At 35.9% G+C, this 72,089-nt stretch overlaps 3 pseudogenes; all 3 read left to right on the forward strand.

Moving 5' to 3' along the window:
* The first annotated feature begins 4,235 nt into the window (after window positions 1-4,235).
* Window positions 4,236-6,379, forward strand: LOC114084497 (tripartite motif-containing protein 64-like; annotated as a pseudogene).
* A 31,912-nt stretch (window positions 6,380-38,291) lies between these two features.
* Window positions 38,292-38,774, forward strand: LOC114084503 (large ribosomal subunit protein eL21-like; annotated as a pseudogene).
* A 30,447-nt stretch (window positions 38,775-69,221) lies between these two features.
* The window catches only part of LOC114084499 (tripartite motif-containing protein 43B-like), a 6,483-nt pseudogene continuing 3,615 nt past the window's right edge, over window positions 69,222-72,089 (forward strand).

Here is a 72,089-nt window from a genome sequence, read left to right on the forward strand (position 1 = left end):
GGTTATTTGATTCTCATTTTCCCCTCTGGAGAGTGTGTGAGTGAGCAGCCCATCCGCACTGACAACAGAGGCTTACTGCTCCACAGGTGCTCAGTATGGGGAGATTCAGATTCATAATCATAAAAGAATGATTCCATTTCATAAATACCACACAGGACCATCTCCAGGAGTCTTTGTTGCCATAATAAAATGAGAAATGCTGCTCTAGTTCTTTGTTATAAACTGACTATACATTTTATAACAAATTTTGTATTTGTAAATAAATGATTTTAAAGTCTTTTAGGATTTTTTGCTGTCTTAATGACAGCTAAAACTTTATAGGGTGCTTACTGTGCCCCAGGTAATGCATTAATCCTGGCTCTTTTAATATTCATAACAACTTTCTGAAGTGCTAAAATTATGGAGAAATTAATTTTTCAAAAAAGAAATTAAGCTTGAAAAAAAGCAAAAGAAAATCTAGACAATTAATCTTGGAGAGAATAAAGAGCTCAAGTCTACCTAGTAACATAACTATGTCTTGGGATTATCTTAGAAAATCAAGTATAGAAGAACTTAATTAAGCTTCTCATTAATATTTTCCATCTCTAAGAACTTGAAACCAGGGTTTTACTTAAGACTGAGGACTAGAGATTGGCTTGGTGCTACACACCTTTAATTCCATCAACTCAATAGGCTGACACAGAGATTGCAAGTTTGAAGCCAGACTCAGCAATTTTGTGATATTGTAAGCAACCGATTAAGACCTGGTCTCAAAATAAGTAACTTTAACAGGCTGGAGATATATCCCAGTGGCAAAGCACCACTGGGACCAGTTTCCAATACCCTAAACAAACAAAAAATAATCAAACAATTGAGAACAGGAAAAATACTTGAGAACAAGAAAAACACTGAAGAATAATTCTGAAGCTTTATTGGAAGTAGAATCATTCATTATTCTTCTAACATGCTGATTTCTATTATTTCATCATTCTTAGTACAATATGGCTGTGTTTATGTGTGTGTTTGTGTGTGTGTGTGAGTGTGTGTGTGTGTGTGTGTGTTTGTGTGTGTGTCCTATCATTTTTCTTATCTGAAATTTTAAAAAATTCAATCCATCAGATTTAGGGCAGATCTTTTTCTTTATGCAATTACCTATGACACTTGGGTTTTATAAAAAACAGATTTTTGGTAGATGCCAAAGAAACACAAAGTGGATGAGCTTGAAAGTTTACATCTATCAAACTGCCAAGCTCCATCTCAGTTTATAACAAAAGAAAGTCCTAAACTTAACTCTGCCACAGGTCTGCTTTTGGTTAACTAAACATTTCTTTAATTGAGTAGAAAAAATTTACCCCAAATTTAGTGTAGGTTTGAGAAGGCTTATTTCCTTAATACTTTTGATGATACTCTACCACTTAACTACATTTCCATAGCTGAGGACAAATGTGTGTACCACCATGCCATATAATGGTTTTCACTGTCGGTTCAGTGGTAAGAAGTACCAAAAAAATAAAAAATAAATAAAAAATAAAAAATAAATAAAAATAAGAGAGAGAGAGAGAGAGAGAGAGAGAGAGAGACAGAGAGAGACAGAGAGAGACAGAGAGAGAGAGAGAAACAAAAGAAAGAAGTAACATAAAAGCAAGAAATCAAAATTAATCACATATTTCAAACTTTAAACACCAGTAGAAAAATAAATCAATGTTTTTTTAATTGAGATGTTATATTTGTAAAACAAAGTATTATTTAATAAAATAATTGTTTCAGTTAAAATGTCTCTTTGCAAGACCTAAGTCATGTGAATTTTCTTGTGTCTGGCCCTAAATCTCATCAAAGTTGTTTATTATATAAAGCCAATCACTGTGATCTCATAGTGTGATCCATCACTTTAGAAGAGATAACCTATAGTGGGTGTGGTCTTAGGTGAGTCTCAGGTATTTAAGTAGGGCAGTTCTCTGGAGAATGGTTTTTCCTCTAAGGTTCCTCTAAGGAGCAGCCCAAATTTTCAGCTGCTGAGCTTTGGAGACCTGAGTGTTACTGACAAATTTTCCTCACTTCCAGATGTGCATTTTCTTAGAGTGGACTCTGGTGAGTTGGATATTTAGAAGAAAGCCTTTTCAGTTTACTTTCTTTCCTAAAAATTGTTTGAATTTACTTTTCAACTTAATTGGGTTTGTCCAAGTTGAAAAAAAAAAAAAAAAAACAAACAAAAAAAAAAAAACCTACTTTGTTTTCCCTGATATATATACCTTTTTTAAAATATTTGTTTCTGTAAAGTGATCTGAATAATTTTTATTCTATTACCTTGTGTTTTATTAGATTTTCCAGATCTGAAATGAAATATTTTTGCAGTTTTATCAATTTAGAACCCATAAAATGCTTAATGTTCAACATATTTTATTCATGTAATAGTATTATGCACATCTATTTAGATTTATTTTAGTGAGTACCAAGTATTGCATTCAGAGGCACTCATCCATTGTGCCATGCCACCAGACATATTTTGTATTATTTTTTAGAGACAGGGTCCTATTGAGTTGCTTTGTGCCTCGATTTTGCTGAGTCAGGCTTTGAACACTCCATCCTCTGGCCTCAGGCTCCAGAGCCACTGGGATCAAAGATGTGTGCCACCATGGTTGGCTTAGAATTTTAAGGTATAGATTTGATTGTAAAACCCTTGATGTGAAAGTTCTATTTGCTGTCCCTTTAAAACCTTGAGTTTGCAAACTAGATTTGAAAAGTATCCCAGTAGATGCAACAAACTTGTAGAGGTTTTCAAGTGGGAAGTTTGATCACTAGATAAAAAACTAGAAATTAAGATGAATTGTTTATGCTTCATCAAGGCATTTCTAAACTGAAGGGTAGTCTCTGGAGAGGAAAGCACCATGGTTACCATTGTTAATTAATGCTCTCTCTCTCTCTCTCTCACTGTCACCAATTTTTTTTTTTTTTTTTTTTTTTGGTATTGGGGATTGAACTCAGGGCTAATCTACCACTGTGTTACAACTCATTTTGAAATGGCCTCACCAAGGTGCCCAGGCTGGACTTGGACTAAGTGTCCCTTTGCCTCAGTCTCCCCAATAGCTGGAATAGTTGGCATGTGCCACTGCACAGGGGTTTCCTGTTAATTTTATTTTAAATAACAATGAATGAATTATTGCTGATTATTACTGTAGAATGTGCATCAATCTTCTGAAAATATGAAGGCACTCTGATGTTCAGAACTGATTCTGAGAAATATTATTTTCTTTAATGAGAAGTAATAGAAATTTTCTTTTTAATTTCCTATTCAGTCCTTGGGCTAAAACTCAGGACATTACAAATGCTGGGCAAGTGCTCTCCCACTGATTACATCCCCAGAATTTATATTCTAATTTTCAATTTAAAACTTAATTTATTTCTTATTGATAATAAGGATTGAAAACAGGGTTGCTCTACAACTGACTTACATTTGCAACCCTTTATTTTTTATTCTGAGACAGTATGTCAATAAATTGCTGAAGTTGGCCTCACACTTTTAATCCTCCTGCCTCAGCCTCCAAAATAGCTGGATAAGAGGTGCATTGATACATCCCACTTTCATTTTCTTTTTTGAAATATATTGTTTAATTATGGTTAGAAGCATAAATTCACCTGATTGTAGTTTCAGGAGTTGTAAGTTGAAGCCAACAGTGATTAAGTCAAGGAATCCTCAAATGAATTAAACTTAATTTTAATTGTCTTTAGAAAAGTACATCTATGGGTTGAGAGGTGGAAAGCATAGACATATGTCATAAAGACTGTCTTTACATTTACTATAGTCATTGAATCAGAGAGAGAGCGAGAGCAAGAGCCAGAGCAAGAGAGAGAAAGAGAGAGAGAGAGAGAGAGAGAGAGAGAGAGAGAGAGAGAATTTTACATGGGTATCCAGAGCAAACACCTAATGTAAGTAAGTTTGAAATCATCCTAAACTTTCTTTGTGCCAGTATTAAACTTGCCCAAATTAATGAGAAAGTTGTTTTTTTTTTTTTTTTAAATCTAGATCAAGCTCATTTCATTTTGTCATTTGTGTTATAGAAGAAACTCAAACTGTGGATATTTTTTTATATCTAGATTTGTATTGCAGGAGGTTAATAGAAAGATTATGCATGACAACTGAAAAAGCAGTGACCAAAGCCCTTTTATAATTGTAATTTTCTCATCAAGACAGAAGGATAACACTCTCTTCTCTCCCTCTTTCCTCTCACTCCATCCTCTATATTTTTGGTTTCAGAAACATGGATTCTCATGCCTTGCAAGACTTCCAGAGTGCACTCACATGCTCCATTTGCATGAATTACTTCTTAGAACCTGTCACCATTGACTGTGGACACACCTTATGCCAACCCTGCCTCTACTTCTGCTGGGATGAAGCCCAAACACCCAGGTGCTGCCCTCAGTGTAGAGAAGTAGCTGAGAAGACAGACTACAGGACCAACACTGTCGTCAAAAAGCTGTTCTCTCTTGCCAGACAGGCCAGACCTCACTCAGACAGCAACTCTGGGGAGCAGCTCTGCAGGAGAAATGGGGAAACAAAGGGGCTCTTCTGTGAGGTGGACAAGAGCCTGCTCTCTGCACCCTGCTCTGAATCACCTGAACATGCGGTTCATAGCTATAGCCCAGAGGTTTGCATGGCAGAGGAGAACAGGGTGAGTGATGTAACCTAGAACCTGTAAGGTCCAGATCAAAGAGAAGGATGAAGACTCCTGATAATGAGGCAGATAAGCATGCAGATGGTAGAGGTGGTGATGTTTCTGTGAAAATGTGCTGTATAAATGCTGATCAATTTGACACTAAAAGCATAAATAAGTTGAATGTTCATGAAGGGAATTTCCTCTAGAAATATTGTCCAAAAAACAGGGCATGGTGGCTATGCCAATACTTCTAGCTCTTCAGCAAAGGGAGGCAGGAGGATGCTAAGTTTGCAGCTGACTTGGGCAGCTTAGCAAGACACTCTCCTTCTTTTCTTTTTTTAAAGGGCTGGGATATAGTGCAGAGGTAAATTATTGCCTACTATATGTGAAATTTTTTTTCAGTATCCAGTACTGAAAAACAAATTAAAAAGTAAATATATTGTCCAAATGTGTGAAATTGGGCAGCAGTACAGCAGATGGCTAGCACTAGGAACATGAACTTCTGTTACTGAAGCCTAAACCCTTTTGTAGTGAGACTATATAAAAACTGCTTTCTCAGAAAATGGACTGTATCATTTATGGACTCCTTTAAAAATCTTATTTTTTCTTCTACTTTACCCAATAGTAAAATTAATTTGGAATATTTTGTAAAAATTGACTCTTTAAAACTCAAGATTACTCTTCTCCCAAACACTGCTTTATTCTAGCACACAAAAGATGAAACCTACAAGACTGTCTTCCCAATAACTAAAGCCTGTGGTAATTTTGCAGGAGAAAATTGTAAAGAAAATGGATCCTTTATGGCAAAAGACTCAGGAGATGCAATATAATCTAAATAAAGAAATTAGAAAGTCTGAGTTCTTTGTGGTAAGTTTGAAAATGTTTTATTTTTGTGCAGATTAAAATGATGCTATCAGCTGAATTGGAGCTAACATTGAAGGATAGTGTTTTCCTCTCAGACAAGGCAGTGACATCTAGTAATATTAAAAGTGTGGTGGCCAACACAAACTAGTGTGAAGAATACTAGTATAAAGGGTGAATGAGGCATGACTGTTATTTCTTGTACAACTTTGGAGATTTGGATAAATCTTCCCAGACACTGAGAATAAGACAGTCTTAGTTCTAGAGTCAGAAGAGAAAGAGATTTTCAGCTATGGGCAAAGTGGAGTAGTTTTTAAATTAACAAAACAGTGTGTATAAAAATATTTTAAAATATGTAGAAGAATCAGACAAAGGAACAAAAATAAAAGAGAAGATTGAGGTAAAGAAGAAATAATTCATTAAGAACACTAAAGTGGCATCCTAGGGAGATAGGCTGGGATACTGCAGAGGTCTTGATTTAATCAGGAGAGAGACAAGAAGCAGAAAGTCCAGTATACAGTATTAGTAAATATTTAAGACAACTTGCAGGCATCAGGTGGAAAGTATATGAAGTACTTGCTTGATGCTAAGACAATAATATTTGAAGTTTTACATTTTCTTTTGAATGTAATCTTTTTTAATGAATATATCTGCAGGACTATGTAGTTTTAAGGAGGAATATGATCAAGGTTCAATATCAAATGATGCATCGGTTTCTCCTTGAAGAGGAGAGATTTCAACTGAAGACACGAGAAAGAGAAGCATAGGAAATTTTACAGCAACTCAGAGACAGTGGAATCAGAATGGCCCAACAGAGAGAAAAGCTGAAGGAAATGTACAGAGAGCTCACTGAGTTATGCCACAAATCTGACATGGAGTTGCTCTAGGTATCCAAGGTGGGTACTTCCTGAGAGAGAGGAATTCTTGTGTGGGCAATGTTGTCTGCAGACCCCACTGTGCTGAGCTGAGTGACAGGAACTCCTTTACACCCATCATTGTCCAATCACTTGTCTCTGTATATTCTGTTAATCTTGAGAGACTGTAAGTCATTTAGAAGGTAAACCAGATAAAATTCTTGTATCATTAAGACTATGATACCCACAGCGAATTATTCAAAACTCAGTGATCATAGGAAAGTTAATTTTGTTGAGGAAATATTCAGTTTATGTTTCCCAACTCCATGATCACACTCTGTTCTCCTGCCAAAAAGCAGCTGATGCTTTGCCCCTCTCTTAGACAAGATGTACAGAGTTTGTTAATCAATTACAATGCATTATTTTTCAAATAGGTCACTGTGTAGTTTTAATTTTCAGAGATGGTCAAATCTGTTTTGGGAACTAAGACAGGAGTCCAGTGACACTGAAACTATGTCCTGTTGCATCAGTGCACAGATCCTTTATAAGCTCCATCCTTCTCAGTGCACACCAAGGCTGTCTTTCACATTTAGTTTTGGCTTTGGTATTAACATAGTCTAACGTGATTTCTCAGAGAAAAAAAAAAAAAACAAAATGTTACACATACACACAAACACTAATATATACACATACACACACACAGGCAACAAAGTACCAGAGAGAATGCAGAAGAACAGTGTTTACTTTATTAATATTATATCTTTCTTTTTTTTCCTTTTAGGACTTATGGGACATATTTGAAAGGTGAGTTTTATGTATTAATCTCTGGTTTATGAGAAACTTGTTTTTATCTTGAAGAAGATAAATTTTTGTTTTCAGTTATTAACATCTTTGTCCATAGATATTTAATATTTTGTTTGAAAAGAAGCTCTGAGGTAATATGTTCCTTGGTCTCAAAAATGTCCTTTTTTGGCTGAATTCAACTATACCTAAGAATGATTTGGTGTTCTGGGCTTTGTTGCACCCATTCCTTCTATCCTCTCCAGCCCAGTCCCAATAAACATGACTAAGGAGATTTTCATAAGGTATCACACAAAAGAATCTAATTCTAGTGAGGTAGAATATAAACAAGATAGGAAAGAATAATACTCCCTAGGATGGGAAAAAGAGGGGGCTTCATTACCATAAGTAACAATGATCAGATCCTGTTTCATCATGGCAAAGCCCTTTTTCAGAGGGGAAGGGCTGCCCGAGAACCCTGAGGATCAGTGCTACCAGACTGTACTAGATTCCCTCCATGGGCAGAGATGATCAAAGTTGCTGGCTCAAGGAACTTTCCCATTTATAAACCAATGACTGTATCATTGGTGACCTCTGTGGACCAAAGTCCCAAAGGTTGAACAATCTGCTTTCTGTAAGTTATCCAGGATCTTTGGATTTCCCAAGGTTGATTCAGGAATACAGGGAGGGGATGAAAATCCATTTTTTTAAGTTTGATAATGTTTGAGAAAAATAAAGACTGGATATTAGTACGTCTAATTTAGAAAAAAAAAGTATTATACAATCCCAAATGTGTTGAATAAAATGTATACATAATTCACCAACATGGGCAATTTCTACAATATCATGGATTAAAAGTTTTAATTTTGTAATGATTTTGTGTTTGATCTTTGGTTTGAAAGTGTAACTGATGTCATTCTTTATAGAATCAAGTTGCTGGAGATGAAGAAGCTCCAGCCAGTGATCCCAGAGCTCTCTTCATTACACATCACTGGAATTTTGGATATGCTGAACAAGTTCCAAGGTAGGAGTGGGCCCGCTGGCATTCAGGTTCAATTATTTTAGTAGGTTGCTCATAAAAGATGCTTTCCATTTTTAATTTTTTGAAATGAAAGCATTTATATCTTCTTTCCCTGTCTAGTCATAATACAATGATCAAGACCACATTGGTTAACTTGTAGTTCAGATACATATGTTATTTTTGATACAGACAGTACAAGAGAAAGAATATTATTGGTGTTTTGTGGCTATTAAGCAATGCAATGCTGTCTTCTCAGAGCAGCCATCAATATTTTGTGTTTTTCAGTTTATTCTAATTTTGAAGGTTTAAATACGATTTTGGTGGTTTTCAATCTATTATATATTCCAAGTGCATTTATGATGTGCAATGAGCAAATAATAATTACTATTTATAAAATATAAGTTTTTAATGAACCAAAAAATGACTAAACTTGTTATAAATAGAACAATTTTAATATCATCAGATGGATTTCAAAACAACTGAAAGGTAAGTGATCTTTGAACATGACCCAGACATGTTTGTGCCCCACTAGAGAAGAGGTCTAGATATCAGAAGGCTGAAATCCAACTTTAATTGAATGTATGGTCTCAGTAGATAATGTAAGTCAGAGATTCTTTTCAGTAAAGGGTACAGATGTTGCTTTCTCTCAAATTATTTGATGTGTGATAATGAAGCGGGCACAATCATTGCAAAGTGATATCTATTTATTAATAATATTAAAAACAACTCAAGAAGAGATTTCTGCTACAGAAAAAAGGACTTTTGGTTTTTTTTCTGAAACAAACCATACAAAAGTAAATATTAAGTCACCCTTCATACAGCACAGAATACTTTCAGTTTTCTTTTGATTGCCAAGATAATTTAAAGATTTCTGGGTGCTAATGAGGGCATAGGAACCATTCTTCATACATGATTGAGTTTGAATTCTCTCTACTCTCTACAGTTTCTTTTAGGAGGAGTCAATAAAGAGATTGATTAGGGAGATAATCTTTGCCCAAGGCAAATGAAGATACCATTTACTGATCTGATTTTTTTATTTTATTTTTGCAGTACACAATGGCCTTATTCAAGGATGGGCCAATTGCTATATGAGTCTTCCTGATGAAGTTAGAAATAGGATATTTGTAGGTGATGGTGCAACTGAAAATCCCCAGACACTGGAGAGTTATGTTATATGGGTGTTGAGGCCTTTAAATCTGGTAAACACTATTGGGAGGTGGATGTGGGGAACACCTCCAACTGGATTATAGGTGTATGTAAAGAATATACAAGTGACAGTTTTGAAGGTAAGAAAGGTTTTGTCTTATTTTCCTTGAAGAAGAACAATCACTGTATTCTCTCCACCAACTCCCCATCCTTAATTCATTATTTGCAAAAGCCTACAGGTCGAGTTGGAGTATTTCTTGATTATGAAAATGAAACTATGAGCTTTTATGATGTTTGCCGAGGTTCCCTCATTTACAGTTTCTTTTCTTCCTCCATCACATCCCCTCTAACTCCTTTTGTTGTCTTTGGTTCTTCATAAAATTGAGGTTTTCCTAGGCATGGTTTCACATGCCCTTAATCCTTGCTACACAGGAAGCTGTGACAGGAGGACCACAAGTTTTGAGGACAGAATGGACATTTAAAAGAGAGATAAAAATGGGGGTCAAAGGACAGTTGAATTAGTAGAGCACTTTCCTAACTTGTGTGAGTCTCTGTGTTCATCCACAGTAATGAGAAAAGAAAAAAAATAAAAATGAAAGAAAAAAACTGAGAAAATTCAAAAAACTATGATAATTCATTGGTGAATGCCCAAGTCTGAAGATATAGTGTTCTTGGGAGTTTCCCATGTTATGTTACATGCCTACACATGATGTCTGGAGGTCTGTTTTAACTTAAGGAACTGTAATCATTTTATGGCCATAAATTGTGATAACCACATTGAATTTATAAATTTGTTCATTAAATTTTATTTTAATAAAGTGTTGTGAAACCACCATGATATGATTTGAGGTTATATTTCAGTCCCTTCAAAAAAATTCAATACCTATTAACATTAACTTTCCATTCATTCCCACTTCACACTACCTGGAATTCTCTTAACTCTTTAGGTTTTTATGGATTTGTGTATTACAGAGAGTTCATGAAAATGGATATGTGTTGTTTTTGTATCTTCTCTCATTTAGTATAAAACTTTCAAGGCTCATCAACAATGCAAACTATGTGTTTAATGTACATTTTTTATCAAACCTGTGCAAATGCTCATCAAATTCATATTTACTTATTGCCCTTAGACTCTAAATTCCAAGATCAGAAGGGTAGTACTACCATATTCTTATTATCCCAAATGCAATTCTTAGAAGGTAATACATGATACAATGGAGTGAAAGAGTGGATTAATTAACCAATAAAAGTTATATCAAGAAATACCAGTATAGCATTAAGAATACTTCCCAAAATGCAGTTAACAAGGGAAGAAAATACTAATAAATAATTTTAATAAAAATCAAGTAATAGGTGATTTCCAGATTCATAATCTTCTATGGGCTGGATCTGAAAGTCCCTGAAAGGACTATGGGTTTAAAGGCTCCTTCCTGAGATGGGCTGTTGGTTCAACAGTTATACAATCTTGGTGGTATGCAAGATGAAAAAGGGTTTCCCAGGTGGGTGGCCCAGGACCATGAGTAGACCTATTGAGACAGAATTGCAGACAACTGAGAAGTATTGAAGATGGGAATGCAGATTTTTGTCTTGGCAGTCAGTCAGATCCCTGAGCTCTCCTCAACTAAGCAAGTCTGTTCACTTTCTTACAAATCCACATCCAATGAAGAAAAGCGTGCCAGTTCAAAGTGGTTGTGTTTTGTTCAAAAGGAGAAGGCAACCACACCTCACCTTTGGTTTCTCCTGTTCCCTGTGGCACCCCCCACCGCTCCGCCAGGTGACTGTTATGCCTCATACTGGAGAATAGAGGTAAAAAATAGAAGCACGGGTAAGACTGAGGTGCAATCTGAGCTGCTGTTCCAAGAGGACCACCTAGAGGAAGGAGGCTCAGGTTATTCAAATGTGGAGCAAGAGGGTGATGACCAGAAACGTGTTTGGAGGGTTAAACTGAAAACACTATGTGTTGTGCTAAGGAAGAAATGGATTTTCTTGCACACCTCACAGTGGATGGTATCTGGCACTACTGGGATAACAAAGCCATTCCACATACAGAAGATTTCTCAGAAGAAGCTGAAGTCTTATGTCATACATAGGGCCAGCCTTCAGAGTGTCCTCAAATTGGCCACCTTATAAGTCTTTCTTGAATGTAGAGATTTTTATGCAAACTTGTAGACCATGGGCATCCGTTTCGCGATCACATTTGATCAATAGAAACATAAGGATAAGACTACGGATGTGAATGTAGCCATATGCCCAAGCGCCACTGATTTTGGAACCCAGGATGGAAGAGCGATTTTGAAAGAGTAGCCTTGGCAGTTGTGGAAACTGAACGCTAGGTGGCACACAGTTACCTTGACTTGGAAAAACAGATCTCATTTTTAGCCTTTTTGTATCACATGTGTTCAGCATTCTCTTTTTTAACAGACCAGAAAGGATATGTGAACTGCATGATTTTTAGAAGCGCACACAGAAACTATATTTTGAGTGATTTATAACTGCATTTAAAAAAAAGTGTCAACAATGTAATTTTGTAATGACTTAGAAAACGGTGAGGGATGGCAATGAAAACATAATCTCCAATATATGATTGGAAGAGCTGCAGATGAGAAATACGATTTAAAAAAGTTATGATTCCAAATACATTAAACTGTTACTTTTTGTTGAGGATGCACTCTATTATATGGAAAAATTACTATATATATGGAATATAGGCTTACCGTTTTTTACTTAAATTTTGTCATCAACTCTTCCACTAAAATAAGCCTTAGGTGAGATAATTAGGTCTCATCACCATGTTAAAACTTATGAGACCTTTTTTTTTTTTTATATCATTCTTATAGTGGTGGTGGGAATGAATTATACTCAGTTCCACCAGAACCCACTGCTCCCTAGATTTAGTACTCCACTAATGAGCTCAGCCTGAGTCTTTTCTGTCATGCCTGGTGAGTGGCACACCCCTGTAATCCCTAGAAGCTTTGAGATAGAAGTAGGAGGATTGCAATTTCAAAACTATCCTCCACAAATTAGCAAGGCTCTGAGCACATCCCATTCACAAATGTGACTCAGTAGTGAAGTACCCCTGGGTTCAATCATGCTATAAAAAAAATCATTTATCCAACATTCACCTTATGAAACTTATATATTCTGTTGTTATCTCAAGAACTGTTCAGAGAGGAATACTATATGAAAAAATAAACCTTCATATAATTAAAAACACACAATATTTGATTTTGCTACTTTTACCAACAATCAGTTGATTTTAGATGTCTGTGCTTATGTCTGGGTCTTCTCTTTTAATCGATAAATTATTTTCCTGATGATTCTAAGGAAAAAAAATGAACTCATCATTTCTTTGGGAATAAGGACATGTAATCCTTTTGTAAGGGTCCCGTGAAACGTCGGAGAAAGAGACCACCAAGTGACCACTCATGCAATTGGCAGAAGGGGGATTTATTGAACGAGCATGCTGAGGCTCCGTGCCCACTCAAGAAGGGAAAGCAGCCCAGAGCCCTGAGCAGGGGCTGAGCACTGCTTAAGTACACTTTTTGGGGAGGGCGGAGGGCTTTGTATACATCAGAACAAATCATCATGAGGCACGGGAAAATTGAACAACAACTCCTAAACATGATTAGTTCATTCATTGGTGGGAACATGTCAGGCTGGAGTGATAGGTCATTTCTAAACGGGGTACACATTCAAACTGATTGGTTCAGGCCCTACAAGGCCTACGTGCAACCACACAGACCCCTTCAGTTATTAAACAACCAGACAATCAGGGGAAATGTTTACTGGGCGGTACTAAGCATTGTCTTAACAGCTACAATAATTTCAGGTTTTGCAGGTAGCATAGAAACCTAACAATACCTCCTTTACATTTTAACTCAGACCTTGCAGCTTAGAAACTTTTACAACACCCGGTCTTTTACCCTTTAACTTTTATGCTTTAACTTCAATTTCTTTTACCCTTACACTTTTAAATGAATATCTCTGCAGGACTATGTGTCTTTAAGGAAGAACATGATCCAAGTTCAATATCAGATGATGCACCATTTTCTTCTTGAGGAAGAGCAATTTTAACTGGTGACACTAGACTGAGAAGCAAAGGAAATTTTTTAACAACTCAGGGACAGTGAAATCAGAATAGCCCCAAAGAGGGAAAGGCTGAAGGAAATGTAGAGAGAGTTGAATGAGATGTTACACAAACCCTAAATGGCATTGTTCCAGGTGAGGAGAGAGGATCCATTCTCAGAAATAGGAATCCTTGTTTGGGTAATGTTACTTGCAGAGACCACTATGCTTAGTGGAGGGACATGTGCTCCTTCATACCCAACCCTACATTAGGTCAATCACTTGTTTCTGTGCCTTCTGGTATTCTTGGGGAATATTTTAGTAGCTAATAGAGTATAAAATATTTTTCTCTGTGTCCAGGAGACTATTCATACAGAAAACTCTGGCTAAGGGAATATTAAAAAATATACAGAAAAATTTACAAATGTACAAACTTTAAGTTTAAAGTAATCATATATGCAGCAGTCTGGCTGGGCACAAAGTCACGAGCCACTCAAGCAGGAACAAACTTTATTTCCAAAAGTCCCGTGAATGCCAAACACGTGGCCTTCTCCTGGGACACACTACTCCAACCAGAAATCCCTCCTCCTGCACTTCCCCAACCAATGGGAACTCTCTGGGGAGTCCCTTGAGAGCTCCAAAGTAGCAGGCCAATGCAGATAGCAGGGGTCTAATCTCCAATTGAATGCCCATCTTAATATAATCATTATCATCTCAATGGCTTGCTGGTGTCACCTTTCAACCAAAAATACCATGTTATTCCTACTTGGCTATGGCTCTCAGCATCTCCTCCTTCTGTTTAATTAAACAACAAGCAAGGTGGCTTAGGGACCATGCCTATTAGGTTGTCCAATACAACATATGGTCCTTACTCATCATCGGATCAGCTGACCTCTAGGTGTCAGCCTCCTGTCTTAGGTTGATACCACTGCAACTGGATCATACCCATTGCTGACTACCGGTCCAGCATACAGCCATACCTGTGGATAGGCTTTTGCACAAGTGTGTGTGGGGGGGTGAGGTTCTTTGCCTCACCTCTGTTGGCCCCAAAATTTGGCCTTGGTGCCAGTGGGGGGGTGAGGTTCTTTGCCTCACCTCTGTTGGCCCCCAAATTTTAGACCATCACTAGTAGAAGGGAGGAGGATACAGAAATGCCACAACACCAAGCTAATTGGCGGCTCCTTTGGAAAAACTGTATCACCCGTGTCACCACCAGCAAAGATAAGCCAGCACTACCACAATTCGCTGTACCAACAGATAGTTCACAATGTATACAAATGATACATAGTCCAGGCAATTTCTGCGGTATTCTCCAGGGACACACTACTCCAACTGGAAATCCCTCCTCCCTCCCGCACTTCCCCAACCAATGGGAACTCTCTGCTGAGTCCTGTGACAGCTCCAAAGTAGCAGACCAAGGCAGACAGCAGGGGTCTAATTTCCAATTGAATGCCCATCTTAACATAATCATTATCATCTCAATGGCTTGCTGGCATCAACTTTCAACCAAAAATGCTATGTCATTCCTACTTGGCTATGGCTCTCAGCACATAGAATTTATAAGCACTAAATTTTTAATTTGAAAACAACCCATCCTCATGTGGTGACACATGTGTGTGATCCCAGCAATTCTGGAGGCTGAGGATGAATGATTCCAAGTTTGAAGCCAGCCTCAACAACTTAGTGAGACCGTAAGCAACTTAGCAAAATCAAAAAAAGAAATTAAAAATGGGCTGGTTATGTAGTTCAGTGTTATAATACCTCTAGGTTCAATTATTTGTACAAAAAAAAAAAAAAAAAAAAAAAAAACGTATCCAGAAAAATCATTTTGTGCAAATTATGCATTTACCTGTGGGTATTGGTAATGGGTTTTTCCACTGTCATTCAATAAGAAATCTGTTAAAATCTACTTAGTTGTTCGACTAATGGTTGCACTAAACTTCAGAGGTATCCACAGTCCAGCCAAATCCAAACCCAGTAGCTCTAGAAAAGAACAAAGTTGGTCATTTATAAAAGGTTTTATAGTTTCTAATGACCACACACATTTCATCAAAGTATAGATGTATGGAATTAGATTTTCCAATGGCAGACACACCCTGATGTCAATGATTGTATTAAAAAAAAACCTTTTACATATTTAATCAAGTTACCAAATCCAATCTCAAGCAGGAAGCCATCCCTTAAATTAATCTACGTAAACCACAATTTGTTATATGTAACAATAAATGAGTACCTAGGGAGGCTGAGGCAGGGGGATCATGAGTTCAAATCAGCCTCAGAACCAGTGAGGCAGTAAGCAACTCTGTGAGACCCTGACTTTAAATAAATACAAAATATAGCTGGGGATGTTTTTCAATGACCAAGTGCCCCTAAGTTCAATAAGTGGTATCCCCAAAAATAAATTAAAAAATAAATACCCCAAACAAAAATGTTATATCTTTTTTTAGGAAATTCTATTCCAATCTCTTGTTTTATCCTATTATTATTCATAAACCTTTGTTTTCTGTCTGTTTCTTCCCTTTATTTCTTTTTAAAACACTTAGGCAGTTTGCAACCAAATGCTTGTAAAAGGGTGACTTGATCATCTCATTCCAGGTATCAGTGACAATATTTCTTAACAATTGCAATCCCATTGTTTACAAATTATATACAATTGCTTAGATATGTCATGTTTTGTCTTGTTTTATTTGTTTGTATAATTTTGTTTTGTTTTTGTATTTTGGTACTGGATATTGAACCCAGAGGCACTCTACAACTGAGCTACATGACCAGCCATTTTTATATTTCATTTTGAGACTGAATCTCCCTAAATTGACCAGGTTTGCCTAGAATTTGAGATCCTTCTGCCTCAGCCTTCAAACCGAGATTAGAGGCATGTGCCACTGAACCTACTTATGTTTGCTCTTTTATATTTGTAATAAAGCTGAACATATTTTCTTAAGTTCAATGGAAGGTGTTCATCTTAGTTTTTTGGGGGTGTGTTTTATTTTGGGGGGCATTTGTTTTAATATATTTATACATGTACACAATAAAACAGAATAATTTGATCAATTTCATTCCCCAGTATCTTCTTTTTATCTCTCCTACTTCCCCTCTTTCCCTTCTTCTATGCCACTTGAGATATATATATTTGTTCTATTTGGTTACACATGGCAGTAGAATGCATTTTGATATATTGTACACAAATGGAGCTTCTCATTCTCTGGTTGTACAGATGCAGAGTAACACAAGTAGTATTATCATACATGTATATAAGGTAATAATATTAGTCTGTCTCATTCTACCATCTATCCCCTCCCCCCACATCTCCCCTCATTCTCCTTTACATAATCCAAAGTTCCTTCATTCTTCCCTGCCTCCACTAGTCCACTATGGATCTGTGTCTGCTTATCAGAGAAAATATTTGGCCTCTGGATTTTGGGGATTGGCTTATTTTACTTAGCATAATATTCCCCAGCTCCATCCACTTACCTGCAAAAAACACAATTTCATTCTTCTTTAAGGCTAAGTAATATTCCATTGTGCATCCACATTTTCTTTATCCATTCATCTGTTGAAGGGCATCTAGGTTGGTTCCACACTTTAGCTATTGTGAATTGAGATGTTATAAACATTGATGTGGCTGCATCACAGTAGTATGCTGATTTTAACTCCTTTCCGTATAAACTGAGGAGTGGGATAGCTGGGTGAAATGTTGGTTTCATTCCAAGTTTTCTGAGGTATATTCATACTGCTTTCCAGATTGGTTGCACCAGTTTTCAGTCCCACTATCAATGTATGAATGTACCTTTTTCCCCACATCCTTGCCAAAAATATCATACTGCTCATATCATTTTCAATTGTATGGATTTTGGTGAAGCTCCTCTTTAGAATCAGCCACATAGGAAGGACCATTAACCCTGTTTCCTTGGCCTACTCCACAGATTTCAACCATCTCAGCTGCATGTCAATTATTTCTTCCCTTTCCATTCTCTTCTCTCATTTTAAGGCAAAAATGAAAACCACCAATAATTTGGATTAGAAATTTGAAAATAGTAACCATATGTACCGTTGGAGAGCATTTGTGCTTTTCACCAACAGAAATCATACTATTTATGAGAGCCCAAAAAACTACAAGGGTAAAGTATAATGAATGAAGGAAGTGAGGAAATTCTCTTCTATGGCATGGTATGAATAAACTATTTATATTGACTTTTTATTGCCAGGTATGGGACGGTGCCCATGTGTAATACCAGCTTCTGCAGACACTGAGGCAGCAGAAGCCCAACAATGAGGCAAACCTTAGCAACTAAGTGAGGCCTTATGTCAAAGCAAACAAACAAACAAACAAAAAACCCTGGGTATGTAGCTCAGTGGTAGAGTGCTTTCCTAGTATATGCGAGGCTCTGGGATCAATCTCCAGTACTGCATGAAAAATAATAATACCACAAAATACATTTTATTGGCTTTTATTTTTGAATCCTCTAGTTGGCTAGAGTTTAAAATCTAATATTATATTGTATATAATGATATAAAGGCCTGGGAATGATTTGTAATCAAATTGATTAAAAGAGGAAGAAGAGAATGGAAAGTAGATTTTCATTTCATTCCCTAATATTCTGATTCTTTTAATATCTTCATGTACTACTAACATTAGATTTATATACTATCATTGATTTGTTTTGATAGCATATTACTTAAAGTCAGGATTACCAAAGTTTTAACTTTCTTGATTATCTGTTAACATGTGTATGTATGTCATTTCTGCTTGCTCTCCATTTGTCCCTTAACAACTCAATATCAGGCAATGGATCAATGTTCACAGAAAGAGGAAATCCTTTTGATGTGGATGCACTTTTTTTTGTAAAATTTGTGGAGTTATCATTACAAACAGAAATATATTATTTGGAGTGGGATGGCGATGGCAAGGTAGTTCACCACCTCCTGTATAAATATTTCAGAAATTTTGAATCAGTAACCACAGTGTAGCAAGCCTAATCCAGGTTTGAATGGGTTTGGGTTTTCTTTTGCATTATTCCCAGTCCAGCTTTCTCTTGTGATCCCATTCATCTGATTCCCTACTTGGCTGACATCTTTAGATGCATCCTGAGTACATTTTCAGATTTCAAGGCAATCTTTTCCTTCTCTTCATCATCATCACTAACTTCATCATCCAAGAAATGTTCTGTCCTCTACCCAGATAGGCTGCAGGGAACCCATCTCAGTTTAAGGAAGATGCAGAGAGCCAGATTGGATCACCTGGAATGGGGAAGTGCTGAGGACCCTAAATCATCATACTAATGTGCTGAACACAGTGGTCAATTTTCAGTAATCCCTGCTAGCCCCTTTGTGCCCATGAGCCTGGAGAAATTGGCTGTGTACTCTCCTTCCTGGTTTGAGTCCATGGACAACACTGAATCTCCAGTGTCAGGGAGGATAAGCACTGATTTTGGTATCATGGCCCTCCAGTGTGTTCTCTAGCCCTGGCAAGCTGCAGGGCTCAAGCATTTTGCTGTTGTTTTCATTCTCAATTCTCTGGTTAAATCCAAAGCACAGTAATGGGACAACAGAACACCCAAGGACAAGGCAGAAGTCCTGTGGCCTTGCAGAAAACCAGCTTCCTCTGTAAGTCTCAGTGGTGGTTCATCTTTTTGAATATTTCAATGGTTTAAGATCACAAATTCTTAACCCAATCCCCTCTTCAATGGCAGAAAGTGCACAGAGAGAATGGAGGATTCAATTTAATCCTAAAGCTGTGGATAAACTTGAGCCAGTGCAAATCACCAGTGGCTCCCTGTAGCCCCCTTATCCCCCACCCTAAGACATTTAGCATTCATGACTTCCCAGTTCACATAATTAATGTTCCCAGTAAGCAAAATTTCTCACAATTATTAACAGGAAAACTTCAATTCATGTCTTCCCCTCAGAGTAAGACAGCTACCTCAAACATTTTCTCATCTCCAGCATTCCCTTACTAGTTAAGTTGAATAGTTAAAATCAACCCTTTGGGGCTTATACTGTCAAATTCCATCCCCAAAGGATAGCTGATTTACTTGAATCATTTCCTAAATCCAAAAACTTGTGATAGAATTACAGGTTAGATGCTGGAGCTGATTTCTGATCACCAGTTACACATACCAGATTTCCTTGTATGAAGTAGAAAAGTAATGATCTGGGGGTGACAGCATCATATAATTTAGGATCCTGTGCACTCTACATGTGAATCTAGATGGATAGAATGATGGACGGATAGATGGAGATAGTAGATAGATAGAGATCTATATCAGGGATTCTTGAATGAAGTATTTTTTGAGTAAGGACAGGTAGAAAGAGTGTGGGTGGGGTGTGTTGCAGTAAGAACTGAAAGAGGAAGTTTGAGGAGGAGAAGATCAGGAAAGAGTACAGGAATTAACTGTCAGGAGCTGCTTGAGGTGAATAATCACAGTTGACCTAGTGAAGTGGGGTCAGAGTTTCCAAGAAGAGGACTGACAGGATGGCTCAAATGTAATTCTTCTAGGATTGGGACTGCAGTCAACAACCTCATTATAATCGTATGAACAAGGTTCTTTCTGGAATTTTAGAGGCCACTACTAAAAATAAGGTCTATTATTTTTTGAAAGGTCCTTTCTTTAGAATCTTTGTAAGTATGAATGAAAAGATTCTCTATTCTAATTATCTTTATGAAATTAGTCTTTTTAACTTTTATGAGACAAGGATTGTCAAGGTAGCTTTTCTAGGATCCTCAAACTAAAGCTAACCTGTTGTGAAGATGCCAATATTTGACATCTTACTTTTTACACTCTCTTTATTCTGTTTCTTTCTCCCACTTATTTTGTCAGATTATCTTCTACCTCTGATTATTTTATACCACCTCCATTAAATATGCATTTTACTCTTAGTACCTTTTTTTTTGCATAGAGAGATTTGTTGTGGAAGGTTTTTAGGGCTAGTTATGTATGAGAATTATACTAACCACATTGTCCCAATCCTTTCACGTGTTATCCTGGACTTCTTGCACATTGGAATGAACCCTGACCCTACTAAGCTGTTGTTAAATTTTCCCTCCACACTTTTTGATGAATCCTTGTTGCTGAATTTGACATTCTCAAATCTGCCAGATGTTCTGTTATGTTCTTGTGCTTCATCCTGAAAAGATTCTGGCACCCCATGGATCTTGTAGATATCTTTGGTTTGCCTGTACCTGCACCCATTTTGGCATTTTGGAGAGCATGCTGTACTCCAGTTTTGTTATAGACATGGTTCATAGGCTTTGATTTTGTTAACTTGGTTTTTCTTTTTATGTCTATTTACCTATTTGGAAATATTTTAAAAGTACTCTACATCTCTTTTTTTCCAGAACTCCCACATACAACTACTATAAACATATGAATTAATAATTCTTACAACTTGGATCTTAATGTTTTTAGCACATTAAGTACCTACAAATTGTGCACAAGAGATAACTAGGATAAATAAATTGTAGAAATTGTTATGCAAGTTTGGAGAATTTAGTTGCCACTGTCTTCATATCACTTTCAATACTTCTCTCCTAATTAACATTTATTTGATTAAGAAAAAACTGTGTTAATTGCCTTTTTGAAAAAAATTTGTACATTTTTAAAAATACAGGGCACATTCTACCAAGTGCTATTGCTATTGTGGATAAGGCTCTCTTTTTATTGTCTGTGTGTTTATGTATGCTTCAATAGTACATTTTTAAAAAGTTTTTGAGTACTACTTTAGGTCAAAGTTGAGTGAAGTAGCAGGGATATAGTTCTTTATGACATATCCATTAAAGAGATAAAATTGTTCACTTTAATGTAATTTATTTTTTATTTACTATGTGTTACTTTAAGATTTTTTGTTGGAATTAAAAAGAAATGTATGTGATGGGTAGAATAAAGGAAGAAGTTGTGGTAGGAATCAACCTAATGTTTTCTGGGAGATAAGCACTTTATAAACATAAAGTATAATCTTATATCAAATGTAATTGTAATTTTATGTCTAATTCATGAATGTATGAGTTAAGAAACAGATAAGCAAAGAGCTGATTCTTGTAAGCAATGCCATCTTTTTATAACAGCAAATTTAGAAGTTTAGAGTTTTTGGATTACCAGTTTTGTACTTAATTGAATGAATAAAGCTGCCTCTTAGTGTGTGGTAATGTCAGCAATGTTATTTTTATCTTTGCATCCCATATAGTGAGGTCAAGGTTTAAAAATCAATAGACGCTAAATGAATTCTAAAATGCATTATTTAAAAATGCATGCAGAGCTCCATTTGAAGTCATATATCTCACTTTTTTATTTTTTTTTATTTGTTTTAATTAGTTACACATGAAAGTACAATGACCTCGACATATCATACATTTGAATCAGATGGGACATAATTTGTCATTTTTCTGAGAGTAGAGGTTACAGAATCACATTGGTCATGCAGTCATGTATATACACACAACAACAATAATGTCTATTTCATTCTACTATCCTTCCAGAAACACATCACTTTCTAACCTCTGCTATCAGCCTTACTGCCACCTTGTGCCTTGCAGTTTAAAGTGCTTGACTTGCATGCATAATACTGGTTTCAATCCCTAGTATCACACACACACACACACACATACACACACACAAAAAAGTTCGTGTAATGTATGTTCACAACCATGGTAAAATTCTATATTAAATGAAAATACAAACAGCACATCCCCCATCCCCCACTTTACAACACAAGAATATCAAAATTTTCACTTATTGCATATAATTTCACTTTTTTAAAGAAAGGCTGGTTAACATGGAGAAGACTCTAGTCTCATTGTATTTATTTGGCATATATGTAACAAAACCATCAAAGATCTCCTAAATACTCAAAAAAAAAAAAAAAAAAAAGTAAAAAGATTCAGGTATTTCTCTGATGGTGCAGATCAGCGATAGAGTTCCTGCCTACAAAGTATGAGGCCCTGAGGTAAATCTTCAGCAAAGAGTAAGCTGAGAGGGCAGAGAAGAAATGAATATACATGAGAAACATATCTTTGATTATTGATTGATTGATTGATTGATTGCAGTGCATGGAACAAATCCAAAATCTCACATATGCTAAGCAGGTGCTATACCACTGAGCTCTATCCCCAACTACGGTCTTTTAAAGCCTCATTACCCTGCTGAGTGTGGCCTCAAATTTGTGCTTCTTCTGCCTAAGTCTCCCAAATTACTGGGATTACAGATGTGAACATGTGGCCTCATGGTGTGTTTCTCACAGACACTCATAAGTTGAAGCCTCTTATGGGTTCTGTTAGGGCACAAGCCAATTTGCCTTAACATAGAGGGCAATTTTAAAGAATTGGAAAGTGTGTTGTTCTCACTTTTTTTCTCCAAATATAGGAGATAGTCAAAAGAAAGATTTTCAACAACTGGATTTTTTATCTGTGGATGCAAAAATGGGCAAATTGTTGCCATGTGCCATCCAGTAGGAAAGCTGAAAAATATTGTGATGAAGGGGGCCTGATTTGGGAAAAGGCTTGGTGTTTTCCACAGCATATGTGTTTTCATCCTATAAGTTCAAGTTCATCCTTATGACACACCAACCTGCAAGATATTTCCGAATATGCTGCATTCACAATAACAGGGATTTTATTTATATAGAAGGAAAAAATGATAATTACAATAGAATAAACACTCAAAAGAGTTCATGTTTAGTTCAATAAGGTATTTTTTTTTAATTCTAGGGATTGAACCCAAGAGCATTTAACCACTAGACCACAGCCTCTGTCCTTTTGATTTTTTTTTTTTTTTGGGGGGGGGGAAGGGATAGGGTATCACTAAACTGTTGAGGGAATCAGTAGTTTGCTGAGGCTGGCTTTGAACTATGATCCTCTTGACTTGCCCTACTACTGAGCTATAGTCTTAGCTCCTTAAGTTAACATAAAAAGATTATGTGTACCCACCATGATTGTAACACACACACACACACACACATATGCACACACACACACACACACACCTATACTACCTTTTCTCCACTTTGGGTGAATTGATTACTAGGATTTATTAGATCTAGAGGGGCATTTCACACTGACAGGTGCATTGTGAATAGCCAGATCTGGGTAGATATGCAAACTCTTGTGTTCGTGTATTAGAATTTGATTTGGAATCAAAAATCCATGTTTTTGTAATCATACAAAGGTAACAAAACATTGAGTCAACCACAACCTATATTATGGATAATGGGCAACTAAAGATGAATTTATTAAAGGGAAATTGAGCCAACAAAATTCTACATTGTATCCTATCTTCATATTTAATAAAATAAGATTAGATAAAGATAAGGAAAAGATAGAAGTATAATATTATTGCTTTGCTTCAACTGAGAAGGGATACCTCAAATATGGAGTTACGAGGCAAAGAAGTCAGGTTCATGAATTATTCCTAATTATATGTCAAGTGCAAAACAAAACAAAAAACAGAAAGCAAAAATAAAACAAGCAAACAACAACAACAACAACAAAACCCAGCCTAACAGGGAAATTCAGGAACCTTGTAGGATATTTCTAAATAAAGGAAATTTTGACACTATTAAAAAAAAATTCATGCTTTCATTATGCAAATGAAGGAACACACCAACATGATCCAGAGTCTCTCTGTATTAGAGAGAAAATATTTGTTTTCATATCTTTATATTATTCACAAATAATTCATAAATAATTGTATGCAACAATTTGATTTCTGATAGTAAATATGTCATTAATATCAAGATTTCCTGATCCATTACCCAACCATTCTCCCTGAACAACAGTGTTGCTTTGTACGCCCACAAGTAGAAGCCATCAAGAAAGATCTTCCTAAAATCCTGTGATGATTCCAATCATGAGATGAATTAGTAAATGTCTACCTTTCCTGTCTTAAGTTGTTTCTGAAGGAAGTAGACTCTCACACTTACACACCATTGATTGACTTTTGTGCTCTTCTCTTTTAGATTTCTCTGGTTTCCTTGGATCATTTCCCAAAAAGATCTCATTTGTTTTAGAAAATTCTCTTGAAAGACAAAAAAGTTTGAGACTAGACAAGCACACAGATATTTATTTGAGAGCCACAATGATAGATTTTTAAAAAAGTTTTAAGGGGAACAGAAGAATGGTGTTTCCAGGATTGATATGGGTAATTATCAATTTTAGGAGATTCAGACTACGGAATCGCAGAACTTAATAAATCATTTTCCTAGAGGAACAGGCACATCCAAAAGTTTAGTAAATTCTTAGGTAGTTTGGAATTTGCTTCAGAATTTGGATCTAATGACACTAATGTTCTATGAGTTTCAATGTACTATATCCTCTTTAGAAGGCTTTTGATTCTGTCCCCAGCCCATGGTGCTACCAATTGAACCCAGGGGCTCCTGCATGCTAAGAAGGTGCTTTACAGCTGAGCTACATCACCAGTAATTTTTTAAAGTTATTACTATTTTGTTTAGAGTTAAGGTCTAAGCTCCCTAAGGTATCCTCAAACTGAGTAACCTCTTGCCTCAGTCTCATGAGTAGCTGGGATTGCAGGAGTGCACTACCACCTCTAGCTGTACTAAATAGTTTTGTTAGTTTAGAAACTCTTTAATACTCATGATAGCTTTAAAGTTTCTGAAGTAGTATGCCATATAATCAATTTATTATAATAAAGAATAATAATTTAGGTTCATCATTCTCCCAATCTCCATAAAGGCAGATACAAACATATATATTATTCAGAATTTTATCACTGGTATTTACAGTTCTATGGGACACTAAGTTAAGCTGTTGATTCTTTGCTTTATATTCTTAGTTATCCTGCACTCCAACTTTCTCAGTGACTTCAAAGCATCACTTACCAGGTACTACTCAGTAGCCTCCTCAATGGGACAGTGTCTGTGAGCCCTGTGCTCCTGAGACTTGGAGCAGAGTGAAGAGAGCAGGTTTTTGTTCTCCTCTCAGAAGATCTTTTTGTCTCATGGGTCACACACATGTGATCCTCAGAGCTCAGGAAATGCTTGACACTGGCTTGTCTGGCAGTGGATACAATATTTTTCAAAGGAATATTGCTCTTGAAGTGTCTCTGCTGTGATGGCTCCCTGACATAGGACAATGGTCAGGAGTTTAGGCTTCTTTTCAGTAAAGGCAGAGACATGCACTAAAGAAGCTATGCCCACATCCTATGGTGACTGGGTCTATAAGGTAATTTATGCAGATGGAGCAGATGAGTTCTTTCTGAAAGACTTGCAGGACGTCTGAGTCCATTTATTTCTTTTGCCTTTTTTCTTTTTATTTCCAAGGGATAAAATTCTGAACAATTTTAATTTTCTACCTAGAAAAAACAAAGAATTAAGAAAAGTTTTACTCAAGTTATGATGTAATAATAATCTTATGTCTAAAGAATAGAATTTACTTTTTATATGACACTAACAGAAAACTGAGGCATAAAAAGATCTCTCAAAATTTGTAGAAACCACTATGACTTCCCTAGTCATCAACATTCTCATTCTATATTTTTCTCATGCATAAACCAGTTTCATATAATCCCTAGTGCTCTTCCTTTCCAAATTGAGATGAGACAGAATGGCTCCCACAGGGAAGAATGGTGAGCAGAATGGCTGTTTTTCCATTAAGGAAGTGGTGACCAAAGAATGCCCTGTCAACAATCACAATCCCATCCAGGGAGTGGGCTTCAAGACATGTACCTCAGTCACTCAAGATCCAGAAATTTGCTGTGAAGGAGATGGTGACTCTAGATATGTACATGGATTCCAAGATTCCAAGCTCAGAAAAAATTTCTAGAAAAGAAGAATACACAGTGTCTGAATTCTGTATCTATGTTCAATTGTCCAGAAAACCTAACAAGTATGAAGATTCACCAAACAAGTATTATATTTTGATAGTCTACATTCCAGTTGTCCCATTCAAAAACCTAGACAATATGGATGAAAACAAATGGTTGGTTGTCAAATGAAGTTATAAGGCTGCCTTTTTTAAAAAAAGGAATCTCAGTTTCATGGAGATGTGACATTCCTCTAAACAGTTTTAAGCATGGGTGTTTAGCCCAATTTACAATTTTATAGTGTGGATTCAGAATACCCTTAACATCAGCCATAATACTTACTGCCAGTAATTCACATAGAAAAGCGTATGTGAAGGCTAGGGACTTAGCTCAGTGGAAGAGTCAGGCCCATCATTGTGCAGGCCCTGGGTTTGGTTTCCAGCACCATAAAAAAAATGAAGAAAGTGAAAAAAGAAAAAAGGTGAAAAGGAATGGCCCTGCCATTGAACTTTTACCTTAGTTATTTTATTTAAATATTAAATTTGATAGTATTATGATTTCAACCAGAATCCACTACTCCCAAACAATTTCTAAATGTCTAAGGGTTAATGATTAAAGTTAATATTGCAAAACTGTATCAGATTTTAACAAAAGTCTACTGAAAAATATATTAATCTATTGTGATAAAATCCTACCTTTATTATATATTCTCCTATAAAAGTACACACAAATTACAACAGGAACATCTTGCAAATCATTAAAACTATTATCAAGTAACATTCACATTAGAAAAATATGTATTTATCTTAATTGATGCCAGAAAACAAGCAGTGCTTTCTTTCTGTTGGAATGTATTTTTCCACACTTTCTGAACAGGACCCCATAGCTCAAAAAAGAACCAATACATGGGATGACAGATAATTAAAAACTTTCTGCACAACAAGAAACCAACAGAATGAAGAGAAACTACTGAACTGAAGAAAAATTTTGTCATCATCTCTATGACAGAGTTTTAATATCCAGAACAGAAAGAACACAAAACATTGAGCACTATAAAAGCAACTAATCTAATTAACAAAGGAGGAATATGAACTGAACAGACAGTTCTCAAAAGAAATACAAATGTCTGACAACTATATGAAAATATGCTCAGTGTGAACAGGATGCGCACCTGTAATCCCAGAGATTGGAGAGGCTGAGAAAAGAGGTTTGCAAATTCAAGACCAGTTTCAGCAACTCAGTAGACTCTAAGTAACTTGTTCAGATTCTGTCTCAAAATGAAAATTAAAAAGATCTGGAGAGGTGGCTCAGTGTTAAAACACCTCTAGGTTAAGTCTCTAGTACCCAAACTTCATAAAAAAAATACCAAGGAAGGATAAAAGAAATATTTAATATTTTTAGCCCTCAGGGAAATTCAAATAAAAAATACACTGTGATTCTCACTCCAATGAGGATGGAAATTATCAAGAATACAAAACAAATAACGCAAATTCTTGTAGGGATGTGAAGAAAGAAAATATTATACACTTTGGTGAGGATGTAATTTTTTTTTTTAAATACAAAGGAACAATAATGCAACACATAAATTATTGAAGTAAATTAATCATCAAATTAATTCCAAGGGATGTACAAAGTTAAGAAAACAGCAGTCTAATCATTTCTAAGAAAGAAAATTATATCATTTCACAGAAAATAAGTTTATTTTGCTTATAATTGAAGTTCATATATTTGCTTTCTTTGATATGGAAGAATTGCTCTTCTGTATACTAATCTAAGAAATATGTGTGTGGGCTCACCAATACCTGCTGCAGAAGTAATAATATGAAGATTGTGTATGGTACTGGCAGGCTTCAGAAATCTTCCAGCCAGTCCAAAAGGCACTCTGTGGGTTCTGGAGAAGAATGAGTAGGGCTTTTCAAGTTTTTTTTTTTTTGGCCCTAAAACCATACCCACTTTCTCTAAGAGATTGCTTTCCTTGGAGCTTGGGGAAGATGCTTGAATGGATGATCCATTAGGTTTGTCAAAAGAGAAACTGATTAAGCTCCTTAGCTAATCTCCATAAACAATCTTGTAAAAACTTCCTCTCATCAATAGCCACTGATTTTACAACACTTGAAACTTCATAGGTCAACGTTCAATGTAATTTTTTGGAATATATACTTTTTTTAATTTTTTGTCTATGAAATGATAGAAATGAAGTGTCATAAATTTATGTTTTTAGCGAGCATTTTGGGAAACTTGGAAATGTTTTGCTTCAGATTGGCTTTAATTCTATCCTGTCTTGTAGAGAGTTATGCAGTTATCCATTTATTTATGTTTTTTTTTTTAATCCAAGAATATCTTTGATCCCTCTCCACACTGGAGATATCTCCAGCCCTCACATTTCAGATTATGCTTCCCAAGGCCTCCATCAAGGGAAGGAATTTGATTTGGCAGTTCCTGACCCATTCAAGAGTACATGGGAGAAAGGCCAAGATTATTCCTTGCTCAGTGAACTTTGTGGGACAATTTAATGTGTAATTTACATTATACTTACTTATTTATTTGTTTAATTTTTATATAGTCTGAGTTGCTCAGGCTGGCCTTGAACTTGATATCTTCCTGTCTTAGTTTTCCAAGTGGTAAAATTACAGGTGTGCACAACTGGGACTGCTGTAATTTGCTTATTATTACAAAAAGGAAAGAACAATGGAAAAATATGAAATAGTTTATTTACTGACTTTGAAAAATAGTGTTTTAAAAAGAATTAAATCATATTGCCAATGTACCAAACTTGATCTTTAAATACAGATGCCTCCCTTTTACTGGCATACTTCACACCAAGATTCAATTGTGGGAATACAAGGGTTTTAGAGGGAATGAAAATTCATACCTGACCTATTAGTCTTCCAACATACATATATGTATATATACAATTTATGGTCTGGTTTGTTTTCACAACTGTGCTTTCTAGAAATGATCTTGGATTCTAAAAGCACAAGCTGCACTCTGGAGTCCCATAATTGTTAAACACAAAGGCTTTATTTCCAGTTCTAAACCAAATTTTCTAGCAGAATCCACTACTCTGCAAAGTATAAAAATCTATTTATTAAGAAAATCTGAGCAGAAGTTGTGGAACAAGCCTGTAATCCCAGCCACTCCCTGACTAAGTCAAGAGAACCACAAGTTTCAGACCAGCCTCTGCAATTTAGTGAGTGCCAAAGAGATTGAACTAGATCCTCTCTTAAAATTTAAAAATAACGCACACACACACACACACACACCACACACACACACACACACACACACACACACAGAGCTGGGGATGTAACTCAGTTCTAAATCACCCCTGGGTTCATTTCCCAGTATCTAAATAAATTGATTAATTAATAAAAAATTCAAAAAAGATTAAATTGAACTTTAAAGCAATAAAAAGCTGGGATACATATAGTTCAGTGGTAAAACACCCCTGGGTTAGGAAGAAGGAAAAAAAAAAGTAAAAAGAGGAATGAAAGAAAAAAGACCCTCCTATTATTTTTCCAAAGTATTTATAAAGTTGCTGTGGGGGTGTTGAGAATAAAATGATTTAATTTATTATTTTGGGGTTTTTTTTGGTATTTGAAAAAATTCTGATAATTAATTTCTGGTTCTTGTGTAATTGCAAAATAAACTCTAAATATCTGCTTTTTTTTTTTTTTTTCCCTGAGAAAGCAATTGATGGTTTTCAAAGCTTGTAAAGCTGACTATTAATTCTGTCTAGAAATCAGGGCCACCTTTCCCTGAGAAAATCTACACAAGTTCCTTCCAAGACGGATATTAAAGCTGATATCAGAGAGAAAGGAAAGGTTCATGTTTGTTTCACTTTCCTTTGGACTCTTCACTAGTATCTACTGCCACCAAATGAGAATAAGATTGGATTATTATATGGCAATGATCTCCACAAATCCTGATGTTACTTTTTTTTTTTCCTGGTAAATCTTAGAACCAGAGACCCTGAAATCAAGATTGTTTAGAAGTTGCAGGTGAGTGGATGGCAGAAGCTGACAATGGACAATAGTATGCATATTTTCACAAAGAACTGGGTACTAATTTGGGGCTGCTTCTAACGAATTTCCTTTCATGGCTCTAACCATGAAGAGCAGTCCAGCAGCATTGCTCTCCTGCAGCGAGCTCTCCTGGGTTCACCCACTTGAAGCTTATGGCACACGGGCTAGGCTGGGCTTGAAGAGCTAGGATTGTGGAGTCATCTCAGTTGTTTGGATGCAATACACTAAATCTCCACTAGAGGGGGCGAGGTCTGCCCGCTCTCTAGGCACACCTAGATCCGGAACCCATCCTTTGCACTGTCCTCCTTGATCTGCTGTTTTTTTGTTTGAAAAACATTGATTCCTTTCATGCATCAAATGGAATATCTTTTCACGTATTTGGAAAATTTTATATCCATTGCCCATTTTAATTAAGTTGTTTTGTACGAACTCCGAGTATTAAAGAATCTCAACCGGCTGTATTGTCTTCTAGATTGCAACTTTGAAACCAGACTCAGTAATTTTGTGAGATTCTAAGCAACCTAGTGAGACCTGGTCTCAAATAAGTAATTTTAACAGGATGCAGATATAGCCCAATGGCAAAGCACCAGTGGGACCAGTTCCCAATACACCTAACAAACAACAAAAATGAATCAATGAATTGAGAACAAGAAAAACACTGAAGAATATTCTGATGCTGTATTGGAAGTAGAATCATTCATTGTGCTTCTAATATGCTGATTTCTATTATTTCATCATTGTTAGTAGTATATGACTAGGAGTGTGTGTGTATGTGTGTGTATGTGTATATATATAATTTTTCCCTATCTGCAATTTTAACAAAAATCAATTCTTCAGATTTATGACAGATTTTTCTCTTTATGAAATTACCTATGTCACTTTTGTTTTATACAAACAGATTTTTGGAAGAAGGCCAAAGAAACACAAGTTGGATGAGCTTGAAAGTTTACATATATTCTACTGCTAAGCTCCTTTCCAGTTTCTGAAGAAAGTAAGCCCTAAATTAAATTGTGCCTTTTGTTAAATAAACATTTGTTAAAAGTTGAGTAGAAAAATTTTACCCAAAATTTAATGTAGGTTTGAATTTCTTAATACTTATTCTGGTGTTGAAATCAAACCCAGGGCCTTCAGAATGTTAGGCAGGTGCTCTATCACTGAGCTACACTTCCATAGCTGGGGTCAAATGCATGCATCACCATTCCAAACTTTTTTTTTTTCAGTGCTGGAGATGAAACTCAGGGCCTCACACATGCAACACAAGTGTTCTACCTCTTTATTATGCTCCAGGACTCCTCTTTTTTATTATTTTTTAATACAGGTTCTTACTAGGTTTACCAGGATGGTCTCAAATTTGGTATCATCATGTCTCAGTCTCCCTAGTAACTGAAAATCGTGTGTGTGTTTGTTTGTTTGTGTGTGTGTGTGTGTGTGTGTGTGTGTACACACACCCAACTCCTTTGTTTTCTTTTAAAAATCCAATTCATGTTGAAAGTATTCAATTCCTCCTGGTAAGTTTTCTAAAATTTCTTTATATGACATAGATAGCTCCTTTTCAAGCTTGGGAGATAGAGAGTAATGAACAAAAGGCTATTTTAGTGGTCCACCTGTGACCTCTAGTTGCAAAAGATATTCTAAAATGCTCTTGTGTGGGGTACTTCATTTAGATTTTGTTTTCTCTTTTTTTATTTTAGTACTGATGACTGAATGCAGGGCCTTAAGTTCATGCTATGAAAGATTCTTTACCATTGATGTACATCTCCAGGCTTTTTCTTTTTGAGTCAGGATATTCCCAAATTGCCCAGGCTGACCTCAAACTTGCAACCCTCCTTCCTTAGCCTCCCAAGTAGCATGAATGACTACCTCATTCAGTGGTCTTTTCAAATTGACAGGAGCATTGTGAATAGCCAGTTCTGTCTAGATGTGAAAACTCATGTGTTCCTGCATTAGATATTGATTTGACATCACACAAAGTCAAAAAACATTGAATTAACCACAGACTCTATAATAGATAAGGACCACTAAATATGATTTTTATTATAGAAAAATTGATCCAACAAACAAAATTTTGCATTATATCCTATCTTCATATTTAATAAGATGAGATTACATTAAGATAGGTAAAAAAAGACAGCTACAGTATTATTGCTGTGTTTCCACTGAGAAGCAGTCCCTCAAATATGGAATATGCAGGCAAAGAAGTCAGGTGCCTGAATTATCCCTACTTATATGTGGCCTGTGGGGGAAAAATGGCCTGAGAGGAAAATTCAGGGACCCAGTAGGATAAACCACATTTGGGAACTCTTGGCAACATTTAAAAAATTCACACCTTCACTTTGAAAATCAAGGAACATACCAACATGTCCCGGAGATCTCTCTATATAGAGAGAAAATATCTGGGAGGTGGTCAAGAGACTAAAATGTTTATCCTTCTTCATACATAAAAGGAGAAACATATACTCAAATTCAGTGTGTGGTTCTTCTTTACCACAGAATCCCTACAGACTCCTAGAGCCCAGTTCCAAGAGTCACTCACATCTACCTTCCAGAAATGTTTCCCACAAGCAATGACCTGCTCTCCCCATGCAGCAAAATAGTTTGATCTGTCAGAATTCAAAGATTCATTTTCATTGTCTTGTCCAAATGTTTGTCTTCTCACACCATCACACAGCACTACCTTGAGAGTGTTTCTTTCATTACGAAAAGAAAGATGCACTCTGAAAAGAGAATATTTCAGTCAACCTTTCTTTTTAAAATTTATATGAGATGAGAGTCTACTTAGAGACTTAAAAGAAAAAAACAAGCAAGGATTAGTGGAACAGCTCTTACTAGAGAAACATCAGATTCAAGGGCTACCAGCAAATCTGAACATTTACTAACAGGGGAAATATTCCTAAAAAGTCAGCTCTTGTAGGGGCTGAGTCTGGGGCTCATTTGCCTGTCACGAGGGAGGCAATGGGTTCGATTCTCAACACTGCATATAAATAAATAAAATAAAAGTCTATCAACAACTTAAGTTTTTAACAAATCAGATCTTATAAGGCTTACTTCTGCTGGTTACTGTTCATGACATCTCAACATCTGGAGACTTGAGCATTCTCAACTCCATAGGAATGAAATTAACCTCTGTTTGTCTTTCTTAAGAAAAAGAAAAAGAAAAAAAAAAAAAAACAAATAACACCAAAATAAAGGCAATCATTGTATGAGGGATATCACAATCTTCTAGTTAAGAAACAAATATGGATTTCCAGGCAAAGAAGTCAGGTTCCTGAATAATCACACAGCACTACATTGAGGTTGTTTCTTTCATTACGAAAAGTAACGTTCACTGTGAAAAGAAGAGAATATTTCAGTCAAATGTTCATGTTTAACATTAATATTAAGAGAATATTTTAGTCAAAAGTTCATGTTTAAGAAAATCTAAATATTTCAGAATTGGTTTCCTTCTAAGAATTGTCTGCCTCTATGTGTAGTTCCATTTGACTCTTAATCTTTTTCTGCTAAACTAACCTGTCAGGGTTAAGTCTACCATGGAGTTCCATATGCTGCTTCACCAAGTGATGACTTACTTTATTATTGTTCATAAATTGTTCTATGTATTTGTTATTTTATGTTTTTTGTACTGTTTATCATATCAAGTGTAATGTATTACAAATTCAGTTACTGAGAAATATTAAAGGAAAGCAGTTTTAAAATATAAAATCAATATAGCCATCACTATATTTAATTGCACTTGAAATAGAAATGTCTTGATTGACTCTATTAGTGTGACTCAGTGAACAATTGATATTGTATTGATGATATTTTTTAGGTCTTAGTGTGACTTTTTATTTCCTTTTCCTAATTATAACTTTTATGACAGGTCTTGGTGACATTACACCAGCTTCATTTATTTATTTTTCTTTACATTATCCCATATGATCACATGGTATATATCTCGCTAAATAGGATTTGCATTCTTAGTTGCCAGCTGTTCTCTTTTATTAGGTGAAAGATTAAGAAAGACAGCATGATCACCCACAGAAAAATATCATTGAAGGGCACGTGGCAGTTGTACCTCAAACAGGCTGACACTCAACTTGGAAGTGGTTAAGTCTGTCTATCACCCCAGTGAGAGTTGAACACTGAGTTGGGGCCTCACAGACTGGGGTATGTACAGCAGCACTAACTCACACCTGCAAGGGAAGAAATTAAATTGATATTTTTGTCACCAACAAATTCATCAATGGATTCAAACAGTGTTTAAGAATGGAATAATGGCTCAACAGGAGATTCCTCATTAAAATTATATTCTAGTGAAACCTAATTAAAAGAATTTGAATTTTTGTTGATGCAAAGTCAAGGAGCACACCATAATGGATAAACATGTATTACCCACAGAGAGTAAGGACAGGATGGTAGTTGTCTGAAAAACAAAACTCTCCTCAAAGAAATAAAGCTTTGGCACTTTATTCTGCAAGTCTGTACATAATCACCTTGGGAGACACTGTACATATTCACTTTAGGATGTACATTTCTGAACTGGGGATGTTGTTCAGTGAACTTGCCTGGCATGTATGAGGCCCTGGTTTCAATATCCATGAATAAAAAGGAAAAAGAAAAGAAGGGAAAAATGTACATTTCTCTGTCATTTGGTTGTTCTTTCTTTTTAGGACCATGGATTGAACCCAGGGGCTCTTTACCACTGAGTGACACATACAACCCTTTTTATTTTGATACGGAGTCTCATTAAGTTGCTGAAGATCTCACTAAGTTGCTGAAGCAGGGCTCAAATGTGCCGTCTTTCTGAATTGAAACCTTAGCCTCCCAAATTGCTGAGATTACTGGCTTGCACCACTGTGTCCACCCAAAATATGTACCTTTCTGGGCATGCTTAATTAAGAAACATAGTTTAAGATGAAAAGATGGCATATATTCCTTGATATGCTTAAGTGGAGGTCATGGAGCACAAAAATTCTTGAAATGGCGGACAATAACACTTAAAGATGGCTGATATTTCTGGGATTGCTCAGCTAAATGTTATAATAAGTCTAAAAGAAAACTCAGCCATCTTTGACATGATTGAGTCACTGTGAATTTCCACAAAAAATTTTAGCTGAAAGAAAGGAAAGATGTTTTCCTCTGAAGGTGCCTATATAGCTTAACAGCTGACCTAACACTGATATTTACTGTAACTACAGAATCATGGGGTAGGCTTATTGTAGTTTTCTTTCTTTCTTCCTTTCTTTCTTTTTTTTTTGTACCAAGGATTGAACCTTGAGGTTCTGAACACATCTCCAGTCATTTTTTTAATTTTTTATTGAGATGGGGTCTTCCTAAGTTGCCAATGCTGTCTTTGAACACATGATCCTCCTGTCTCAGCCTCCTGAACCATTGGGGTGACAGGCATGCCCAGATCAGGATTGTTCTAGTTTTAAGGAATCTTTCTTATTTCTTTTTTTCCTTTGCTGAATTCTCTTACGTATCACCTGGGAATAACTATTCCATGCACCTCTATATGTTTATGAATTGAAATCTTAAATCATACATAGCTGACTTTAGAAAGCTAAAAAAAACATGTTTTAAAAGGGAAGAAGAAATTATATTGAGAAAATATATAAAGGAATTATCAATGAAAATTTTTGTTTCCAATTGTTTCAGCAACTCATGAACTAGATGAGCTTGAAGGAGGCCATCTCTGACTTTTAATATACTTAATAAGGAGTAAAAAATAAATGAAAGAAATAGAAGAAGAAATTAATAATTTAATTAATTCATTAATTAAATGCATTAATTAATTTTAAAAGAGAAATTACATTCACTAAATCACAAACACAGAGAAAAGTACACTATCTCAATAAGTACTCTCTGCATTGTCAGAAACACCTTGGTATTCACAGCCTTCACAGTGCTCCAGTTTGTGTTGAAAGCTAAACTTACATGTCAATGAGTCTTCTAAATAGTGTAAAGAAAAAACAAAAATAAATAAGAAAAGAAAAGTGTAAACTTCATCAGAATTAGCTATTTGACCCATCCAGCCTTTGTGTTTGAGAAAGTTAAAAAAGAGTAGAAGCACCACCCCAACTCTCCTTGTAAATTAATTTTCTACCATAAACGCAAAACAGGCAAAATCTAAATTCTTGCTAAATTCAGAACCGTTAAGAGTGACTGTATATTGCATCCAACCAGCAGCTGTCTGAAAAAAGCTGTCTTTGGCAGAGCTTGTCCACAAAGAATGATGTACTAAGGGCAATTTGAACTATGGATGTTCAAATCAAAAAACGACTGTAATAATTGTGACTAATTTCCATATGTCCTTATGTTGGAGTCAAAAATGTAGTGTCCATGAATAAATAGTTCATTTCTGTTTCTTACTGAAGTATCCTACAAAAGGATAATTTTAGATGGAAATATATCCTGAGGAACCTACTGTCATAATTTAATTAAGCTTCCTTGCTGCCTGAGGATAGAAACTACAGTGCGTCTATTATTTCCAAATGGAGAAGATCCCACTCAAAATGCAGGATACATATAAATATACTTTTGGTTCCAAATAATGTGTTCAAAACACAAAACATGTTCAGGTATGCTCCCATTCTTATCCTGAGCAGTTTCACATCTGGTTTATGGAAAAATTTCATTAGCTTCTTATTGCCTTTCTTTAGCTGTTTTCTCTTTTGGAGAATTTTGGATTTGCTTTTCTTAGGTTGCTGTACAGTCATTTTTTGTTTCTTCACAAATGTCTCCAAATATTCTTATTCTTCCTCATGGACAGCGAGATGCAGCATCCCATGAGCTGCCTTGGTCATCTCTCCATGAAGATGCGCATACTGCAAGGATATGGATTTCTTAGTTTGAATTCGAGGTCATCTTTATGCTCCTCCACTTTAACATCATCTATTCATTTTGACTCATGTCTTATGCTAGTAAGCTCTATACTTATATCCATGTCTTTCTGCTTCTCATAAACCATTAATTAATTCTTCTCTTCCCTTCATTTACTTTTCACTCCTTATTAACTACATTAAGAGCCAGAACTGTCCTCCCTAAAACTCATTTACTTCATGAGTTGCTGAAAAAACTGGAAATAAAAATTTTCATTGATAATTCCTTTATATATCTTCTCTAATTTGAAAGTTTGCATACAAACCATTGGAATTTATGCATGGCTCATAATAATTGCATGCAATAATTTCCTTTCTGTTAGTAAATAGGTCAATTATATTAAACTTTCCTTCTACATAGTCCAACAATTCTCCCTGAGCAACAGTGTTGTGCTGTGCTCCAAGAAGTAGAAGCTATCAAGAAAGTTCTTCCTAAAATCTTGTGATGATTCCAACTCAATTGATTAATTGATAAAAGTCTAACTTTCCCATCTTAAGATGTTTCTGAGAAAATAAACACTCATGCTTACAACTCAGTTTTTTTTTCCTGCTCCCCTCTTTTAGATTCCTCTGGTTTCTTTGGATCATTTTTCCAAAGAGATCTTATTTGTTTTAGAAACTTCTCCTGGAAGAGAACAAAATCTGAGCAGCAGACAAGAAAGTAGATTTTGGTTTCAGACCCACAATGATGGAGAATTTCAAGTCATGTTAGATTTAAAAAAAAAGCTTTAGGGGGAACAGAAGGATGGTGTTTCCTTGCTTAGTATGCATAATTATCAATTCTAGGAGATTCAAACTATGGAATCACACAATGTAATAAAACCATTTTCCTAGAGAATTGGCAAATACATAAGCTTAGTCAATTCTTATGAATTTGGCAATTTTCAGAATTTAGATCTACTGACACTAATGTTCTGTGAGTTCCAGTGTATTGTATCCTATACGAAGGCACTTTGAATTCATAGTACCACTCCCCTACCCACTGTGCTAGCTATAGAACCCAGGAAGTACTGCATGCTAATAAAGTGCTATACTACTGATTACATAACCAGTCATTTTTAAAAGTTAATACTATTTTGTTTAGAGACAGGTGTAAGCTTCCTCCCATCTTCCTCCTTATTTTCCTCTCTACCTCAGTCTCATGAATAGCTGTGACTGCATTGAGCAACACTATATAGAGTGGAACATCTAGTTTTATTAGTTTAGAAAATCTTCATACTCATAAGAGATTTAAAAAGTGTCTTGGGAACCACCATCTTCCAGTAATTGGGAATCACCATCTTCCAGTAATTTGCCAAAATGAAGAACACAAATGGAAACAGGAGAGGAATCATATATATGTTCTCTAGGCCTTTTAGAAAACATGGAGTTGTTCCTTTGGCCACATATATGTGAATCTACAAGAAGGGTGATATTGTAGACATCAAGGAAATGGGTACTGTTCAAAAAGGAATGCCCCACAAATGTTATCATGGCAAAACTGGGAGAGTCTACAATGGTACCCAGAATGCTGTTGGCATTGTTGTGGATAAGCACGTTAAGGGCAAGATTCTTGCCAAGAGAATTAATGTGCTTATTGAGCATATTAAGCATCTAAGAACCGAGACAGCTTCCTGAAACATATGAAGGAAAAATGATCAGAAAAAGAAGGAAGCCAAAGAGAAAGGTACCTGGGTTCAGCTGAAGTGCCAGCCTGCCCCACCCAGAGAAGCACATTTTGTGAGAACAAATGGAAAGGTGCCTGAACTGCGGGAACCTATTCCCTATGAATTAATGGCATAATAAATGTAAAAAAAAAAATAATAAAGGGCCATGGACTATAAAAATGAAAAGAAAAGTGTCTTAAGCAGCATGCCATATAATCAACTTATTATAATTTTGTAATAAACTAGCTTCATCACTCTCCCAGTCTCCATGAAGGCTGATATGCTTACATACTTTATTCACAATTTCATCAATGGTCCCTCAAGCTCTTTGTAGTACTCAGCAAAGAATGATGATTCTTGTGCCTTACAGTCTTAGTCATTCTGACCTCTAGCTTTCTCAATGTCCTCCGAAGCATCACTTACCAGGTATTCCTCAGCAGACTTTTTGATGGAACAGTGTCTGTGAGCCCTGTTCTCCTGAGAGTTGGAGCAGAGCAAACAGATGATCTTCTTTTTCTTCTTGTGGGTCATACACATGTGTTTCTTAGAGCTTAGGAAATGCCTGAGACTGGCTATCTGGCAATAGATATCAGATTCTTCAAATGAATATTGCTCTTGTGGTCTCTCTGCTGTGTTGGCTCCCAGCTCTCAGAGCAATGGGCAGGAGTTTGGGCTTCTTAACAGTAAAGACAGAGATAAGGATGACAAAAGCTGTGCCAACAGCCTGTGGTGACTGCATCTACAAGGTAGTTCAGGCAGATGGAACTGGTGAGTTCTCTCTAGAAGGCTTGCAGAATGTCTGAGTCCATTTTTGTTCTTTTTTTTGTCTTTGCTTTCTTTTCTATTTTTTAAGGGATGGAAATCAGAACAATTTTATTTTTTTACCTAGAAAAGACAAAGAACTAAGAAAAAAATTACTCAAATTATGATGTAATAATAACCTATGTCTAAAGAAGACTAGACTTCACTTTGCCTATAACACAAACAGAAAACTGAGGCACAAAGAGAGGTTTCAAAATCTGTATAAAACACTATTGCTTGTCTAGTCATGTGCATCCCCATCATATATGTTTATGCATAAAATAGAATCTTATAATCCCTAGTATTCTTCCTTTCTATCTTGGTCCAAGGCAGAATGCCTACCACAAAGAAGCATGATAAGTATAGGGGCTGTTCTGCCATTAAGAAAATGGTGACCACAGAACGCCAGATCAGCAATCACAAGCCGATACAGAGACTGGGCTTCAAGGCATGTCCTTAGGCACTCAAGATCCAGATATTTGCTATGAAGGAGATGGAGACTATAGATATGCACATGGATACCCTGCTTAGCAAAGCTGACTAGAAAAGAATACCATGAAATATGTGAAATTTGTATCCATGTTCAATTGTCCAGAAAACAAAAGGAGGATGAAGATTCACCAAATAATAATTATACTTTGGTAACCTATATCCCAGTTGTCCCATTAAAAAACCTACAGACAATGTGGATGAGAACTAACTGCCAATTGTCAAATGAAGATATAAAACTGACTTAAAAAAAAAAAAAAGAACCTCAGTTTCATGGAGAGGTGACATTCTTCTAAACAGCTTCAAGCATGGGTGTTTGACCCAATTTACATTTTTATAGTGTGAATTATGAATACTTTTAACATCAATCATAATGATTATAGCCAGTACTTGATATAGAAAAGGGCATGTAAGGACAAGGAACTTAGTTCAGTGGCAGATCCTTGTCCAACATGGTGGAGGCCCTGGATTTGGTTCCCAACACCACAACAAAAAGAAAGAACGTAAAAAGAATAGAAAATAAATGGCTCTGCCATTGAACTTTTACCTTAGTTATTTTATTTAAATATTGTATTGGATATTATAATTAGTATTAGCAGTAGTTATAGTAGTAGTAGTAGTAGCTGTTCTTATAGTATTTCAATCAGAATCTACTATCTCAAGACAATTTCTAAATGCATGGGGGCTATTGATTAACATTAACATAAAAAAATGAATCAAATTTCAGCCAAAATCTACTGAAAAACATATTATTCTGTTGTGATGTCCTCCTACCTTTATTATCTATACTTCTGTAACTAAATACACACAAATTACAACATATTTATATATGTGTGTATGTGTGTGTGTGTGTGTGTGTGTAGCCAATAGTTAAAATTATTATCATGTACTGCTGAGAGCCATAGCCAAGTAGGACACATGGCATTTTTGATTGAAAGGTGACCCTGCTCAGGGATTAGGGTGGCTCCAGGTTTAGGGTGGATCCTGCTGGATTAGGGTGGCTCCGGGTTTAGGGTGGATCTTGCTGGGAATAGGGCATATCCTGCTGCTTCAGGCACCCTCGAGTTTCAGTTGAGTTCTCGAGGGGTTCTGAGAGAATTGGTATGCAGAACCCGGTGAAGGGAGTGTATTTTTTCTCAGAATGTGCGTGTAGAGTGCAGGTGAGAGTTCGGGAATAAAGAGTTGCTGTTGGAATCTACAAGGCTTTTGTGTTGGCTTGGTTATTTTGTGCCCAGATAGACTGCGGCAACGTACCCTTCATATTAGAAAAAACATGTATTTATCTTAATTGACTCCAGGAAACAAGCAGTGCTTTCTGCCAGAATGTGGTCTGTCACACTTCCTGAACAGTACCCACATAGTTCAGAAAATAAGGACCAATACATGAGATGGCATCAAACTAAGACCTTGCTGCACAAGAAGGAAGCAACAGAGTGAAAATAAATAAAATATTGAGCAGGAGAAAACTTCTGTCAGCATTTCTTCTAACAGAAGCTCAATGTCCAGAACAGAAAGAAATGAGAAAACTAAGCACTATTAAAAAACAAAAACAAAAACAAAAAAAAACCACAACAACAAAAAACCTCAATTAACAACCTCAATTAACAAAGACAGTTCTCAAAAGAGGTACAAATGGCTGGATAATTATATGAAAACATGCTCAGTGTATACATTGTGCACACCTGTAATCTCAGAGATTGGAGAAGCTGAAGTAAGAGGACTGCAAATTCAAAACCAGCTTCAGCAATGCAGTTGGCTCTAAGTGACATGATGGATCCCTGTCTCAAAATGAAAATTAAAAAGATTGGGGAATGTGGCTCATTGGTAAAACACCTCTGGTTTCAATCTGTAGTATTTCCCCACTCTTCAAACACAAAAAAGAAATGTTTAATATTTTAATAGCTTTAGCCTTCAGGCAAATACAAATCAAAACTGCACTATGAGTGATTAAAATTAACATTGCAAAATTCTTTAATTTTTTTTTCTATTTTTAAAGATTTTTTTTCCTATTTCCTCTAATACGACACCCACTTCCACCAAGAGATTGCATTTTTTGAAGCATGGGTTAGATGCTTGAATGGGTGATCCATTAGGTTTTGAAAAATAAAGATTGATTGAACAACCTGGTTAATCTCCATTAAAAAAAATCTTGTAAAACTTTATTTTATTAACAGCCATTGATTTTATAATTGAAACTTCAAAGGTCAATTTTAAGTATAATTTTTTGGAATATTTTTATTTTTTGTTTATGAAATGATAGAGCAGAAATGTTATTGATTTCTGCTTTTAGAAGTGTTTTAGGAAATTTGGAAATATTTTGCTCCAGATTGGCTTTAATTCTATCCTGTCCAGTATAGAGTGATGCAGTTATTGATTTTTTAAAAATTTTAATCCAAGTATATCCTTGACCCTCTACATTGGACACTTTTTCCAGCCCTCCCATACCATATCATGCTTCCCAAAGCCTTCAGTAAGGACAGGAATTCAGACTGGGACTCATGTCAAGAGTATGTGGGAGAAAGGCCAAGATTATTCCTAGCTCAGGGAACCTTCTGGGGCAATTTAATTAATAATTTACATTATAATTTTTTGTTTGTTTTTTGATATAGTCTAAGTTGCTCAGGGTGGCCTTAAACTTCACACTTTCCTGCCTTAGTCTCTGAAGTGATGGAATTACAGGTGTGTACAACTGTTACAGCTGTAATTTGCTTGTTTTTACAAAAAGGAAAGGAAAATGGGAAAATGTGAAATAATCTCTTTATTTACTTATTTTCAGCAATATTGTTTTAAAAAGGAATAAATCATATCCCCAACCTACCAAACATGATCTTTAAATCTGGGTGCCTCTCTTTCCTAGCATATTTCACACCAAGATTCAGCTGTGGGACCGCAAGGGTTTTAGAAGGAATAAGAATGCTAACCTGATCTTTTAGTCTTCCAACATACACATATGTACATATACAATTTATGGTCTGGCTAGTTTCTACAACTGTGTTTTCTAGAAATGATCTTGGATTCTAAAAGCTCAGCTGCACTCTGGGGGCCCATAATTGTTAAATATAAAGGCTTTATTTCCATTTCTAAATCAAATTTTCTAGCAGCAATTACTCCTGTGTAAAGTATGAAAACCTGTGTTTATTAAGACAATCTAAGAAGGAGTTGTGGTGCATGCCCTTAATCCCAGTCGATAAGGAGGTCAAGGCAGGAGAAGCACAAGTTTGGTGCCAGCATCTGCAATTTAGAGAGAACAGAAGAAATTGAGTTAGATCCTGTCTTAGAATTTAAAAATAAAAATATATATTCACATATATTCATATGTGTTTGTGTGTGTGTGTGTGTGTGTGTGTGTGTGTGTGAGAGAGAGAGAGAGAGAGAGAGAGAGAGAGAGAGAGAGAGAGAGCACACAAAATGCTGGGGATGTATCTCAGTTCTAAATCACCCCTGGGTCCAATTCCCAGTACCAATAACATAAAATAAAGGAATAAAATTACTTTTAATGTAAAAAAGGTCTGGGATGTAGTTCAGTGGTAAAACACCCCTAGGTGAGGAAAAAAGAAGAAGAAAAGAAAAAAGAAACTACTATGTATTTTCCCAAAGTATTTATAAAGTTCCTGTAGGGAAGTTGAGAGTAAAAGGATTTAAATTTATTATTGTGTTTTTCGGTGTTTTTAAAAATCCTGATAATTAGTTTCTGGTTCTTGTTTAATTGAAAAGTAAAATCTAAGTATGTGTTTGCATTGTTTGGAAGAAAACAATCATAGTTCACTTAGAGTTTTCAAAGCTTGTAAAGCTAATTTTTAATTCTGCCTAGAGAAATAAGGAGCATCTTTCTCTGATAAAAATCTATCCAAGTTCCTTTTACCCACAATGCATCTGAAGGCTGATATCTGAGAGAGAGGACAGGTTCAGGTGTGTTTCACTTTCCCTTGAACTCTTCACTGTTGTCTACTGCCACCACACAAATGAGGAAAAGATTGGACTGTTACATGGCAATGATCTCCTCAAACCCTCATGTTACTTTTTTTCCCCCTGTAAATCTTAGAACCAGAGCCTAAAATAAAGATTGTTTAAAAGTTGCAGCTGGGTGGATGACAGAAGCAAATAATGTACAATGATTTGCATATTTTCACACAGATCTGGGTCCTAAATTGGGGCTACTCCTAAATAAAACTCCTTCTGTCGCCCCAACCAAGAAGAGCAGCCCAGCAACGCTGCTCTCCTGCAGGGAGCTCTCCAGGTCCTCCCGTATGAAGGTTACAGCCCGTGGGCTTGGCTGGGCTAGCTGAGCCATAGTTGTGTCACAGCAGCTGTTTGAATGCAGGACACCAAATCCTGGGTCCAGCAAAAGGGCACTAGTTCTGCCTGCGCTCTGTGTGCACTCCGACTCCGAACCCGTGTTTCGCGGGGTCTTTCCCACTCTGCTCTGTTCTGTGTTTGAAAATTTTGAGTCCTTTCATGCATCAGAGGGAACATCGTTTCATGTATTTGGAAATATTTTATATCCTTTGCCCATTTTAATTAAGTTGTTGCTTTGAATGAACTATTTAAATATTCAAGGATCTCACTTTCTAATTAGGTTGCATTGTCTTCTTGGGTGTGTATGTATTAACGAGTCATTTTTATACACATGAAACAATTAGGAAAATATATTCAAAAGTGAATGACTTCCAAGGACTTCCATGGTCCTGAATACTCTGGCTGGTGCCTAACCTTATATCCTTCTTTTATTCCAGTATTGTGTCAGCTCATTCCACACTCAATGGTTTAGTTCAGTCATTTGAATTACACTTCCTCCCACTTAATCATCCCTGACCACCATACCTGATTATATTTTCTCTTTAAGGTCAGATTTTTTCTTTCTTACACTAGTCTGGGTACACTCTTCACCTTTTATGACCTTGTGACCAATATTTTCCTTCAGAACACTCAATTATTGAAAGTGAAGTTGATTACTCCTATACCATATCTACTCAATGCCCTGCTCTAGAAGTAGATGTTAGCTTTCATGAGAGCAGTTAGTTTCTACAGAGTAGCCTCCTTTCTACTGGTTCTGTCCTTGATGCCTAGAACATGTTGTTACTAAATAAGGAATAAAAGAATGCATTCCAATTTATCACTCACTGAATAAAAAGCATATTAACTAACAAAAATGCTTCAATTACAATGAAAGCAGCACACATTAAACCATTAATTTCCAGTAGATATCAGTTTAATCATATAATTGGAGAGAGTGATACTTCTTTGAACTAATACAGCATTTATGCGTGCATTTGTTTATTTATATTTGGTCCTGACAATTCAATCCAGGGTTTGTTAATATTATAACAAGCCAAAAATCAGTAAAGGAAAAACAAAATTTTTTACTGCACAGCTGCCCTGACACACTCTAGGCAATGCTTTTATTGTAATTTAATTCAAAGGATGTTGTGCTTAATGCTCTGTCATCCATAGGTGTTGACAAAATAAGGACCAATGGGTCTAGGTTAAATGGAATAATTTGAAATCTGCTCCCTAAGCAACTGCTAGACAAGGATATTGATTCTCCACCAAGACAAACTCTGCCAATCCTGATGACAGTGTCCCACTCAGAGCCAGAACACCTTGCTGTCTCTATTAGAGCAGGTCATAATTCCTTGCCCTTGGGTCATTTGATTCTCATTTTCCCCTCTTGAGAGGGTGTAAGTGAGCAGCCCAGCTACACAGACAACAGAGGTTCACTGCCCCACAGATTGTCAATATGGGGAGATTCAGATTCCTAACCATAAAAGGATGATTCCATTTCATAAATACCTCACAAGATCATCTCCAGGGGTCTTTGTTGCCAGAATCAAATAAGAACTGTTGCTCTAGTTCTTTGACATAAACTAATTATACAATATAAAACAAATTTTCTATCTGTAAATAAATGATTTTAAAGTCTTTAGCATTTTTTGCTGTCTTAATGACAGCTAAATGTTTATAGGATGCTTACTGTGTACCAGGAAATGCATTAATCCTGGCTCATTTAATATTCAGAACACCTTTCTGAAGTACTGAAGTTAGGAAGGAATTAAATTTAAAAAAAGATATTAAGCTTGAAAAAAATAACAAGGTAGTTTTTAAAAATTAAGAGAGACTAAAAAGTTTAAGACTACCTGGTAATGCAACAATGTCTTGGGATTAACTTAGAAAATGAAGTATAGGAGCACTTCATTAAGCTTCTCATTAATACTTACATCTCTGAAAACCTGTAACCAGGGTCTTACTTAAGACTGAGGACTAGAGATGGGCTTGGTGCTACATGCCTTTAATTCCATCAACTCAATAGGCTGAGACAGAGGATTGCAAGTTTGATGCCAGACTAAGCAATTTTGTGAGATTCTAAGCAACTTAATGAGACCTGGTCTCAAAATAAATAACTTTAACCAACTGGGGATGTAGCCCAATGGCAAAGCAACACTAGGACCAGTACCAGTTCCCAAACCCTAAACAAACAAAAAAATAATCAAACATTTGAGAATAAGAAAAATACTTGAGAACATGAAGAACACTGAAAAATAGTTCTGATGCTTTAATGGAAGTAGAATCATTCACTATGTTTCTAACACTCTTATACCTCATTTTTCTTGGAATATATGACTGTATGTGTGAGTGTATCTTATTGTTTCCCTAGCTGCAATTAAAAAAAAAATCAGTCCATCAGATTTAGGGCAGATTTTTCTATTTATGAAATTACTTATGTCAGTTTGGTTTTATAAAAAAAATGATTTTTGTAAGATGCCAAAGAAGCACAAGGTGAATGAGCTTGAAAGTTTACATCTATCCCACTGCCAAGCTCCAGCACAGTTTATAATGAAAGAAAGTCTAAAACTTAATTCTGCCACAGGTCTGCCTTTGGTTAACTAAGCATTTGTTAAAAGTTGAGTAGAAAAAAAATTCACCCAAAATTTACTGTAGGTTTGAGGAGGTTTATTTCCTTAATACTTTTGGTGGTGCTGCAATCAAACCCAGAGCCTTCAGTATGCTAGGCAGATGTTCTACCCATGAGCTACATTTCCATAACTGGGGTCAAATGCATGTACCACCACTGCAAACTATTTTTTTACAGTGCTGGGGATGAAACTCAGAGATTCACACATGCAAGGCAAGTGTTCTACCTCTAAGTTATGCTCCAGGTACCACTTTTTATTATTATTTTGAGAAAGCTTCTCAGTAGGTTTCCCAGGCTACCCTCACATTTGGGATCCTTTTATCTCAGCCTCTCTAGTAGCTGGGAATCACGTGTGTGTGTGTGTGTGTGTGTGTGTGTCCACACCGAATTCCTTTTTGTCTTTTTAAAATCCAATTCATGTTGTAAATATTCAAATTTTTCCTGATAGTTTTTTTCTGTAATGTCTTTATATGATGTAGGTAGCTCCTTTTCAAGCTCAGTGGTAGAGAGTCACAAAGAAAAGGTTATGGTAGTGGTGGAAGATATATTCTAAAATGCCCTTATAAGGAGCAGTTCATGTCAGTTTTTGTTTTCTCTTTTAATTTCAGTACTGGCAACTGAATGCAGGGCCTTAAGTTCATGCTATGAATGCATTCTTACCACTGAGGTACATCTCCAGGCCTTTTCATATTATTTTCAGTCAGAGACTCGCTGAATTGTCCAGGATGACCTCAAACTTTCAATCCTTCTCCATCAGCCTCCCAAGTAGCATGACTGCCACTACAGTTCATTCACTGGTCTTTATTTTCTGGAAGAACTGGGAGTACCTATTTTCATTCACTGTAATTTTACTCCCTAATCTTAGAACATTGTCCTCAGTTTAATTAAAAATAAGTACACCAAAAAGTCCTCAGCAAACATGTCTGAGGTAGGAATGAAAAATCTAAAGCAGAAAAATAGCCAGTTGTGGTGGCACATGCTTGAAATCCTAGTAATTTAGGAGGTTGAGGCAGATGGATCTCAGCAATTTAGCAAGTTCCTAAGGAACTTAGCAAGCCCTGTATCAAAAATTAAATGAAAAATATAAATGAATAAATAAAAGAGGAGGAATGTAGTTCAGTAGGAAAGAACACCTGGATTCAATTCCCAGCACCAAGAAAGGAAGGAAGGAAGGAAAGAAAGAAGGAAGGGAGGGAAGGAGGGAGGGAGGAAAGAAGGAAGGAAGGAAGGAAGGAAGGGAAAGAAAGGAAGAGCAATGAATAAAAATAAATCAAATATTTTAAAACTTAAACATCAGTAGAGGAAGAAATCAATTTAAAAAAAATTAGAAGTTGTAAAACAAAGTGTTATTTAATAAAATAATTGTTTTGGTTAAAATATCACTTTGCAAATCCTAAGTCATGTGAACTTTCTTGTGTCTGACCCCAAACCTTATCAAAGTTGTTTACTATATTTTTAAAACCTAATCAGTGTGATCTCATCAGTCCTTTCCACCACTTTCAGAAGAGGTAACAGAAAGTGGTTGCGGTCTTAGATGAATCCCAGGTGTTTAAGGAGGACACTTCTCTGGAGAATGCTTTTTCTTCTAAGGTACTTCTAAGGAGCCAACTGAATTTTCAGCTGCTGAGCTTTGGAGCCCTCAGTGTTACTGATACCGTGATACTGACAAAATTTTCACACTTCCAGAAGTGAGTTTTCCCAGAGCTGACTCTGCTGAGTTGGAAATCTAGAAGGCTTTCAAGTTTATTTTCTTTCCTAAAAATTGTTTGAATTTACTTTTCAACTTGATTGAGTTTTCTCCAAGTAAAAAACCTACTTGTTTTTTTTTCCTGTTTAAAATACATATAACTAGACCATTTTAAAAATATTGGTTTCTGTAAAGTGATCTAAGTAAATATTATTCTATTACCTTGTGTCTTATTAGATTTTGCAGGTCTTAAATGAAATATTTCTGCTTTCTTATCAATTTTTGAACCCATAAAATGCTTAAAATATTCATATATTTTATGCATGTAGTAGTTTTTATGCACATCAATTTAGATTACTTTAAGTGGGTACCAGGTATTGAATTCAGAGTGATTCATCCATTGAGCCATGCCCACCCTATTTTGTATTTTATTTAGAGACAGTGTCCTATTGAGTTGCTTAATGCCTCAATTTTGCTGAGGCAGTCTTTGAACTCTGTATCCTCTGGACTCAGGCTCCAGAGCCATTGGGATTAAAGGTGTGTGCCACCAGGCCTGGCTTAGAATTTTTATGTATAGATTTGACTGTAAAACTCTTGATGTGAAAGTCCTATCTTCTGTCCCTTTAAAATCTTCAGTTTGCCAAGTATGTCTGAAAAGTATTCCAGTAGATGCAACAGACTTGTAGAAGTTTCCAAGTGGTAAATTTGATCAAAAGAGAAAAATAATATAAATTAAGATGAATTCATCATGCTTCATCAACTGCATCTCTAATTTGAAGGGTAGGTATTGAGAAGTAATTGAAAAAATTTAATTTTTGGTTTCCTCTTCAGTCCTTGGGCTAAAACTCAGGAACTTACATGTGCCAGGAAAGCTTTCTACAACTTACTACATCCCAAGTATTACATTCCAATTTTCAATTTAAAAACATAATTAATTTCTTTATTGGTAATGAGGATTGAACATAGGGTTGCTCTACAACCGAGTTACATCCTCAACCCCTTTTTTAAAATTTTTATTCTGAGACAGAATCTCAATTAATTCCTGAGGTTGGTCTCACACTTGCAATCCTCCTACCTCAGCCTCCAAATAGCTGGGACAAGAGACATGCATTGATAAATCCCACTTCATTTTATTTTTTTAAAGATATATTCAATTAAGGTTAAAATTTGAACCCCACAGTGATTAAGTCAAGCCATCTTCAAGTGAATTAAACTTAATTTTAATTGTATTTTAGAAATGTCCATCTATGGATTGAGAGGCAGAGAACATAGACATTTCGCATGAAAACTAAATGTCTCTATGTTTGTTACCATCATTGAGTCAGAGAGACAAAATAAAGAAAAAGAAAAAAAAAAAAAGAAAGAAATATGTTAGGTGGGCAGCTGGAGCAATCAGCTAATGCAAGTAAGTCTGGAACCATTCTAAGCCTTTTTTGGTTCAATACTAAACTTGCCCAAATGAATGAGAGAGTTGCTTTTTTAAAATGAAGACCGTGCTCATCTCATTTTGTCATTTGTGTCATAAAGCAAACTCAGCCTTTCTGTCACATATCTAGGTTTGTATTGCAGGAAGTTAATAGAAAGATTAGGCACAACTCAATTAAACAAGCAGGGTGACTAAAAGCCTTTGTGGTTTTGTTCTGTCATCAAGGCACAAGAATAACACTCTCTCCTCTCCCTCTTTACTCTCACTCCACTCTCTGTATTTTTGGTTTCAGAAAAATGGGTTCCATGCTTTGCAAGAATTCCAGAGTGCACTCACATGTTCCATTTGCATGAATTACTTTTTAGAACCCATCACCATAGACTGTAGATGCACCTTTTGAAGACCCTGTCTCTATCTCTGCTGGGAGGAATCTCAAATGCCAATGTGCTGTCCTGAGTGCAGAGAAATAGCAGAGAAGTCAGACTTCAGGACCAACATCGTCCTCAAGAAGCTAGCTTACATTGCTAGACAGGCCAGACCTCGCTTGGACAGCAGCTTTGGGGAGCAGCTCTGCAGGAGAAACAGGGAGACAAAGGGGCTCTTCTGCAAGGTGGACAAGAGTCTGCTCTGTGCACCCCGCTCTGAATCACCCAAACACATGGTTCACAGCTACAGCTCAGTGTCATGCGCAGCGGGGAGGGAAACAGGGTGAGTGATGGCCATGAAGTAACCTAGAACCAGTGGGGTCCAGATCAAAGAGAAGGATGAAGACCCATGATAAAGAGGGAGATGAGCATGCAGATGGTAGAGGTGGTGAAGTTTCAGTGTAAATCTCAAGAGGTAAATATGATGTTTAAATGCTGGTCAATTTGACACTAAAAGCATAAATAAGTTGAATGCTCATGAAGAAAATTACCCCTAGAAATATTGTCCAAAAAACAGTGTATGGTGGCTATGCCAATAATCCTAGCTCTTCAGCAAACTGAGACAGGATGATGCTAAGTTTGCAGCCAACCTGGGCAACTTAGCAAGACACTCTCCTCCTCCTCCTCCTCCTCCTCCTCCTCCTCCTCCTCCTCCTCCTCCTCCTCCTCCTCCTCCTCCTCTTTCTTCTTCTTTTTTTAAGGGGCTGGTATATAGTGCAGAGGTAAATTAATGAGTACTACAAGTGTGAAAACTTGTTTCAGTCTCCAGTACTGAAAAATAAATAAAGAAGTAAATATATTCCCCAAATATGTGGAATTGGAGCAGCAGTACAGCAGATGGCTAGCACTAGGAATATGAACTTCTTTTACTGAAGCCTAGACATTTTCATAGTGAGGCTATGTAAAAACTGCTTTTTCAGGAAATGGACTCTATTATTTATGGGCCCCTTTAAAAGTCTTATTTTTTTTTCTTTTACTATACCCCATAGTAAAATTAATTTAGACTCTTTTGTAAAAATTAACTCTTTAAAACTCAAGATTACTGTTCTCCAAAACCCTGCTTTATTCTAGCATACAAAAGATGAAACCTACAAGACTGTCTTTTTTATCACTAAAGCCTATGGTAATTTTGCAGGAGAAAATTCTAAAGAAAATGGATCCTTTATGGCAAATGACTCAGGAGATGCAAGGTAATCTAAATGAAGAAATTAGAAAACCTCAGTCCTTTGTGGTAAGTTTGAAAAGGTTTTCTTTATTTTTATGCAGATTATAATGATGCTATCCACTAAAGTGGAGTTAACATTGAAGGATAGTGCTTTCCTCTTAGACAATGCAGTGATATCCAGTAATATTACAAATATACTGGCCAACACAAGCTAGTGTGAAGAATACTAGTAAATGGGGTGAATGAGGCATGACTGGTATTCCTTTTCTAACTTTGGAGATTTGGATAAATCGTCCCAGAAACTGAGGATAAGACAGTACCAAATTAACTTAGTTCTGGAGTCAGGAGAGAAATAGATTTTCAGCTTTGGAAAAAGTGGGGTATTTTGTAAATTTACAAAACAGTGTGTATATAAATATTTTACAATATATAGAAGAATTAGACAAAGGAACAAAAATAAAGGAGAAGATGAGGTAAAGAGGAAATAATTCATTAAGAACACTGAAGTGGCATCATAGGGAGTTAGCCTGGGATCTTGCAGAGGTTTTAATTTAAGCAGGAAAGAGACAAGAAGGAGAAGGTCCAGTAGATAGTATTATTAAATACTTAAGATTCTTTGCAGACATGAGATGGAAAGTGTATAAAGTACTTGCTTGATTTTAAGACAATAATATTTGAAGTTTTACATTTTCTTTTGAATATAATCATTTTGAATGACTATATCTGCAGTACTATGTGGTTTTAAGGAAGAACATGATCCAAGTTCAATATCAAAGATGCATTGGTTTCTCCTTGAAGAGGAGAGATTTCAACTGGAGACACTAGAAAGAGAAGCACAGGAAATTTTCCAGCAACTCAGAGACAGTGGAATCAGAATGGCCCAACACAGAGAAAAGCTGAAGGAAATGTACAGAGAGATGACTGGGTTGTGCCACAAATCTGACATGGAGTTGCTCCAGGTGACCAGGGAGCATCCTTCCTGAGAGAGAGGAATTCTTGTCTGGGTAATGTTGTCTGCAGAGCCCATTGTGCTCAGCTGAATGACAAGAGCTCCTTTACACCCATCATTATCCAATCACTTGTCTTTGTATATTATGGTAATCTTGAGAGATTTTAAATCTTGTAGAAGGTAAACTAGACAAAATCGTTGCATCATTAAGACTATGCTACCCTCAAAGAATTATCCAAAAACTCAGTGATCACAGGAAAGTTAATTTTGTTGAGGAAGTATTCAGTTTATGTTTCCCAACTCCACTGTCACACTCTGTTCTCCTGAACAAAAGCAGTGAGGCTTTGCCCCTCTCCTAGACAAGCTGTACAGAGTTTGCTAATCAATCATAATGCACTATTTTTAAAATAGTTCACTATTTAGTTTTAATTTTCAGAGATGGTCAAATCTCTTTTGGGAACTAAACAGGAGTCAAGTGACACGGGAACCTAGGTTCTTTTGCATCACTGCACAGACTCTTTCTAAGCTCCATCCTTCTCAGTGCACCCCAAAGCTGTCATTCACATTTAATTTAGGCTTTGGTATTAACATGGTCTCATATGATTTCTCAGTGGAAAATGAGAATGTTAACACACACACACACACACACACCAATGTACCAGAGAGTATGCAGAAGGACAGTGTTCCCATTATTAATATTACCTCTTTCTTTTTTCCTTTTAGAACTTAGGGCACATATTTGAAAGGTGAGTTTTATGCAGTAATCTCTGGTTTATGAGAAACTTTTTTATCTTTAAGAACAGAAATTTTATATTTTCAGTTATTAACATCTTTGTCTGTAGATATTTAATATTTTGTTTGAAAAGAGGCTCTGAGGTAATATGTTCCTTGGTTTCAAAAATGTCCTTATGTGGCTGAATTTAACCATACCTAAGAATGATTTGTTGTTCTGGGCTTTGTTTCACCCATTTCTTGTATCCTCTCTAGCCCAGTCCCAATAAAAATTTCTAAGGAGATTTTCATGAGGAATCACAGAAAAGAATCCAATTCTAGTGAGGTAGAAGGTAAACAAGATAGGATATAGTAATACTCCCTAGGATGGGAAAGAGATGGGGCTTCATTACCATGAGTAACAATGCCCATATCCTGTTGTATCATCACACAACCTAGGTGTGGGCAGAACTCAGAGGGGAAGGGCTGCCTGAGAACCCTCAGGATCAGTGCTACAGGTTGTACTAGATTCCTTCCATGAGCGGAGATGATCAATATTGCTGGTTCAAGGAACTTTCCCCTTTAGAAACCAATGATTATATCATTGGTAACGTAGGTGGACCAAAATCCCAAAGGTTGAACATTCTGCTCTTTGTAAGAAATCCAGGATCTTTGCATTTTCCAAGGTTGATTCAGGAATAGAGGGAGGGGATGGCAATTAATATGTTTTTTAAGTTCTATAATGTTTGAGAAGAATAAAAAGACTGTATTTTAGAACATCAAATTTAGAAAAAAGTATCACATAATTCCAAGAGTGTTGAATAAAATAAATACCTAATTCACCCAAATAGGTAATTTCTACAATATATTGGATTCAAACTTGTATAGTTGTAATGATTTTGTAGAGAACCTTTGGTTCAAAAGTGTAACTGATGTCATTCTTTATAGAATAATGTTGTTTGAGATGCAGAAGCCCCAACCAGAAAACCCAGACCTCTCTTCATTACACATCACTGGAATCCTGGACATGCTGAATAAGTTCCCAGATAAGAAAGGGACCTTTGGCAGTCAGGTTTAATTATTTTAGTAGGCTCCTCAAAGAAGATGATTCCTATTTTTAATTTTCTGACATGAAACATATCTTCTTTCCCTGTCTAGTCATAATACAATGATCAAGACCACACTTGTTAACTAGTACCTGAGATATATATTTGAGTTCTGATACAGACAGTACAAGAGAAGGAATATTCATGGATTTTTGAGGCTATTAAGCAGCACAATGCTTACTTTTCAGAGCAGCTGTAATATTCTGTGTTATTTCAGTTTTAACCTATTCCAAGTGCATTTATGATATGCAACAGGCAAATATAAGTTTTTTTTTATAAAGAGAGAGAGAGAGAGGGAGAGAGAGAGAGAGACAGAGAGAGAGAGAAAGACAGAGAGAGAGAGAGAGAATACGAACATTTTTTGAAGATGGACACAACACAATGCCTTTATTTTTTTATGTGGTACTGAGAATTGAACCCGGGTTGGGCAGGTGCTAGGTGAGCGCTCTACCACTGAGCCACAATCCTAGCCCCAAAATGTAACTTTTATTGAACAAAAACAATGACTAAATTTGTCATAAATAGAACAATTTTAATACCATCAGATGGATTTCAAAACAGCTGAAAGGTTTGTGATCAGAAAATGTGACCCAGCCATGTTGGTGTCCTACTAGAGAAGAGGTCTAGAAATCAGAAGGCTGAAATCCAACTTAGATTGAATGTATGGTCTCTGCAGATAATGTAAGTCAGAGATACTTTTCAGTAAAGGGTGCATATGTTGCTTTCCCTCAAATTATTTGATGTGTGATAATGAAGTGGGCACAATCATAGCAAAGTGATGTCTATTTTTTAATGGTATTAAAAACAACTCAAGAAGAGATTTCTACTAAAGAAAAAAGATTTTTGGTTCTTTTCTGGAAGAAACCATTCAAAAGTAGATATTAAATCACCCATTCACAAAGCACAGAATACCTCCAGTTTTCTTCTGATTGCCAGGATAATTTAAAGATTTCTTCATGCTAATGAGGGCACAGGAACCATTCTTCATATATGAGTGAGGCTGAAATCTCTCTATTCTCTACAGTTTCTTAGAGGAGGAGTAAATAGAGAGATTGATTAGGTAGATAATCTTTGTCCAAGGCATGCAGATACCATTTACTAATCTGATTTTATTTTCAGTGAACAGTGGAATGATTAAAGGATGGGTCAATTGCTATATGAGCCTTTCTAATGAAGTTAGAAATGGGATATTTGGAGGTGATGGTGCAACTGAAAATCTCCATATACTGGAGAGTTATGTTATATGGGGTGTTTAGGCCTTTACCTCTGGTACACTACTGGGAGGTGGATGTGGGGAACACCTCTAACTGGATTATACTAGTCTGTAAAGATTTTACAAGTGGGGATTCCACCTCTTGGGTCCCCTTCTTCCTCCAGGAGAAGTCTTTTCTGCTGTCCTTAATAAAGCTTCTACTTTCCACTCTAAAAAAAAAAAAAAAAAAAAAAAAGATTTTACAAGTGACAGTTTTGAAGGTAAGAAAGGTTTTTGTCTTATTTTCCTTGAAGAAGAACAACCACTGTAGTCTATCCACAAACTCCCCATCCTTAATTCATTATTTGCAAAGGCCTGAGGGTCTAGTTGGGGTATTTCTGGATTATGAAAATGAAACTATGAGCTTCTATGATGTTTATCGAGGTTCCCTCATATACAGTTTCTTTTGTTCCTCATTCACATTCCCTCAGACTCGTTTTATTTTCCTTGGTTCTCCATAAAATTGAGGTTTTCTTGGGCATGGTGTCATATGCCTTTAATCCTTGCTACACAGGAAGCTGTGACAGGAGGACCACAAGTTTTGAGGAAAGAATGGGAATTTATAAGAGAGATAAAAATGGGGGTGAAAGGTCAGGTATAGACCGTAGTAGAGCACTTTCCTAACTTGTGTAAGTCTCTGTGTTCATCCACAGTAATGAGAAAAGACAAAAAAAAAAAAAAAAGATAAAATATTTAAAAAAAGAAAAACTGAGAAAATTCAAAAAAATGATAGTTTATTGGTGAATGCCCATGTCTGAAGAAACTGTGTTCTTGGGAGCTTCTCATGTTATGTTACATGTACACACATGATGTCTGGGGGCCTGTTTTAACTTAAGGAAGTATAATCATTTTATGGTCATAAATTGTGACAAGCACATTGAATTTACAAATTTGTTTATTAAATTTTATTTTAATAAAATATTGTGAAACCACCCCGATGTGATTTGAGGTTATTTTTCAGTCCCTTCAAAGAAACTCAATACCTATTAACATTAACTCCCCATTCATTCCCCCTTCCCACTACCTGGAATTCTCTTAACTCTTTAGGTTATTATGGATTTGTGTATCCAGAAAATTCATGAAAATGGAATTATATGTGTTGCTCTTTGTATCTTCTATCATTTAGTATAAAACCTCCAATGCTCATTAACATTGCAAACTATGTGTTTAATGTACTTTTGTAGTCAAACCTGTGGCAGAAGGATGAAATGATATATATCTTAGCTAAGTACAGAACAGAAAGCAGCTAAAGTGATTTGATTTCTGTCAAGTTTGACCTAGCTGTGTAGATCCAGGTATCTGACAGATTATTATTTCTGCAAGTCCTAGTCATTCATCACATCTCAGTTCAAAGTTTTTTCAGGAAAGCCATCCCTGCCTCCATATACCAGGGTAGTTTCTCTTACTCTACACTCCAAATATACTATACTGTCTCCTAATATTCAACAAACTCTCATCAAATTGATATTTACTTATTGCCACTAGACTCTAAATTCCAAGATCAGAAGGGTAGTATTTGTCATATTTACTACCATATTCTCATTATCCAAAATGCAGTTCTTAGAAGTTAAAACATGATACAATGGAGTGACAGAGTGGATTAATAAACTAATAAAAGTTAGTATCAACAAATACCAGTATAGAATTGAGAACACTTCCCAAAATGGAGCTAACAAGGGAAGAAAATACTAATAAGTAATTTTAATGAAAGACAAGAAATAGGTTGATTTCCAGATTTGTAATCTTCTATGGGCTGGATCTGAAAGTCCCTGAAAGGGCCATGTGTTTAAAGACTCCTTCTTGAGATTTGCTATTGGTTCACCAGTTATACAACCTTGGTGGTATGCAAAAAGAAAAAGGATTTACCATGTAGGTGGCCCAGCACATTGTGGTGAATAGCCCCTCTGGGACTGAATTGCAGATGACTTAGAAGTGTTGAAGATGGGATGCAGATTTTTGTCTTAGCAGTGAGTCATATCCCTGAGCCATCCTCACCTAAGTGTGTCTGTTCACTTTCTTATAAATCCACATCCAATGAAGAAAAACATGCCAGTTCCAATTGGTTGCATTTTCTTAGAAAGGTGAAGACAACTACACCTCAACTTTGCTTTCTCCTGATTGCTATGGCACACACTTCCTCCATCAGGTGACTTCCATGCAAACTTGTAAACCATGGACATCCCTTTCATGATCACATTTGATCACTAGAAACATAAAGATAAGAATATGGATGTGAATGTCACCATATGCCCAAGCAGGACTGAATGTGGTACCCAAGTTGGAACAGCGATTTTGAAATAGGCCTTGGTAATTGAGTAAACTGAATGCTAGGGGACACACTGTTACCTTGACTTTGGAAATGCTGATCTCATTTTTAGCCTTTTTGTATCACATGTGTTCAGCATTCTCTTTTTAAAAGATCAGAAAGGTAAAGTGAACTGTATGATTTTTAGAAATTACACACAGGGATGCTACACTTTGAGTGACTTATAACCATTTGAAAAAAAAAAAAACAGTGTCAACAGTGTAATTTTGTAATGACTTAGAAAATGGTGAGGGATGGCAATGAAAACATAATCTCCAACTTATGACTGGAAGAGCTGCAGATAAGAAATATAATTTTTAAAGTCATGTTTCCAAACACATCAAACTGTTACTTTTCTTTGAGAACACACTCTATTATATGGAAAAATTACCATATGTATATATTGGGACTATAGGCTTACCATTTTTTACTTAATTTTTTTATCATCAACTCTTCCACTAAAATAAGCCTTGGGTGAGATAATTAGGCCCCATGACCATGTTTAGAACTCATGAGACTTTTTTTAATTATTATTCTTTTAGTGGTGGTGGAAATGAATTCAACTCAGTTCCACCAGAATCCACTCTTCTCTAGATTTAGCACTCTACCAATGAGCTCAGCTTTAGACTTTTCTGTGCCATGCCTGGTGAGTGTTGCACACCTGTAATCCCTAACAGCTTGGAGTTAGAAGTAGGGGGTTTGCAATTTCAAAGCTAGCCTCCACAAATTAGCAAGGCGATTAGCACCTTTATGATATATATATATATATATATATATATATATATATATATATATATATATATATGAGAAAGAGAGAGAGAGAGACTGGGGATGTGGCTCAGTAATGAAAAACCCCTGGGTTCAATCCCTGCTACAAAAAAAAAATCATTTATTCAACATGCACCGTATGAAACATATTTTTCTGTTTTTCTCCCAAGAACTGTTCAGAGAGGAATACTGTATGAGAAAATAAATTTTCATATAATTAAAAACATGCAATGTTTGATTTTGGTACCTTTACCAGCAATCTGTTGATTTTAGATGTGTGGGCTTACATCTGGGTCCTCTCTTCTAATCCATAAATTATTTTCTTGATGATGCTAAGGAAAAAAATTGAACTATTAAAGTTTCTTTGGGAATAAAGACATGTAATCCTTTTAAATGAATATTTCTGCACGACTGTGTGTCTTTATTGAAGAACATGATCCAAGTTCAATATCAAATGATGCATCACTTTCTCCTTGAGGAAGAGCAATTTCAACTGGTGACACTGGACAGAGAAGCAAAGAAAATTTTTTCAATTTCAAGTGCAGTGAAATCTGATTGGCCCCAAGGAAGGAAAAACTGAAGCAAATGTAGAGACAGTTGAAAGAGATGTGACACAAACCCTAAATGAGTTGTTCCAGGTGAGGAGAGAGGATCCATCCTCAGAGATAGAAATCCTGGTTTGGGCAACATTGCTTGCTCAGACCACTATGCTCAGTGGAGAAACATGGGATCATTTATACCCAACCCTACATTGGGTCAATCACTTGTTTCTGTGTATTCTGGTAATCTTGGAAAATATTAGGCCTTTTAGTAGCTAACACAGGACAAAATTATTTTCTCTATGTCCAGAAGACTATTCATACAGAAAACTCTGGCTAAGGGGAGATTAACTTCATTCTTTTTTCTCAAATTCTGTTACCTCATTCAACACCTTCTCTTTTATGACCAGAAAGCAATTTCTGAAGACACTGAGCATTCATCCATGCCTAAGCAAAGTTGCAGAATTTGTAAACAATTCCCATGATTTATGTTTTATGTGCTTCCTTGTTTGGTTTTAATTGTTGTCAGTTTGGTCAGACCTCTCCTTGAGAATAAGACAGTTAGGTGAGTGACACTGGGTTCCTGGGTCCCATCACCTCAATGTACAACTTCTTACTGAGCTCCCTCATTCTCAGTGCACACCAAAGATGTCTCTTATGGGCTAGTTCTCTATCAGTAAAAGCTCTGACTAAAATTACAAGGAAATAAGAAAAAAAATACTTATTAAAATAAATAAGTAATACTAAAGAAGCAGAAGGACAGAACTCTCTTGATTAACATTATTTTTTTCTTCTTGCAGAAATTGCAAAGCACATAGAAAAGGTATTTTTACACCATGATCTCTGATTTTTGAGAAATGTGTTTTCTTGTTCATAGTGAAGATATGTTTTGAATTATTAACCATTCTCTGTGGCTATTTAACAAATTCTCTGAAAGTAGGCTGTGAGGTAATAGGTAATTTGATTCAGAAATTTCCTCCTTTTGTGGGTGAATTTAAATATACTTATTTATTCTGGGCTTTGTTTCACCCACTTGTACTATCCTCTCCAGTAGCACCGAAGCAGTCATAAAAAGAGATTTGTTCACAGAAACCCCAGAGAGCGCATACTTTTGAGAAGTAGAAGTTGAACACATACACACACACACACACACACAAAAAAAGAAAGAATAAAAAAAGAAAAGAAAAAAAAAAGAAATATTCCCTAAGGATGAGAAGTGGGGTGGGGGGTCATCACGATGGTAGCAATATCCAGATGCTGTTGTATCATTGCATGCCCTAGGTATAGGGAGAACACAAAGTGGAAGGGTTACCTGAGAACCCTCAGGATCAGGAATGCAATGCTCTACTAGAACCCTTCCATAGGCAAAGATGAGTAAAGTCTCTGATCCAAGGAACATTCCCGTTTAGTAATTGATGACTATGTCATTGTTGACTTCTGTGGACTGAAGTTCTAAAGGCTGAACTTTCTGCTTTCTGTAAGATATCCAGGATCTTTGTATTTTCCAATGTCCATTGAGAAATACAGGAAGGAAATGATATTAAATTGTTTTAGAAGTAGGATAATGTCAGAGAAGAATGAAGGCATTAAATTTTAATATAAATTAAATTTACAAAAGCCATAATATTTCTTATATCACCAGGAGTTTAGAATAAAATATATACAAAACTAACCCCAAATGGAAAAAATTCTGTCATTTTTACTGAACAGAGTTGTTGCAAATTTAAATGCCTCAGCCGGTAAACCAGGAGAGCTCACTTCAGGGCACATCACTGGAATCTTGGACATGCTGAAAAGCTTCAGAGGTAAGAAATAGTCCTCTTGCAATCAGGCCTCAATTTCTTTCTGAATTTCTTTCTTGGTCTCCTGAAATGAGCACTCCCCAAGTTTAATTTATTTTTTTTTAAATTTATTTATTTTTAATTATATATATATATATATATATATATATATATATATATATATATATATATATATTCTAATTTGTTATATTTGTTATATATATATATATATATATATATATATATATATGTATGTATTTATTCTAATTTGTTATATATGACCCCAGAATGCATTTCAATTCATATTACACATATACAGCCCCTTCATGTTCAAAACGCTAGAACAACTAGGGACATCAGGAACATATCTCAACATTGTAAAAGCTATGTACGCTAAGCCTCAGGCAAACATCATTCTAAATGAAGAGTAGAAACTCTAGCCAGAGCAATTAGATGAAAGAAATTAAAGGGAAATGGATAGGAAAACAAGAATACAAATTATCACTGTTTCCTGACAACATGGATTCTGTACCTACAGGATACAGAAAACTCCAACACAAAACTTCTAAAACTAATAAATGGATTCAGCAAAGTAGCAGGATGTAAAACCAACACCCATAAATGAAAGGCATTTCTGTACATCAGTGAAAAAATCCTCTGAAAGAAAATCTAGGAAAACCACCCAATTTACAATACCTTCAAAAAAATAAAATAAATAAAATAATTGGATATCAAATTAATGATAGAGGTTAAAGACCTCTAAAATGAAAACTACAGAATTCTAAAAAAAAAAAAAATTAAAAAGACCTTACAAGATGTAAAGTTCTCCCTTGTTCTTAGAAAAGCAGAATTAATATTGTCAAAATGACCATACTACCTAAAGCACTACAGAGATTTAATGCAATCCCAATCAAAATCACAATGACATTCCTCATAGAAATAGGGAAATCAATCATGAAATATATCTGAAAAATTAAGAGACCAGCAAAACGAGTGAAGTAGATGGCATTACTATACCAGACCTTAAACTAAAGTGTAGGCACTAGTAACAAAAACAGCATGGTATTGGCACCAAAAGAGACTTGTAGATCAATGGTACAGAATAGAGACAAAGAGACTAACCCATATAATTATAGTTTTCTAATATTAGACAAAGGCACTGAACACATACATTGGAGAAAAGATAGCCTTTTCAACAAATGGTGGGGAAAACTGGAAATCAATATGCAACAAAATGAAATTAAACCCCTATCTCTCACCATGCACAAAACTCAACTCAAAGTAGATCACAAACTTGGGAATTAAATCAGAGACAATGATCCTACTAGAAGAAAAAGTAGGCCCCAAACTCCGTCATGTCAGAGTAAGCCCTGACTGCCTTAATAAAACACCTATAGCACAAGAATTAAAATCAAGAATCAATAGATTGGATGGATTCAAAGTAAGAAGCTTCTTTTCAGCAAAAGAAACATTCTGTGAGGTGAATAGAGAGTCTATATTCTGAGAGCAAATTTTTACCATGCATACATCAGATAGAGCACTAATCTCTAGGTTATATAAAGAACTGGAGATATACACTACAGTTTATTCGTCAAAGCTGACAAATAAAAGCCATCTCTCCATAGACAAAGAAGAGAGGCCAATCCTAAAATCTTAACACAAGGAAAAAAAAAAAACAATAAGTGTGATAAGGAGCTGAACAGACATTTTTGCAGAAGAGGATATGCAATCAATCAACAAATATATGAAAATAAAAAGTGTTCAACATCTCCAGCAATTAGTGAAATGCAAATCAAAACTACTCTAAGATTTCATCTCACTTCAGTCAGAGTAGCAGCTGTTAAGAATACAAACAACAATAAGTGTTGGTGAGTGTGTGGCTCTCTCTTGTCCATCAAGGAGGTCCACAGAACAGGGTAGAGGAAAGTGTGGCTGTAGAGTTGCTAATCAAGACCTCCAATGACCAAGCAGGAAGTAGGTCTAATTTTATTGTACAGTTACTATATATATATATCTACACTCAGGCAGTACCTAAGCAGATTACAGGAGGGCACCAATGCAATTTCTGCTAACTATCCCAGCAGCAACCAATCGAGGAGTGGGCGGTGGAGCAAGCCCAGGGGCAGCAACACATGGCCTCATGCCCAAGGTTGTGCCTATGGAATAAGCAGCTTGCTGCTCATGTACCTAGCAGGAGGAGAGTGGCCTGCCACTCAGCCGCCCTTAACATATGCCATATATGCAGTACTCCATACATACAGTAATCCAAATCTCCCCACAGGTGAGGATGTGGGGAAAAAGGCCACATTCATACATTGGTGGTGGGACTGAAAATTAGTGCAGCCAATATCTAAAGCAGTATAGAGATTCCTTGGAAAACTGGGAGTGGGACCACCATTTGATTCAGCTATCCAACTCCTCCACTGATATCCAAAGGACTTAAAAACTGCATACTACAGGGACACAGCCACATCAATGTTTATAGCAGCACAACTCACAATACCTAAACAGTGGAACCAACCTAGATGTCCTTCATTAGATGAACAAAGAAAATGTGGTATATATGCACAATGGAATATTATTCAGCATTAAAAGAGAATAAAATCATGGCATTTGCAGGCAAATGAATGGAGTTGGAGAATATACTGCTAAGTGAAACAAGCCAATCCCCAAAAAACAAATTCTGAATGTTTTCTCTGATATAAGGATGCTAATTCATAATGGGGTTGGAGGGGAGAATGGGAGGATTAGACGAACACTAGATAGTGCAAAGGGAAGGAGAAGGTATGGGGGTAAGAAAGGCAGTACAATGAGATGGACATCATTACCCTAAGTAGATGTATGAAGACATGAATGAAGTGACAATACATTACATACACCATAGATATAAAAAAATGTGCTGTATATGTGTAACATGAATTTTAATGCAGTCTGCTCTCATATATAACAAATTAGAAGAAAATTTTTAAAAATTATATTATTAACTGAACCAACATTTATTGAGAAGATACAGCATGCTACTCATTGTGATCATTATGATCATTTCCTTTACAAAACCTAAAATGTATGTGAAGACTGATAATGAATATGTAATTAAATGTATCAATTTCCAGAAGTGCCTGTATTTCCTCAAATATGAACATTCTTAATGACCTATGATGTACCATCTGCAATCAGATTCTTGACAATCCAATGTGAAAAGTCCAGTTATCTTGTTCAGTACATCTTTGCCTTTTGTTAATAATAGAAGATGCAAGCATTCAAAATTCCATTTTAATTAAGCTCATACCAGAAGGGGAACTATCCGTTTATAGTTTCCAACAGTATCTAAAAAATAGTTTTTAACAGTATCATTTCCATCTTGCAAAACACACTTAACAAAGCAACATTGTTGAAAAACTTTTCACTTTTTCTTTCAAAGTTGGAAAGTGGAAAAGATAGGTTTTTCTACTGGAAAAAATAATCTCACTAAAACTACTTGACCTGATAGCTATACTTTTCCATCATCCTTTGAAGAAAATAGTGCATTGCTGTTTGAATCAAACTAATTTGCCATTAATTCTCAAGACCTTATAAATTACATTTTTTTCCAATTATTTCTTGTTTTAGAACCTTAAGACACTTTTTTTCAGGCATCTGGTTAACTGAAACTTCTCTAAGATGGATTCAAAATATTCTTCAGGTAATTGAAAAAAAGAAATTCTTGTAAAATGAAAGAGAATTAGGTGAAAGGTCAAAATAAAATTGAGAATATATGATCTCTATAATTAGTTTTCCTTGTAATGTAAACAACTTAATTCTTGTTGTTAGATCTAATAGGCCAGAGTTTTAAAAAAAGGAATATAAAAGTTTGATTTGGGGGAGGACTTTTAATTTTTGTAGAATTTCAAATATCTGGCAAATTGGCTGGACATGGTGGTATATGCCTGTAATTCCTGGAAATATTTCTTGTGTTCACACTTAACAAACTAAACAATTACCCTTTTTCAAATCATATATTAAAAAATGTATGAATTATCTAGGGAAGCAGTTCCTGGCATAAAATCTCTAGACCAATAGCATCAATATCACTTGGCAACTTGTTAGCCATGAAAAGTCTCAGGCCAATCCTGGAACTACTGAATCAGAAATAAAGCAATTTATGTATATCAAATACCACAAGAGGATTCTGATCAAGCCAAAGATTAAGAAACACTGAAATGAAGTGGCAGCCTGTAATTCCATCTACTGTGGAGACTTAGGCAGGAAGATCACTTGAATCCAGCCTCAAGCCAGGGAAGTTGAGACAAACCTGAGCAACACAGAGAGACTTCAGTTTAAAAACAAAGATTTCAGAGATTTGTTTGTGTTTGTTTGCTTTTTAGTTATGTGAAGGTTTATTCTGTCATGTATTACTCATTATCTCAAAACAGTTCTTGGGAGAACAAGAGAATAAAAGTTCCACAAGCTGCATGATGGATAAATATTTTTCTCCTTTTTTTGAGCTCACAGGACTGTGAATCCATGGGAACTTTACCACTAAAGCATATGTCTGGCCCTTTATATTTGCTATTTTGAGGCAGGTTCTCACTAAATTGCTTAATTCCTCATTAAATTGCAGAGACTGGCTTTGAACTTGCAATCTTCCTGCCTCAGGCTCCCATCAGCTGGGATTACAGGTGTGCCCCACCCAACGCAGTTTGGATAAATCTGTTAAAGTTGCATGGGATAGGCTGGGGCTGGGGTTTGGTGACAGAGTGCTTGCCTAATGTAGGGAGCTCTGGGCCCTGATGGGCCCTGAGTTGAATTCACTCCTGGCATGACTAATATATATATATATAGTGTTGTAATTTCAACGTGGTTATGAGGCTTAACTACCTCACTGAGAATTATTTCTTTAGTAGAGGATTTGATGATAAAAAATAAATAAGGAAGACAGACCTATGCTCCCAATATAAAAATAAATTTTAAAAATATTTTTTTACACATCAAAGAATGTCTCCTTGAGGAAAAGTAAGGATTTAATATACTGCAACCATGACATTTTTAAAAATATGTTTCTCAGCCATAGCTCTTTCATTTATAAAGTCTTTACAAAATTAAACAGTTGATACTGTTTTTTTCATGTGCTTATAGAGCCATAAAAGTGTAGATTCCATGTGTGTGACTTCTGAAAATCATATCTGTCTCATAATCTTTCTGATGTGTTAAAAAGAGAATTCTGCATACATGTTATCCAAAAAAAGCTAAAAATGAAATCAGCATTTCCAAAGTTGAGGTTACTGGGTGTCCCCTAACGATCAGTTTCTGCAACTGCCAAGGCTACTGTTTCAAAATCACTATTCAATCCCAGATTCCACAATCAGTCCTGTTTGGCATATGGCTACATTTGTATCCATATTCTTACCTTTATGTTTCTAGTGATCAAATGCGATAATGCAAGGAATGTCTATGACCTACAAGTTAGCATAAAAATCTCCATATGCCCAGCAAAACATATCAGGTGGCTGATTTCAGGACATTCTGAAGGGCTGGCCCTATGTACTTCTTCAGATATCAGCATCCTCTGGGAAGTCTTGTGGAGGCCAAAGGCTCTATTATCCCAGTAGTTCCAGATACCATACACTGTGATGCCCAAGGTGTGTGACCAAATCAATTTCCACCTGTAGGTGACACTGAGCTTCCTCAGACCAATCCTCTAAATACGTTCTTGATCATAGCCCTCTTGCCCCACATTTGGATGACCTGAGCCTCCTCTATGTGGTCCTCTTAGAACAGCAGCTCAGATTCCTTCTCAGTGTTACTCATGAGTATGTCACATGCAGTCACTACTGAAGGGGGTGCTGGAGGCCACAGGAGGCAGCAAATAGTTGTTGCCTTCTCCTTTTTAAGAAATTGCAATCCTGTTGAAATGGAACTTTTCTTCGTGGATTTGCAAGAAGTGCACTGAGTGCCTACATGACGAGGGCTCAGGGATCTGTCTCACTGTCAAGACAACAATCTGTGTCCTATATTCAAGACTTTTAAGTTGTCTACAACTCAGTCCTAAAGTGTCTACTCACAGTGCTAGACCACCCACCTGGGGAACCCTTTTTCATCTTGCCTACAACAAAGGTTGTATACCTGGTGAACCAACAGCACTTCTCAGGAAGGAGCCTTTAAACACATGGCTCTTTCAGATCCAACCCATGGAGACTATAAATCTGGAAATCAATCTATTGGTTGTTTTTTGTTGACACCATTCATTATTATCATATCTTCTATCTTGTTAGCTGCATTGTTTGGGAAGTGTTCTTAATGTTATAATAGTATTTATTAATACTAACTTTTAAAAAATTAATGCACTCTTTCAATATATTTGTATCATGTTCTACCCTTCTAAGCATTGCATTTTGGGTAATGAGAATACAGTAGTAAATAGGACAAACACTACCCTTCTGATCTGGGAATTTAGAGTCTAATAGTAATAAGTAACTATCAATTTGATGACAGTTTGTTGAATATTAGGAGATGGTATAATACACTTGGAGTGTGGAGTAAAAGAAACTATCATGGTATATAGAGGCAGGGATGGCTTCCTTGAAAAACCTTTGAACTGAGATGTGATGAATGACTATGACTTGGAGAAATAATAATCTCTCAGATACCTGGATCTACTCAGCTATGTCAGATTTGAGAGAAATTTAAGCACCTTTAACTGCTTTCTGTCATTTAGGAAATTATGATACAAGTCAGAGTATCTTTCAGCCACAGCTTGGCTCAAATATGTTGATTAAAACAGTTTGCAATGTGGATGAGTCTTGAAAGTTTTATACTAAATGATAGAAAGAAAACCCAAAGAATGACAGATATAATTTTATTTTCATGAACTTTCTGGAATACCTAAATCCATAAAGACTTAAACAGTTAAGCAATTTCCATGTGGTGCTGACTGTGTGTGAATGGGGAGTTAATGTGAGTAGGTATTGAATTTCCTTGAAGAAACTAAAAAAAAAAAATAACCTCAAAACACATCATGGTGCTTTCAAAACACTTTGTTAAAATAAAATTATGAACAAATTTATAAATTCAATATGGTTATCACAATTTATGACAATAAAATTATTATATTTCCTTAAGTTAAAACAGTCTCACAGACAAATGTAGACTTGTAAAATAACATGAAAAGGTCCCAAGAACACATTTTCTTCAGACATGGGCATTCACAAATTAATTCTCATTTTCTTTATTTTGTATTTCTTTTAAATTTTTTTTCATCTTTTTTTCTTCAGTACTGTGGATGAACCTAGAGCCTAACACAAGTTAAGAAAGTGCTACAGATATAATTAGGATAGGCTACACCTGTCCTTTTACCCCCATTTTTATCTCTCCTTTAAATGCCCATTCTGGCCTCAAACTTGTGGTCCTCCTGTCTCAGCTTCCTGTGTAGCAAAGATTATTGGTTTGTGACATCATGCCCAGGAAAACCTCAATTTTATGGAAAACCAAAGAAAATAAAAAGATTCAGAGGGGAGGTTAAGGAGGAAGGAGAGAAAACTGTGTATGAGGGAACCTTGGTTACCATCACAGAAGCTCATGCTTGCATTGTCATAATCCAGAAATACCTCAACCTGATCCTCAGGCCTTTTCACATAATAAGTTAAGCATGGCAAGTTGGTGAGCCCTATGGTAGTATAACATAACTCCCCAATGTCTGGGGATCTTCAGTTGCATCATTGTCTCCAGATATTCTACTGCTGACTTCATCAGAAAGGTTCGTATATTGATTGGTCCTCCTTGAATCATTCCATTATTTACTATAAAAGAACCTCAAATATCAGATCAGTAAATGGCATTTTCATGTCTTGGGCTATGATTGTCTACCTAATCAATCTCTTTATTTGCTCCTCCTCTAAGAAATGGTAGAGAGCAGAGAAATATCAGACTCATTTATGTATGGAAAATGGTTCCTATGCCCTCTTTAGCACCCCAAAATCTTTAAATTACACTGGCAAACAAAAGAAAACTAAAGGTATTTCGCCTGTGAAGGGGTGATTTAATATACACTTTTTGATTGTTTATTTCAGAAAACACCCCAAAGTCTTTTTTCTTTAGTAGGAAACTCTTCGTGTCTTATTTTTGATACCATTAATAAATAGACATAACTTTCCTATGATTGTATCTGCTGCATTATCAAACATCAAGTAAACTGATGGAAAACAACTTCTGCACACTTGTCTTTTCAGACTACATATATGAAATTGTTCTGATTCTCTTCCTTTAAAAGAATAGAAAAAAAAGAAGGAAAAAAATGGAGTCAGACATCCTTCAAGCCTTCCTGAGAGAACTCACCTGCTTCATCTGCATGAATTATCTTATAGACCCAGTCACCATATGCTGTGGGCACAGCTTTTGTTGGCCCTGTCTCTGCCTTTTCTGGGAAGAAGCCCAAACTCCTGCACATTGCCCTATGTACAGGGAGCCATAACAGCATATTGACTTCAAGAGCAATATTCGTTTGAAGAATCTGGTATCCATTGCCATAAAAGCCAGTGTCAGACATTTCTGAGCTCTAAGGACCATGTGTATGTGACCCACAAGGAGAGAAAGAAGATCTTCTGTGAAAAGAACAAGACCCTGCTGTGTTTGCTCTGCTCCAACTCCCGGGAGCACAGGGCTCACAGACACTGTCCCTTTGAAGAGGCTGCTGAGCAGTACAGGGTAAGTGATGCTTCTGAGATAGCTAGAGGGCAGGGTGACTAAGACTATAAGACACAAGAACCATTGTTACTGAGTGTCATATACAAGTATTGGTACCAGTGATAAAATTATGAATAAAGTATGTGAGAGTATCTACATTCATGGAAACTGAGAGAGTGAGGAAATTAATTTATTATAACTTATTTCAGTAAATTGATGATATGGTTTTAGTGCTTATAGCACTTTAAAGTTCTCATGATTATAAAGAATATCTAAATTAACAAAACTAAATGTTCTGCTGGTTGTGGTGGTACACACCTACAAACACAGATACTCACAAGACTGAAGAAGGATGATAATCAGCTGGAGGACGGCTTGGGAAAATGAGACCCTTTCTCTAAAAATAATAATAATAATAATAATAATAATAATAATAACTTTTAAAAAGGACTGTTACTGTAGCTCAGTAGCATAGCACTTTCCTAGCATCCATGAGACCCTGGGTTCAATTGCTAGTACGGTGGGCAGGGAAATGGTGCCACAAATTCAAAAGGCTTCTATATAAGACATACAATGAAACTCACAGAACATTAGTGTCATTAGATCCAAATTCTGAAGCAAATTTCCACCTACCTAAGAGTTAACTACGCCTATGTATTTGCCAATTTCTCTAGGAAATTGGTTTTATTACATTGTGTGATTCCATAGTCTGAAACCCCTAAAACTGACAATTACAATCACCAAGCAGGGAAACCCCAGCCTCTGCAATCCCTAAAACATTTTTTTCAATCTAAATTGCTTGAAATTCTCTGTCATTGTGGGCCTGAAATCATAATCAACTTGATTGTCCAGTGCTCAAATTTTGTTATCTTACAGAAGAAGTTTTTAAAACAAATGAGATCTCTTTGGAAAAAGATCTAAGAAAACTAGAAAAATCTGAAAGAGAGCAGAAAAATTAACCTATGGGTTGTAAGTATGAGAGTCTATTTCTCTCAGGATCAACATAGGACAGAAAAGATAGACATTTATTTAATCGTCAAGTGAGTTGGAATCTTCACAGGATTTTAGGAAGATCTTTCTTGATAGCTTCTACTTGTTGGAGTACAACACAGCATTGCTGCTCAGGGAGAATTGTGGGCTATGGAGCAGGAAGTTTGATATTATTGACTTCTTTTCTAACAGAAATGAAAGTGTTGCATACAATTATTTATGAGTTATACATGAATTCCAAATGGCTTGCATTGCAGACTTTCTGATTTGAGAAGATATATAATGAAATTACCAATTAAAATCTTTCTTTCCAGTTGTTTCAACAAGTCATGAAGTAGATGAGTTTGAGAGAGGAGTTCTCTGCATGTTAACCTAGTTAATAATGAGTAAAAAATAAATTAAGGGAAGAGAAGAATAAATTAATGCTTAATGAGAAGCAGAAAGACATGAATTTATGTACATAGTTTACTAGCATAAGACATGAGTCAAAATGAATAGATGATGTTATAAAGTGGAGGAGGATAAAATTGACCTGATATTTGATCTAAGAAATCCATGTTCTTGCAGTGGTATGTATCTGCACAGAGAGAATACATAGGCAGCTTATGGAATGCTGCATCCCAGTGTCCATGAGGAAGAAAAAGAACATTTGGAGACACTTATGAAGGAATGCAAAATGACTATAGAGCAAATTAAGAAAAGCAAAGCCAAAATGCTTCAAAAGAGGAAACAACTAAAGAAAGACTATCAGGAGCTAATGAAAATGTGCCATAAAACAGAAGTGGAGCTGTTTGAGGTAAGGACTTGGAACGTGACTGAAAATGGTTTTTGTCTTGACCACATTATTTGGTACCAAAGATATATTTCTCTGCATTCTGTATTTTTGGTGAGATCTTCCCCACTTGGGAATAATAGACATACTCTGACTTCTATCTTCATACAGCAAGCAAGCTTTATTAAATTGTGACCGTGGGTTCATCAGGATATGTTTATTTCTAAAATTATCCTTTTGTAGGTTAAGAAATAGAAAGAAACAGGCTGGGGCTAGGGCTCACTGGTAGAGCACTTGCCTAGACAATGTGAGTCACTTGGTTCAATTCTTAGCACCATCCATAAATAAGTAAATTAAATAAAGATTCATCAACATCTAAAAATATTTTTAAAATAAATAGAAAGAACTATTTATTTACGGGTATTTCATTTTTGTCCAGTTGAGCAACATGAAGAAAATTGAAAATACGTAACACGTATTACATTCTTTTTTGATTTGAATATCCTTCATTCAAATTGTCCTTAGCACATGTCCACATGTCACTTTGTGAACAAGTCCTGTAAAAGACCTCTTTTCAGAATATTGCTGGTTTGCAGCCTCACACAGTAACTCTCAGGGTTCTGAATTTAGCAAAAATCAGATTCTTCCTGTTTTACCTTTATGATAGAAAATTGATTTACAAGGAGTGTTGGGGTGGTGTCTGTAATTTTTTAAGTT

This window comes from Marmota flaviventris, chromosome 9 (genome assembly GCF_047511675.1).
Source record: "Marmota flaviventris isolate mMarFla1 chromosome 9, mMarFla1.hap1, whole genome shotgun sequence".
Classification (NCBI taxonomy): domain Eukaryota; kingdom Metazoa; phylum Chordata; class Mammalia; order Rodentia; family Sciuridae; genus Marmota; species Marmota flaviventris.